The following is a 72089-nucleotide window of genomic DNA, read 5'->3' as shown; positions in this document are numbered from 1 at the left end:
CCATGAGATTACAAAGCATTTTGGGGAAGTGGAGCAAAGGCTTGTGGGGATTGTAGTCCTGTATTCGAGTCTATTTTTTACAATTCTCCTTTTGATCCTCTGGGAAGAAGTCCTTTCCCAAAGGATCATAAAAACATAATCAATTTAAAGATTACAATAATTTGAGGATAAGAGAAAAACAAAAAAACAAAAAAACAAAACCAATAATTACTGGACGCATTGACAGAAAGCCAATTAGGGGGCAGTACCCTTTGGCATAAAAGTATACATATAAATAAATGTTCAATCAACGATACCCAAAGTTCAATTTTGTGCAACTTATGGTCTGGAGGCTTCTTCATGGTGGCTTCTCCAACAGTTCCGTTCTGGATTCAGAGAGGTAGCCTCTTCTTTACCTAAAATTCTTCTCAAAAGGAATTTAAACTTTGCAATTTAAATAATGATATTTTTTTACATTACCCCCATTAAGAGGGTGATTGACAAATACAGGATCACTTAGGGATGTATGGCTGAGGTATGAGGTATATGAATCAATTGGTAAGAGAAATGAACAAAAACATCAGAAAAATCCAAAAGAAAAGAAAAATTTCTGAATGAAAATATAGACTATCAAAGTCTTATGTGTAAAAATTCCAAGTGAAAGAAAAATAAATCTATAACAGGTCCTTGAATCAGGGCCCAATCAAAATGATTTAAGCAATGATGTATTTACCCATTCAATAGCCAGGACTACAGAAAAGTACCACACTATGAGAGGCAGAAAAGGGGACCAGATTATAGGAGCCAAGTTCTGGGGATACTCATCTGTGAGTATCTTCAGAGTGAGTGTGACACAAGGAAAGCCTATGTCGTAACAAAGTTAAACACAGTAACCTCGAGTCTTCACACGAGGTTCAAGACCTTTGTATTGGCCTAGAAGTGCATCAATCCATCCTGGATTGGCTTTTCTTTGGCTCTGTGAAATGGCTCTGTTGTGTATATCTTGTCCTGGAATCAGACAGAATCATTAAGCAAAGTCCCATAATTTATTTAAATAATTAGTGGCATCGTTTTTATAGTCACAAGCTTTTTGGGCATGCTCTGACAAATGTATTTCAAACTTGTAGTACTGAAAAATCAAAACCTTAATGCTGGTGACATGTGCTTTAAATATAAAAAAAGAGAGAAAAAAACTAAAAAGTATATTGCACATGCAAGAGAAATATAATAATAAAAGAGCTTTGAAATTCAAAAATATAGCTTATAATCATTGACACTTTGTGTCAGTAAAGAAAATATAAAATGCAAGGCTTTCTCACCAAAAATGAGATCCATTTCCTTTTAATATCTGGCTGTGATCACTGTGAGTAGAAGGCAAATGAATTGAACAGTAGTACAAATATGTAGGTATCAAAATCCCCAAAATTCTCAATAGCCCAATTAATTACAATAGCAAACAAACACATTTTAATATTTCACATAAGTTGCTGTATGACATTTTTAAAACCTATGAATTGATGGACATTTGTCACAATTTTTACAAACATAGCAATCTTTCAACCTTGGTAATAAACATATTTTTAAACAAAGTAAAACTCATCTTGGGTTAAGAACATAATCAAGAAATCTATATATCATTCTGGTAGAAGTAAAGTAGTGAGCTGAAGAGTATAAATAAAGGGGTGCTCCTATTATGGAGGCTTATAGGGATACAAATGCCCTGAGATTAACTGCCCCAACTTCCATTCACATATTTAGAAATGTGGGAAGGTTGGGGGTTATAAAATGTATTTCACTTCAGCTACTAGAATGGGCCTTACCTCGTGGTAGGGGCAGGCAAAAATAACCAGAGATTGTTAGAAAAAAATTCCCAAAATCATATTTAAAAAACCCTTAAAATCATTTGAGGTATTTAGCACATTAAATTTTTCCAAGGTTGTTATACAATTTTAACCAGTCCTGAAGTCCATCCATCTTCTCTGTGAGAATTTACAAAGTCAAAATAGAAAGGCTGTTTTTTCTTTCATATGGGATTAATTACAATAATATTTGTTCAGCACAGTTATAGGGGAAAACAACAGAATTTCAAAACTCAGTACATTCAAAATAAATTCAATCAACCTTCAGTGTAACATAATAATATTGAATCCAGTAATATATGATCTTAAAATCACAAAGTTAAACCTTAAACAAAAAATGCAATAGAATACAGAGATTTTTTTTTATATAAACCATTGGAGTCTGAAATGCCTCAAAATATAGCCTTTAGTCTTTAAAGTTCCTTAGGTGTGTTTATCCATTTAAATGTCTATTGTCCGAAGGCAGAGTGGTAAGGGCTAGGCAATGGGGGTTAAGGGACCTGACCAGCGCCCCACAGCTGGGAAGTATCTGAGGCCAGATTTTAACCCAGGACCGCATGTCTGTAGGCCTGGCTATCCGTTAGCTGAGCCACCCATTTGCCTCCCCAAAGTTAAACTTGAATCTTTGGGCTGAGTCTGCTCCCTGACAGGCAGGTGAAATCAATGAAATTACCAGAAGAGTCAAAAGGTATCCTTTTAAACAGCCCATTGATGTTAAGTTTCTATTTGAAAAAAATCTGTTTCTTCTCCTCTCCCTTTTTCTCTCTCCCCTGATATGATCCCTCCTCCTTCCCCAGTCCACGTGGAGCCTAGGCCACCCACATGGAGCCAATACCCATTTTGTTACCAGCTGATAGAAATGAGTCCCAAGTTATCTGCTCCAAGGATCTGGGTTTGTTGGGCAGGCAGGTCACTAGGTGATTGCAATCTTGGTTGAATCAGGTGGGCCAGGTGAATGAGAGAAAGACTTCGGGGTGCGCAGGGCCGGGAGCCAGAGCGCAGACAAACAGGGCCGGGAGCTTGGGCACCAGGTGAGAGGCCAGGAGCAGAAGCAGGAGAAGCAGGCAGGTGGAAATTAGCAGCCAGGGGCCAGGTAGGCGGCAAACACAACAGATCTGGATCAGGGACTGCAGCTTTGGGAGGGTAAAAAAAAAAAAAAACCTTGGCCAGAGAGATGTGGCTCAAAAAAAATTTCTAGGTACTAGCTATTAAAGATTAACTAAAGATCAGAAAAGAAATCAGAAGATTGAGAGTTTTTTTTCCCATTAGGTTGCCAAACTGTAAAGATTAAAATTTAGGAATATGGGGAGACTGAGGCATCTGAAATTAGTTTCTCTCTGCAAGGAGTATTATATTTTTAAAGGTTTATTACGGATTAAGGATTAAAGAATATACAAGTAAGAAACATGCGCCTCGGCCAGAGGCCTACACAAAATAACCTCACATCATGGAAGAGAAGCCTCTGCTCCAAAACAGAAGTCCAAAAGAGCCCCAAAAACCTTTGCTACCAGCTTAAATCCTTCCTCGATCTCGGCCCACCTCAGAATTCCCATGAGATTACAAAGCATTTTGGGGAAGTGGAGCAAAGGCTTGTGGGATTGTAGTCCTGTATTCGAGTCTATTTTTTACAGTTAACACTTTGGTTAACAATAATTTAAGTAATCCTACATAGTACTAGATGAGATTTAGAAAATTCACACCCTTAGCTGTGAAACCTTTTGATGAGAACTTAACCTTCACAAGGTGAGGTATTTAGTGCTAGGTGAGATTTAGAAAATTCAAACTCTTAGCTGTGAATCCTTTTGATGATAACCTTCAGAAGAGGAGGTACTAAGTAGGGGTACTTAAGTTATTGTTAACCAAAGCCTTAACTCAAAATAGTCAAAGGGAATAAGTGTAAACTCAAAGAGAACAAAGAATTACCTTTTACAGTCTATGAAGTAAAGACTTGACATTCCAAATTCAGAATTCTTTTCATTGGGTCATATTGACATTCTATAATTTTTAAAATCAATTATAAATGCTACACAAGGCAACAATATGAAAGGACAGCTAAAAAACTAAAAGAAAATAGACCATATTAAGAAAGGCATCATGTAAAGAATTAGGAAAATGATAACACTATTGTACTCTAAGACAGTTTTTGTAGTATTAGTTTCCATTCTGACAACCACAATTTTAGGAAAGACATTGATTATCTGGTGTGTAGCAGAAAAAACCATGTTGATGAATGACTTCAAAAGAATATCAGGTGAGGACTAGTTGAAGGAACTGCACACATTTAGCTTGGGAATGAGAAGACTTGGGAAGAATGCACCATAAATATCTCCAAGTACATCAGTGTTTATCATTTAGAAGGACTACATTTGATCTATAGGACCCCATAGGACAGGATTAAGACTAACTATGGGAATGTGCAATGAGATATACTCATTTATCATGGAAACCAACCTAAGCAGTAAGGCTTCCACGAGTGGAAGAAGCTGCCTGAGAATATAGAATGTTTCCATTCTAAAGAAATCTTCTAATGCAGAATATATGAACTCTTTTCTCACTTATAGAAGAAGGGTTTATTGGTCAGAAATGGATTGTATGTGATTAGGCTTTGAGTTCCCCTCCCCTGTTTAGATCTTGTGGTTTTTTGATTTGTTAAATAAAAAAGTAATTCTGAAATTATATGAAATGCTAGACCAATGTTGTTGCCTAGCCAGCAAAATGTAGTTGTCCAGATTCCCTTCTCCATTCTATCCTCCATTTCCTTGTAAAAATTCATGAATGAAAAGGAACTTACTATATGCATTTACTAAATTTGATATATATGCAAATTAATTTTTTAAATAAACATCTGATGTCACTTCTATACTCAAAAATCTTCCATGAATTCCTATGACATATCAACAAAAATTCTTCATCCTGGCATTTAAAGGTTTCTGGTGTCTGACTTCCATCTACCTTTCCAGTCCTATTTCATATTATTTGGCTTCCTACATTTTTTCATTCCATTAAAATTGGCCTGATAATAATTTCTTGTACATGATAATCCATCTCTCATAATGCATACTTTTAATTATTTTCTACATCTGGATATATAACATTTTTTTTCTTTCTACCTTGTAGGTTAACTATTTTTTATGAAAATGTCTAAGGTGTCACTTCTATATCACTCCCTTTATAATCACTCCAAATTCTATAGCTCTCTCTTTTTGAATTACTTTTTTTTCTGTTATGTTAAAAAGTAGCCTGATAAACTTGGAATGATTGAATAAACGTTTATCAAATTCTTACTATGTGCCAGGTACTGTGCCAAGTATTGGACATATAAAAATAAGCAAAAGGTAGCCACTACCCTTCAAGAACTCACAGTCAAATGAGGGAGACAGCATGGAAACACACACATGCAAAGCAAGCTGTATACTGGATAAATGGGAAATAATTTTTGAAAAGGGAAGGCAATAGAACTAAAATGATTGGGAAAGACTAATCCCTCACAAAGTACAAGGCAGGGAGTATTTTTTTCTTTTTGTCTTTGTATTCATAGAAACTAACAAAATTCCTTCTTTGTAGTAGTGGTACTAATGCAAAGATGAAGAGATGTCTTTGGAATTTAAAGACTTGGTTTCCATCCCTGCAATTGGTAAATCCTAGCTATCTGACCTAGGACAAGTCACCCAACTTGGGACACGCAGGTGATCCAGTGTTGGATCTGGAATCAGGAAAGCTTAATTTCAAGTCTTGACTTAGACCCTGGCTATGTGACCTTGGCCAAGTCATTTAATCCTGTTTGGTTTCCTTATCTGTAAAGTGAGCTGGAGGAGAAAAGGCAAAGACCAGCATTTTTGGGGAAAAAACAAACAAACAAAAAAAACAATCCTGTGGTCTCAGAGCCCAATAGGACTGAAAATGACTGAAGTTACTTAAACTCTTGGTGCCCTAGGCAACCTACTGAGCTTGTGTGCAGTAGAAAATTGCCTGTCTGCATTGAAGTCTCTATCTTACAGTAAAAAGAGAACTTACTTGGGGTCAAACATTCTGATTTCAAAACGTGTCTTTTTCACTTAACACTTTTTCCCCCATTTGAATTAGTATATTTAGTCAATTTAGAACATAATTCCTTGGTTATAACAATCACATTATTTCCCTCACTCTCCACCTACCTTCCTGCAGCCTACAGGCAATTTCATTGGGTATTCCTTGTGTCTTTAATCAGAACTTATTTCCATGTTGTTGTTTACACTAGGATGTTCATTTAGTCTACATCCCCAACCATATCCCTTCAATCCATGTATTCAAGCAGTTGTTTTTCTTCAGTGTTTTTACTCCCACAATGTTTCCTCTGGATGTGGATAGTGGTTTTTCTCATAGATTCCTCTAAGTTGTTCAGGGCCATTGCATTGCCACTAATGGAGAAGTCCATTACATTCAATTATACCACAGTGTATCAGTCTCTGTGTACAATGTTTTCCTAGTTCTTCTCCTCTCAATCTGCACTAATTCCTGGAGGTTGTTCCAGTCCCCATGGAATTTCTGCACTTTATTATTCCTTTGAGCACAATATTATTCCATCGCCATCATATACCACAATTTGTTCAGCCATTGCCCAATTGATGGGCATCCCCTGATTTTCCAATTTTTTTTTACCACAAAGAGTGCAGCTAAGAATATTTTTGTACATGTCTTTTTCCTTATTATCTCTTTGGGGTACAAACCCAGCAGTGATATGGATGGATCAAAGGGTAGACAGTCTTCTATCACCCTTTGGGCATAGTTCCAAATTGCCCTCCAGAATGGGTGGATCAATTCACAACTCCACCAGCAATGAATTGATGTTCTGACATTGCCACATCTCCTCCAACATTCATTACTTTCCTTTGCTGTCATGTTAGCCAATCTGCTAGGTGTGAGGTTGATACCTCAGAGTTGTTTTGATTTGCATTTCTCTCATTATAAGAAATTTAGAGCACTTTTATCATGTGCTTATTAATAGTTTTGATTTCTTTAACTGAAAATTGCTTATTCATGTCTCTTGTCCATTTTTCAATTGGAGAATGGCTTGATTTTTTCTACAATTGGTTGAACTCTTCATAAATTTGAGTAATTAGACCTTTGTCTGAGGGTTTTGTAATGAAGATTGTTTCCCAATTTGTTGCTTCCCTTCCAATTTTTGGATGCATTAATTATGTTGGTACAAAAATATTTTAATTTGATATAATCAAAATTATTGATTTTACATTTTGTAAATTTTTTCTAGCTCTTGCTTGGTTTTAACATCTTTCCTTTCCCAAAGATTTGACAAGTATACTATTCTGTGTTCACCTAATTTGCTTATAGTTCCCTTCTTTATATTCAGGTCATTCACCCATTCTGAGTTTATCTTGTGTAGGGTGTGAGATGTTGATCCAAACCTAATCTCTTCCACACTGTTTTCCAATTTTCCCAACAGTTTTTATCAAATAGTTGACTTTGGTCCCTAAAACTGGGATCTTTGGCCTTATCATAGACTGTCTTGCTGAGGTCATTTACCCCAAATCTATTCCACTGGTCCTCCTTTCTGTCTCTGAGCCTGTACCAACTTGTTTTGATAACCACTGCTTTATAGTATAGTTTGAGATCTGGGGCAGCAAGTCCTCCTTCCTTTGCATTTTTTCCCTGATTTCCCTGGATATCCTTGATCTTTTGTTCTTCCAAATTAATTTTGTTATGTTTTATTTTTCTAATTCAGTAAAAAAGTTTTTTGGTAGTTCAATGGGTATGGCACTAAATAAATGAATTAATTTGGGTAGGATTGTCATTTTTATTATCTTAGCTTGTCCCACCCATGAGCAAACAATACTTTTCCAATTGTTTAGATCTAGTTTTAATTGTGTGGAGGGTGTTTTGCAGTTGTGTTCATATAGTTCCTGTGTTTGTCTCAGCAGATATATTCCTAAGTATTTTATATTGTCTAGGGCGATTTTAAATGGAATTTCTTTCTAATTCTTGCTGCTGAAATGGGTTGGAGATAAATAGAAATGCTGATGACTTATGTGGGTTTATTTTGTATCCTGCAATTTTGCTAAAATTGTTGATTGTTTCGACTAGCTTTTTGTTTGATTCTCTAGGATTCTTTAAGTAAACCATCATATCATCCACAAAGAGTGAGAGCTTGGTCCCTCATTGCGAATTTCAATTTCTTTTTCTTCTCTAATTGCTACTGCTAGTGTTTCTAGTACAATGTCAAATAATAGAGGTGATAATGGGCATCCTTGTTTCACTCCTGATCTTATTGAGAAGGCTTCTAGTTTATCCCCATTGAAGATGATGTTTGCTGATGGTTTTAGATATATACTGTTTATTATTTTTAGGAAAGGCCCTTCTATTCCTATACTTTCTAGTGTTTTCAGTAGGAATGGGTGTTATATTTTATCAAAGGCTTTTTTGCATCTATTGAGATAATTATGTGATTTTTGTCAGTTTGCTTTTTAATATGGCCAATTATGTGGATGGTGTTCCTAATATTGAACCATATTTGCTTTCCTGGTATGAATCCTATGTGGTCATACTGAATAATCCTTGTAATGACTTGCTTGAGTCTTTTTGCTAGTATCCTATTTAATATTTTTGCATCTATATTTTTAAGGAGATTGGTCTGTAGTTTTCTTTCTCTGTTTTTGACCTTCCTGGCTTTGGAATTAGTACCATGTTTGTGCCATAAAATGAATTTGGTAGAATTCCTAAATTGTTTATTCTGTCAAATAGTTTGTATGATATTGGGATTAGTTGTTCTTTGAATGTTTGATAGAATTCATTTGTGAATCCATCTGGACATGGGGGTTTTTTCTTGGGGAGTTCTTTGATGACTTGTTCAATTTCTTTTTCTGATATGGGGTTGTTTAGGTAAGTTATTTCTTCCTCTCTTAGTCTAGGCAATTTATATTTTTGTAAGTATTCATTCATATCACCTTGATTGCCATATGTGTTGCCATATAATTGGTCATAATAGTTTTTAATGATTGCTTAATTTCCTCTTCATTAGAGGTAAAATCTCCCTTTTCATCTTGGATACTGTCAATTTGATTTTCTTCTTTCCTCTTTTTAATTAGACTGACCAGTACTTCATCTATTTTATTTGTTTTTTTCAAAATACCAGCTTCTAGTCTTATTTATTAAATCAATAGTTCTTTGAGTTTCAATTTTATTACTTTCTCCTTTGATTTTTAGGATCTATAACTTAGTCTTCATCTGAGGATTTTTAATTTGTTCACTTTCTAGTTTTTTAATTTGTATGCCCAATTCATTTATCTCTGCTCTTCTTAATTTGTTAATATATGAACTCAAGAATATAAATTCCCCCTGAGTACTGCTTTGGCTGCATCCCATAGGTTTTGAAAGGATGTCTCATCATTGTCTTTTTCTTCAATGAAGTTATTAGTTGTTTCTATGATTTGTTCTTTAACTAATAGGCTTTGGAGAATCGTATTGTTTAATTTCCAATTAATTTTTAATTTATCTCTCCATGTATCTTTACTAATTATTATTTTCATTGAATTGTGATATGAGAAAGTTGCATTTATTATTTCTGCTATTTTTCACTTGTTTGCAATGTTTTTATGTAATAATACCTGGTAAATTTTTGTGAATATATCATATGCTGCTGAAAAGAAGGTGTATTCCTTTTTGTCCTTACTTATTTTTCTCCATATGTCTACTAACTCTACTTTTTGTAAGATTTCATTCACTTCTCTTACCTCTTTCTCATTTATTTTTTGGTTTGCTTTATCTAGTTTGGACAAAGGAAGGTTCAGGTCTCCCACTAGTATAGTTTTTCTAACTATTTCATCCTTGAGCTCCACTAGATTCTCCTTTAGAAATTTGAATGCAATGCCATTTGGTGCATACATGTTGAATACTGATATTTCCTCATTGTATATACTGCCTTTTATCAGGATGTAATTAATTACCTTCCCTATCTCTTGTAACTAGATTTTGTTTTACTTTGGCTTTGTCAGATATCATGACTGCCACTTCTGCCTTCTTTTTATCAGTTGATGACCAATAGATTTGGCTCCATCCTCTTACTTTCACCTTATGTGTATCTACCTTCCTTATGTGTGTTTCTTATAGACAGCATATGGTAGGGTTTTGGATTCTAATTCACTCTGCTATTCGCTTGCATTTTATGGGTGAGTTCATTCCATTCATATTCAGAGTTATGATTACTAGCTGTGTATTTCCCAGCATTTTGATTTCTACTCCTGGTCATGCCTTTTCTTCTTTCACTCTTTCCTTCTACACCAATGTTTGTTTTTAAGCAGTCCTCCCTCTCTTTCCCACCCTTATTCTACTTCCCTTTTTACCCCCCTCCTTTCTTATTTTCCCCCTTATATTCCATATAGTCTTTCTAAAACTACCCCCCCCACCCTCTCCCTCCCTTGTGCTGCTTCCATTTGTTCCACCAGTCCATTTGTTACCCTTCTACTGCCCTATAGGGTGCAAATCTATTCTCTGCCCCCAATGGATTGGATTGTTCTTCCCTCTTTGGGTTAATTTCAATGCACATAAGAGTTGAGCATTTCCTATCTCCAACCTCTTTACCCTTCCAGTGTATTGATGTTCTCCCCCCTCCCACCATGAGCTTCTTTCTGACATATAAATTCATCCCCATTTGTTTCTTTTCCCATTTCTTTTAGTATTAACCTCTTTTTAGCTCTAGTACATATATATGTATACATATATACATATATATGTATTTACGCATGCATATATGTGCATATCTATTTATGTCTTGTCTTTTCATCCTATATAGTTTGTCACTATTCCCTCTAAGTGTAATTCTTCTAGCTGCCCTGGTGATAACACCAGTTTTTAAGAGTTACCAATGGCCTCTTTTCTAATAGGTTTATATAACATTTTAACTTATTGAATCTCTCAAAAAAAGGGGTTGTTTGTTTTGTTTTTATTTTTTCCCTATTTTTAAATTATCTTTTGATGATTCTCTTGAGTTCTGTGCTTGGGCATCGAATTTTCTATTCGGGTCTGGTCTTTTCTTTTCGAATTCTTCGAATTCTTCTATTCTGTTGAATGACCATTCTTTCCCCTGTAAGAATATAGTCAGTTTTGCTGGGTAGTTGATTCTTCTTTGTAGACCCAGTTCCCTTGCTTTCCAGAATATCATATTCCATGCCTTTTAGTCCTTCAGTGTGGATGCAGCCAGATACTACGTTATCCTCACTGTGGTTCCATGGTATCTGAATGACTTCTTCTTGGCAGTTTGTAATATCTTTTCTTTGCTCTGATAGTTCTTGAATTTGGCTGTAACATTCCTGGATGTTGTCAGTTGGGGATCAAGTACAGGAGGTGATCTGTGGATTCTTTCAATCTCCATTTTCCCCTCTTGTTCTAGAATATCTGGGCAGTTTTCTTGAATCATTTCCTATAGTATTATGTCCAGGCTTTTTCTTTTGTCATGGTCTCCTGGTAGACCAATGATTCTTAAATTGTCTCTCCTTGAACAGTTTTGTAAATCTTCTGTTTTGTGAAAGAGATGCTTAATATTTTCCTCATTTTTTTCATTCTTTTGGTTTTGTTTTATAGTGTCCTGCTGCCTTTTGTGGTCACTTAATTCTAGTTGATGTATTCTGGTTCTTAAAAACTGGATTTCATCCTTGGCTTTTTGATCATCCTTCTCCTTCTGGTCTGATTTTCTTTGGAGGCCATATTTTTTCCTCTTTACCTCATCTTTCATCTCCTTTGCCTCATCTTTCATTTTCCTTTTCTCGTCTTTCATCTCTTTTGCCTCATTTTCCAGCTGGTTAATTTTGGTTTTTAAGACTCTATTTTCTCCTTTTAGTTCAAGTGCCTCTGTTTTCAGATGATTTATCTTAGTTTTTAAATTCTTGTCCCAATTGTCTTCAGACTCTCTTAATGGTGTTTTGAATTGCATTTTGACTTCTTCCAAAACCTGTATCTAATTCAATGGGATTTCTGATTTATCATTTGCCGAGTCCCCCTTCCCCCCATTTCCATTTGCTGAATAGAAGCTGTCTGTTGTAAATTTTTTCTTCTTTTTCTGTTGTTTGCTCATTTTTACCCCTTCTTTTCTCCCTGTATTTGTCTGTGCTCTTGCTCTTCTCAGTTTTTTTTTGGGGGGTGTGGGGGGCTTCTGCCAGTCTCCCCTCTTGGAGCTTTGACAGAGAATCTCTCGGTGCAGTCAGTGGGGGAGGGTTGTTGGAGTTTGATCTTCCCTGTCCTCTGGAGGCTTTTGATTGGATTAAAGCCCAGTAGTCCCTGAGGGAGGGGTGTTAGAGCCTTGGCTTCCTTGAGTTCTCAAGACTTTTGATAGGATTAAGTTCAGCTGGGTTGGGCTGGGTGTGCTCTGAGACCCAAACCTCCTGGAAAGCTGGATCAATATGGAGGATCTCCACAGCTCTGACTAGGCTTCCAGCTCTATGCTCCCTCTCCAGCTCCTTTCCTCTGTGTTTGACACTCTGAGCTTGGCATAGCCCTGCCTGCAAGCTACACCCTCCAGACCAGCTCTTTTGCCTGCCCCAAGGTTCCCACTGCTGTTGTGGGCTTAGTGCTCTAGGTGGGGGCGAGGGGTTCTGGGACCTTCCTTCTGCCTTCCCCTTAAATCCAAGTGCTCTTGGATTCCGGCTTTTTTTTGGGGGGGGCGTACCTTTTAAATTGAGTCCAGCAAGAGGGTTCCTTTGCTCTGTCTTTTTGTTAGGTTTGATTTTCAGTCCCCTAGAAGCATTCAGTTTGTGATCAGTAAAGAAGGGTATTCAGAGGTCTGAACTTCTGCTCCTTCTATGCCGCCTTCTTGACTCCCTCCTTTCACTTAATACTTTTGTAAGTTAGACAAACCATTCAATGTTTCTGGCACTCAGTTTCCTCATTTTTAAAATGATTGGTTTGGATAAAATGACTTTTAAGATTCCCTTAATTCTAAATATATTATTCTATGAAATGTTCTATATATTCAAAAGAAAAAAAGGAAGGGAGGGAGGGAGGAAGGAAGAAGGGAAGGAAGAAGAGAAAGAAGGTAGAAAGGAGAAAAGGAAGGAATGGAGGGAAGGATGGCAGAATGGAGGGAAGGAGGTGGGAAAAATCAAGGAAGGAATTCTTTAATCGAATTGGCACAGCATATTTGGTTCTGAAAAGATGTGCAATATTGATTTTTAAAGACTAATTCTGAAACATTTCCAAAGAGAGGAATGCTGAAATGGTTGGGTTGTTTGTTGTTTCCATGTCCTATTAACTGTATTATCACTTATTTTGTATCACTGTCTGAATAGTTCTTGATGATAATCACTGGCATAAACCATGGGTGATTTCTAACCTATACTTAAGCAAATATAGGAATAGAAAATTAATATCTAATGGCAACATTGAAAAATCTAGACTTTTTAATTTTTTTAGTTAAATAAAAGAATTATAGAAACTGAAAACTGAAAACAACTCAGAGGTTATTTATTCCAACTTGAAACTAAATGACAGGATTCCTTCTGCAACATCACTGAAGAGTGGACTTCTATCCCCTGAAGAGTTATAATGAGAAGAAACCAAAATCTCCTGGTGGGAGCACATTACTCTGCTTTTCTTCAGTCATTCTGAGTTTTGTTTGACTCTTCATGACCCTGCTTAGGTTTTGTTTTTCATTTTTGACAAAGTTACTGTAGCATTCCTATGTATGATTCCTGAGTGGGATCCTAAGTGGGACCATGTGGCCTTTGTTCTAAGTAGGCTCATTTGCAAAGCATGGGCTGTATTCACTCATGCCCCTATCATGTATGTCATTAGCATTTAAACCAATGGCAATCCACTATGCATTGTTACATATGCATTACGTACCTCCCAATCATCACCATAATAAAAGACAGGAATGGCACAGCTCCTCCCTCTCTCTGCCTCTGGCTTTTTACTCTCTGGATCTTTCCTTCTCTGGAGCCCTACTCTCTTCTCTAAAGATCTTCTTCCTTTTTTCTTTTGTTTCCCACTCACTTAGTCTCTTGCCATGTTTCTTGGCACCAGGAGTTTAGGCTCCCCACCTTTCCTATTGGCATTCTGTCGCCACCTGTTTTCTATCTTGGAATACTCACTTCCATGTGTTCTCTCTATTATCAGGTTTTTCCTTAATTTACTTTCAAAGGAAAACATCAGGTACAAAGTGCCATTCCTTACAAAAATTAACTTGTGTCTGTCTCTTGATTGATCACCCATAATCCTCAGATTCCTTGCTCCTTCTCAGGTTACAACCCACCAAGAATTTCCTAATGTAGCAGCTGCAGGAAAGCTGTTATAGTTACTGAAGAAGTTTGCCATTTCCTTCTCCTGCTCATTTTACAGATGAAGAAATGAGGCAAATCAAAGTGAATGACTTACCTAGGATGACACAGCTATTAAGTGTTTTGGGCCAGACTTGAATCCAGGAAGATGAATTTTTCTGACTCTCAGCCTAGAACTCTATCCACAGTGTTACCTAACTGTCCATTCCTCTTCTAAGTCACTCTAATTGTTAAGAAGTTTTTCCTTAAATTTGCATTTCAGTAAATTCTGTCCATTATATCTAGTCAGAAAAAAGTCTAATGCTTCTTCATTCATTTTAATTGGATTCATATCTCATTTAAGTATGTAGAATTGCAAAATCCCATCTAGGATATTATATTCCCTCCCCTCTGTGAGCTTATGATCTTTTTTTGGAAAAATTCATATATACTATATTCTAGAAATTCATAACAATACAATATGAAATATAATTATATGCCAAACCAAGTGATATAATCACTCCAGTTGTTATTTTCTCAACTGACACAATAAAAGAGAGATGAAGAGATAGACATTGAGAGACAGAGAAGCAGAGAGAGAGAGATTGACAGAAACAGAAAAAAACATGGGAGTGATTTTTGAAAACTGAAGACATGATGTAATTTATGTCTCCCTCTTTTTAACTTGAAAAAGTAACATACCCATCCTTTTCCAATTCAAAATTATCTTTTCCCCAAATAGTTATTTCCTTCTTATGATTCAAGAAGAGTTGAAATTAAAGTTTCTGGTATTGATGGAAAAAAAAGAATGACAATTTAAAATTACTGAGCTCCTTATCTCCAAGTAGTTTTATAGATGAGATAGGTTCATCTGAATGAATGCCACCCATGGAGCTAGACAAACTATTGCATCTTTCTGCACTTTGTAAAAATAGTGGCTATTAATTGTACTGCTAAACCATAAACAGATCAGACGGGAGGAAACTAGAAATGTGGCATTTGAAATTTAGAAGGCCATTTCACTTTGATTTTCAGCTATCAATTTCTAGTTTAAATCTTGGCCTTAGTGTACTTAAATGGTCTATTTAAAAATGCCACGCAATTTAGTAAATTTTATTTAAGGGTTTTCCATACAATTTAGTTTTTTAAAGATGTGTAATCTCTTCTTCAAAGGCAGGAAATATATAATTTATCTAAACCTTCATTTTTGCTCTAGTCTACTACTTAAAAAATAACAAAACTCCCCACTATGTTATAAAGTCCTATTCCCTCTTTTTACAATGGTCCAACATAACTCCATGTAAAAAGATAAAGCAATTAAATTACATTGATTTTTCATCTTAAAACTGTAGAATTTACCTGGTGATATTAATAAACCAAGATATTATGGTAGATCGTTCCTTCTGTTTGTTTGCCTGTTTATACAATGTTAAGGTATAAAGGATTTGATGAATGATCTAGTCAAACTTTTTTTATTTTATTTTATAGATGAGAACTAGGGAGATTAAGCCTTGCCCATGGCTTTCCACTAATTAATGGCAGAGGTAGGACCAGAAGCCAGCATATTTAAATCTGAGTTTAGAGGTCTTTATTTAAGGGGATGGGAAGGGAGACAGAGAGTGATCAGAGAATGAAACAGAAAATGGAGGTCAGAATAACCATTCTTGGAAATAGCTTAATCTGACTCCAAACTGGGAGAGGAAAAAAGTGTCATGTGTTGATGTAACTAAAATGATTGTGATTCTGTCTTGGTTTATTGGGAAAAATATTTAGGAAGAATGTATTTAGTCTCCTTCACCCAGTAGCTTGTAGAATGCTTTATTCACAATAGCTTTCTTAATGAATTAAACCAAGATCTGCTTATTGGAGACCAGGACCACAATATTTCTATCTTAACTTGATTTTAGTCAATTTTTACAGCTCAATTATAATTCCAGTGTCAAGTGAAGAAAACTTCCCCACTGTCTCTGCTATATTTTCTGTTTTTTTCTCCTTCCTGCCCTGTTGCTTTGTGACTTTTTCCATTCCTGTCTGGTAAGTAGATAGCCCTTGGGAGTGGTGTGGGGTGGAAAGAGAATAATCCCTACAACTCCTCAGTCTGTGCTCTTTGTGATTTCCTTATCTTTAATTGAAGTTGGCACGTAAGGCTTGGGTTTTTTTTTATTTCTTAGAAAGTATTGGAAAGATTAATGTGTGATTTAGATTTTTTCTTTTACCTAAATCTTTTGAGAAAATCTGTATAGGATCTGAGCATATTTGTTTTCTTATTAGTTTACAAAAGAGTAAACTGGAGCTAGAGGAGAATAGCATGGAATTCATACTCATGAGCTTTTGCAGATTACAGACTTTTACAGCTGATGGGGACATTAAGGATTATTTAGTGTGACACTCATTTTACAGCTGAGGAAACTAATGATCCAAGAGTAAATACATTTTTTTAAATTAGGAGTCTAAAGAACTGGATCAGACATTGACTTATTATGTGACTAAGCAACTTTTTAAAACTAATTTTACCATCTATAAAATGAAGGACTTCAACTATCTGATCTCAAAGGACCCTTCTAGTTCTAAATAACATGGTTTCAGGATTTTAGAATTTAATACGGTCTTCAGAGGGCATCTAGTCAATCCCATGACTGACCAAGACTTCCTTCTACAATGTATTTCACAAATGCTTATTAAGTTTTATTTAAAAAACCTCTAAAGATAGGGAACTCACTACTTTCAGGGTTATAATTCTAATTATTAGGGAAGTTTTCCCCTTATGTAAAAATTCTGTTAGACTTGTAGAAAGTTTTCTTTTTTACATTTTCTTAGTATTTCGCTTTGGAATTCAGCAGAATGAGTTCAATCTCCCTTCCTTTCAATTTTTTTTTAAGTTATCCTGTTTCTTCTACATCATATCTTTTCCAGCTAAGCAGCACTAGCTCAATCACTAAATCCTTATATTTCATGAATTAGGCTTTTTAAAAACCATTGTGATTGTCCAGAACAGACACAAATTAATCATATTGTGCTATAAAATGGGATTTCTGGAACTGAACACATTACTCTTAATAAGTCCCATTGAAGCAGTTAGGTGATGCAGTGGCTAAAGTACTAGGACAAGAAGTCAGGAAAACCATTCAAATCCTACCCAAGATACATATTATCTGATATTTGATAAGTCACTTTATGTGCCTTAGTTTTATCTGTAAAATGGGAATAATAATAATAGAACTTCACTCCTTCCCAATGTTGTTATGGGGAGTGAATGAAATAGCATGTGGAAGCTATCACAACATAATACATTATGTAAATGCTGCCCAAATAATGATAATAGTAGTATCTTAGGTAAATAGTGGTCAAATCAAAGTAACACACATAAGTGGCTAAATATGGACTCAAACTCAAATTGTCTAGCTTCAGATTTATTGTTCATTGGATAAGACCACAGTTTGTGAACCTGGTCAAACTGAAATGTTCTTACTCCTTGTGGTAAATAAAGGATGTGTAAACTATATGGGGATTTCTTCATCACTATTCCTTTCAGAATAAGGAATAGGAAACTACTTAGCAGTAAGCACTTCTCTTGTTGAGATAGATAAAACTAATGAGATTCACCTTAATGCTGACTACTATAGTATCTGTCAAAGAAACCCAAAAGGTCAATTAAAGACTAAGCTATTTATTAAAAAGCATGTTTATTTCCAAACTTTCTGTCAGAGCAGTCAAAAATTTTAATAATTCTTACATTAAACTGGAGGTTAATGGTCAATGGAATTCAAAGACTTGTCTTGAATCTGATGGTTAAGAGTAGGAGTCCCATGTGACAAAATCAAATATAAAACCTTGTCCCAACATTGATACTCTGACTAACTTATGGTGTCATTATAATAACGAATGTGTATTTTATCTTCATAGGCCAGTGAAGATGGCATCATCATGGAAATGCATGAGTATAAAAGATAATAACTTTATAAAACATGTGGTGAGGGATAACCCATCAGAACAGTGATATCAATGGTATCTTGATATCATGATATCAAGAGAAATCAAGGAAGGTATCCAATATAATGGGATGATTCTCTGTGGAAAAGAGATGAAAAGATAATTTATGTGCCTATTATGTAGCAGAAATTGACTAAGAACTAGGATATTGGTAATACTTTCAAAAGATAGACAGATTTAGTTCTTTTGCAGTCTGTATAATTGTAAGACATATCCACATTGAAGAGATTACTATAAAAAATTTAGTGTGTAACACCAGCCAAAATATTTTTAAAGGATAGATCAGCTTGGCATTATGGGAAAATATGATCTATAAATACTACCACAATTTATGAAGACTAAAAGATCTCATGGTTTCCAAGATAGTTAAAGGGAAGGGAATAAATTTTTAAATAGTGAATATATGTGCTAAGAACTTTTATCAATCAATAAACATTTATAAAGCACCTATCATGTGTCAGACACTGTGGTAAGCATATTATAAATATCTCATTTGATCTTCACAACAAAACTGTGAGACTATTATAATCTCCATTTTATCCCTGAGAAAACTGACACGGGATTGGGGGCCCAGAGCTCTGGCTACCCTTTTTTTATGAACTGGCTAGACTAATGATGGAAGATATTACTCATCTTGAATAAGTTGTTTGCATTTCCAGGCAATGGTGTGTAAGAGCACTCAAGTGATAAAATTTTCCAAACAATGGTACTATCTTCAAAAGTGGAAACTAAACATCCAGTGGTGTAATTGTAAGGCTAGGGTCACTCCTTAATATTTTTAAGGAGATATTTTACAGATCACTTTATTATGAAAGTTGTTAAAATGTTATAAATACTCACTGACTTGGCAAAAAATGTGAATTATAAATGAGAAGAGGTTTCAAGAGAAAACATTTTTAAACCTTTTTAAAAATATTACAAATGATAAGGGGGGAGGGATAATATAGACCAACATGCTAAGGAATTAGTGTTTTCTATTCTGTTATGATAAAATGGCTTAAATGATAAAATTGCATTGTAGAAGGGTGTTTTATAATCTCAAGATGAAGCTTTTGTGTACAATGCCCATTAAAATGCATTTGTATTCACACTTTGTTCTGATTAATGGTGACACCTTTACATTAAAAATGTGGGGAAGGGCTTTATAAAATAGTTTGTGAGTGATTGAAACAATGTGTTTGGAGAGAATCCACTTAAAGTTTATTAATATTCTATCCAGAATGCCATCTTGAGCTACATTTAGATATTCAAATTGAGGATTCCAAAGAGGCAGTTGTTAGAAAAACTCCAAGAAGAAAAGCAGTAAGATAGAAGATGGGAACATGAAAGAGAGGAAAATGTCATTTAAAGTGGAATATTGGCTCTGCTAATATGAGGCTATACTGAAATCCAGATTAAAAATTGCCTATAGAGAAGCTTCTAAATCTCTGCATTGAGGATTCCTTCATTCTAAGGAGTGTGTGTTGAGACAGACAGAAGCAGAGAGAAATAGAGATGAAAACACAGGGAGAATGGAAGACAGAAACACATTTATCACTTCTTCTTAGAGCCAAAACAGGAATTGTAAGTTATTCCAATGCCACACTATAATAGATTAAGCAAAAATTATTTCAGAAATTTTCTTTTTAAAAACCATGATGATAATTCATTATACTTTAGAATTAGAGATGGGAGGAATTTCAGGGGTCATCTTCTCTAAATCACTCATTTTAAAATAATTTTTGTCTTAATTTAATTTTAATGACAAATTTCCACATTTTCCAAAATGATATGATTTATGTTTGTCTCTCTCTCTCTTCTTCCTTCTCTCCTCCTGGAGTTGATAAGCAATCGGATCTGGGTTATACATGTATTATCCAGAAAATATATTTCCATATTATTCATTTTTGTAGGTGAATAATCTAATAAATCCAAAACCACAAATAGTATACACAAATAAGCAAGTGATAAAGCATCTATTTTCACCTGCATTTATATTCCAACATTTCTTTCTCTAGAGGTGGATAGCATTCTTTTTCATAGTTCTTCAGAATTGTCCTTGATCATTGCATTGCTGTTAGAAGCAAAGTTTATCACATTTGATTGTTCCACAATGTTTCAATTACTGTATATAATGCTCACCTTTTTCTGCTTATTTCACTCTGCATCATTTCACAAACTTTCCATCACTATCATGTATGACATTTTGTTCAGTCATCCTCCAATTGAGGAATAGCCTCTTACTTTTCAATTCATTGCACTATAAAAGTGTAGCTAAAATATTTTTGCACCAACAGGTACTTTCCAATTTTTTTTAACTCATTTTGATGCAGACCTAGTAGTGATATTACTGGATTAAAAGGTATGCATTCTTTTATACTCCTTTGGGTATAATTCCAAATTACTCTCCAGAAACCTTGAATCAATTCACAACTCCATCAGGCATGCATTAGTGTCCCAATTTTTCTACATCTCCAACATTTATTATTTTCTACTACTGTCATATTGGCCAATCTGATAGGTGTGAGGTGATACCACAAAGTTATTTTAATTTACATTTCTCTAATCAAGAGGGTTTCATATGATTATTGATTTCATCTGAAAATTGCCTATTCATATCCTTTGACTATCAATTGGAGAATGACTTGGATTCTTATAAATTTGACTTTGTTCTTTATATATTTGATAAGAAATGATACTTTTATCAGAAAAAAATTATAATATTTTTCTTGGTTTGTTGTTTCCCTTCCAAAATTTTTTCATTGGTTTTGTTTGTATCCTGAAACTTTGCTAAAGTTATTAATTATTTCAACACCATTTAGTTGATTTTCTAGGATTCTCTAAGTATTCCATAATATCATCCACAAAGAGCAATAGTTTAATTTTCTCATTGCCTACTTTAATTCCTTCAATTTCTTTTACTTCACTAATTGCTAAAGCTAGCATTTCTAGTACAATATTAAATAATAAAGGTGATGATGGTGTAAACCTCAAAATTTCTCAGACTTATGAATGTTAGGGGTTTCCCCCATTGGGGAATCTTCTACTTAAAAAATTCCCTAGCAGATGGTGAGAACTCTACTTGAGTGTGGGGGCTCCTTGCCTTGGGAATATCCCTACTTCACCCTACTTAGGACTGCTTTAGGACAGAGAGCTCCTTGAGAACAATGAAAAGTACTTTGATCCATGCTTATGGAAGGGACAGGAAGTTCTTTGAGTCATGACTATTTTAGAATTGATACAATGGGATACTAAGTACCTATAAAGGTGGGGCAACTTGTAAACTACTTAAACCTAAAAGGGTGATAACTTATTCAGAGGTTTTTTCTAATGAAATTTGTCGACACAGCAGCATTTTTTTCCTGACTTACTAAAGAGATTAAAACTACTCAGCTGTGAATTCAAAATGGGCAGTCCTTTAGAAACATCTACAGTGATTGGTAGATGTAAGGACTTAGGGGAGGTGACAGAGAAGATTTTGCCCTTAAAAATAAGAGCTCAGGGAAGAGCTGGGAAGTCATTCTGAAACATTCAGATTGGAGAGACTCATTTTGAGGAGACTGATTCTGAAACATTCAGATGGAGGAGGGAACTGGTGAAAGCAGCTGAGATGCTACTGGCCTGGTGTCATTAGAAATCCTTACTTAGACAGATCTTATGGTGAGTGTAAAAAAACTGACTGATTTCTCTTTTAAGACTCAGGTCTAGGCCATATTGGCTTTGAGGCCCTTCATACTTATTCCTTTCTTACTCTCTCTCTCTCTCTCTTTTTGATTACTCATTGTATTGTTAATTAAAATCTCTATAAAACCCAATTGACTTGGGTATTTGAATAATTGGGAATATTTCCCTGGTGACCACCTTATATTTGATTTTTAACCCAAGACACTGTAGTGAAACATATTTCTGCGGTCAAACTTACTTACCCTCTCTTATATCTATCACAATTTATATCTTCCACTATTTTAACCACTACAGTTTAAGTCCTCAACCATTTTAAATCTCACAATGGGGCATCCTTGCTTCCCTCCTGGTCTCATTGGAAGGCTTCCAACTTGTCCTCATTGCAGATGATACTTGCAATCACTAATTATTTTAAGGGAAGTCCCCTTTTTCCTGTGCTTTCCATTGTTTTCAATAGAAATGGATGTATTTTGTTAAATGTTTTTTTTTCCTGGATCTTTGGAGATAAATCATGTGATTTCAGTTAATATGATTATTATTGTGGTCAATTATGAAGAAAGTTTTTCTAATATTAAACCACTCTAGAATTCCTGGTATAAATACCACCTGTCCATAGTGAATAATCTTTGTGATATATTGCTGTAGTCTCTTTGCTAATATTTTATTTAAGATTTTTACATCAATGTTCATTAAAAAAATAGTCTATGATTTTCTTCTTCTGTTTTTGCTCTTCCTGGGTAAGGTTTCAGTACCATATTATATCATAAAAAGAATTTTGTAGGACTTCTTCTTTGCTTATTTTGCCAATTAGTTTGCATAGTTTGGGGATTAATTATTCTTTAAATTATTAATAGAATTCATTTGTGAATCCATTTGTACCTGGGAATTTTTTCTTGGGGAGTTCATTGATGGTTTGTTCAATTTCTGTTTCTAAGAAGGGGTTATTTATTTTATTTCCTCTTTTACTAATGTAGGCAATGTATATTTTTTGTAAATATTCATTCATTTCACCTAGATTGTCAGATTTATTATTATATAATTTGATGAAAAACTCTTAATAATTATTTTAACTGCTTCTTCATTAGAGATGAAATCAACTCTTTCATTTTTTGATAATAGTAATTTGATTCTCTTCTTTTTTTAAACCCTTACTTTCCCTTTTAGAATCAATACAGAAGAAAGGTAAGGGCTAGGCAGTGAGGGTTAAGTGATGTATCCAGGGTCACACAGTGAGGAAGTAGGAAGTGTCTGAGACCAGATTTGAACCTAGGACCTCCTCTCTCTATGCCTGACTCTCAATCCACTGAGCCACCCAGATGCCCCCTCTTCTTCCTTTTTTAAATGGAATTAACCAATACTCTATTTCCTTCCCCCCTCCCAGAACAAGCTCTTAGTCTTATTTATTAGTTCAATAATTCTTTTAGTTTTAATTTTATTAATTTCTCCTTTAATTCTTAGGATTTCCAATTTAACCTTTAAGTGGGGATTTTTAATTTGTTCTTTTTCCAGATTTTTTCAACTCCATACCCCATTCATTGATCTGTGTTTTCTCTATTTTACTGATAGGAATATAAATTCTCCCCTGAGTACTGCTTTGGCTGTATCAAATTGGGATATGTTGTCTCCTCATTGCCATTTTATTCAGAGAAATCAGTGATTGTTACTATGATTTGTTCTTTGACCCACAAGTTTTGAAGAGTTAGATTATTTAGGTTTCCAATTAAATTTTAATTTGTCTCTCCATTGACTCTTACTGATTATAATTTTTATTGCATTATGATCTGAAAAAGCTGAATTTATTATTTCAACTTTTCTGCATTTGGTTGTGAAATTTTTATGCCCTAGCACCTGATCAATCTTTGAATATGTACCATGTGCTGCTGAAAAGAAGGCATATTACTTTTTCTCCCTTTTCAATTTTCTCCAGGTATCTATTAAATCTAGCTTTTCTAAAATGTCATTCACTACCTTTAATTCTTTCTTATTTATTTATGATAAGATTTATCTGGTTCTAATGAGTAAGGTTCACTTCATGCCCCAGTATAGTTTTACTATGTATTTTCCCTTTAAGTTCTTTTAGTTTCTTCGTTAAAAATCAGGATGCTATATAATTTGGTGCATATATGTTAAGTGTTGATATGTCTTCATTGTTGATATTACCATTTATCAAGATAAAATTACATTTCTTATATCTTTTATTCAGATCTACTTTTTTAGTTTTGTCTGAGATCATGATTGCAACTAATACTTATTTTTGTCTCAATTGAAGTCCAGTAGATTCTGTTTCAGCCTCTTACTTTCAGTCTGTCTACTGTAAGGGTAATTTTAGGGTTGTGAAAATATAAATTAATTTGGTCACCAGAGAAAATCCCAAATAAAATACCTGTCAGTTTGGAAATTTATGGTGATTTTTATTTAATATAGAGGGAAGGAATTAAGGAAAAGAGAGAGAGAGGGTATAGGATTTCTCCCACCTGGCCTTTGCCAGGGGGAGTTCAAAGACCTCTGACACAAAGTCTTTGATGAAGATTAGAGGCTTTCCTAAGAGGATAGTGTTTGGAAGGTAAAGGAGAAAAATATCAGCCTAAACTCCAAGAGAGCTCAGTGAAGATGCCTCACCTGAAATAGGCTACTAAGCTTCTCCCAGTATAGTATCAAGGAAAACTCACCGCCAAACCTGGACAATAGCTGCCGCCATGCCAAGATGCCAAAATACTCAGTAAGCTGTCTTCAGAGCCACCTCTCTGGGGAAAAAGGCCGGAAAGAGGAAGTGATGTGAAATATATAGATGGTTTTTACATAACTTTCCTGCATCTCACATGAACCAATGGTAGCTTAAGCTTGACTTAGGATAGCTCAGGGGTCTGTCAGTTGTTTCTGATTTGTCATTTGCTAGAACATGTCTGTCATAGGCCATTATTCTAAGTACCTAATCCTTAAGTATGGGTGTAGACATTCCTGTTTTTGTTAGACTAAGTAGGGTGGAGTAATCTAAAGTTCACACTACCTACCTCAAATATATTTCTTATTAACAACATAAGGTAGGATTTTTGTTTTTAATCTACTTGCTATCTGCTTCTGTTTTATAGGTGATTTCATCCCATTTACATTCACAGTTATGATTACATCTGTGTATTTTCCTCCATCTTGATTTTCCCTTTGAATTCTGCTTTCTCCTTTCACTCTTTTCCTCCACACCAGTATTTTGCTTTTAGTCACTCCTCTCTTCCCCCTCCTTTATATTATTCTCCTTCCCACCACTACCCTTCTAATTCCCTGCCTACCTCTCTATATGGTCTTTGAATCACCCCCCCTCCAATTCTCCTTCCATTATATTACTCCTTTCCACAACACCCTCTTTCTTATTTCCCTCCTACTTCTCTATAGAGTAAGATAGGATTCTATATCCCAGTGTATCTGGCTGTTCTTTCCTTTCTGAGTCAATTCAATGAGATTAAAGGTTAAGTATTATCTTTCACCACCCTTATTCTTCCCTCCATTATAATACATTTTCTCCCCCTCTACCTCTTCATGTGATATAATTTACTCCATTTTACTTCTCTCTTCTCATTTCTTTTAGTATAACTCTCTTTTTCAGTCATAGATTTTTTTACATATTATCCTAAACAGCTTACTACCATACCCTATGTATGCTTCTCCTAAGTATTGTGTTAATAAAATTTTTTAAGTGTTACAGATATCATCTTTCCATATAAGGAGTTAAACATTTTTACTTTATCAAAGCCCTTAATTTTTTTCTCTTTCTTATTTACCTCTTTGTGTTTCATTTGTATTTTGTATTTGGACACCAAATTTTCAGTTTAAATCTGGTCTTTTCTTCAAGAATGCCTGAAAATCTTTTATTTTATTAAATGACCATATTTTCTCCTGAAAAAATATAGCCAGTTTTGCTGGGTAGTTGATTCTTGGTTGTAAACCCAGTTCCCCTTCTTCAGGAATATCATATTCCACATCTTCTAGCCCTTCAATGTGGAAACTGCCAGATCCTGTATATTCTTGACTGGGACTCTATTAATATTAATGGTGAAAATGGAAATTCTTGCATTACCCCCTTATCTTATGTTGAAGGCTTCAAGGTTATTGCCATTACTGATTATGTTTGCACTTGGTTTTGGAGAGATTCTACAAATCATCTTAAGAAGAGCTCCATTTATTCTTGTGCTTTCTAGTTAATAGGAAAGGGTTTAAAATTTCGTCAAAAGCTATTTCTGTTACTATTAAGTAATGATTTTTATTGATATAGTCATTTATGCTTATAGTTTTCCTAATATTCACCCAGCTTTGCATTCCTGGTATAATCTCACTTGTATATAGTTTATGATGTTTCTTACATACTGCTATAAACTTGATGCTTATAATTTTTGCATCAATATTCATTAGGGAAATTCACCTTTAGTTCTCTTTTTCAATTTTTGTTCTCCCTGGCTTATATATTAAATTCATATTCATGTCATAGAAAAAAAACTTGGTAGGAATCCTTCCCAATTTTTTCAAATATTTACATCATATTAGTATTATTTGTTCTTTAAATATGGTAGAATTCACAGGTAAATCCATCTGATCCTAAGAATATTTTTTCTTAGGGGGCTCATTTATGTCTTGGTCATTTTTTTCTCTTTTTGTAAAATAGAGTTAAGTATTGTATTTCCTAATCTATTATCCTGAGCAATTTATATTTTTGGTAAGTATTCATCCACTTCATATAGATTTTTAGTTTTACTGGCATATAAGTAGTCAATATAATTTCTAATAGTTGCTTTAATTTCTTCTTCATTGGTGGTACAGTCATCATTTTTTGACATAGGTAATTTGGTTTTTCTTTCTTTTATAACAACAAATTAATGAATTGTTTATTTATTTTATTGTTTTCTAAAATACAACCAGTTTCTCACTTTATTAATTAGTTCTATGATTTTCTTGCTTTCAATTTTATTAATCTCTCCAGTGATTTTCAAGATTTCTATTTGATGTTTAGTTGGGGATTCAAATTTTTCCAGTTTTAATTGCATTCCCAATTAATTGATCTGTTTCTTTTCTTTTTGTATTGATATATGCATTTAGAGGTATACATTTCCTCCGAAATACAACTTAGACTGGATACCATGAATATTAGCATGTTGTCTCCTGCTTCAATGAAATTACTGGCTGTTTCTATGACTTTTTCTTCAGTCCATTCATTCTTTAGGATTAAATTATTTTCCAATTGGTTTTAAACTTATGTTTTCATGCCCCTTTAAAGAATATAGTTTTATTTTATTATATCCTGAAAAGAATGCCTTTAATATTTCAGCTTTACTGCATTTCTTTTTGAGGTTTTTTATATACTATTACATGGAGAAATTTTGTGAAGATGTCCTATACAACTGAAAGGCATATTGCTTTGTATTCCAATTAATTTTCTATCATCTCTTATAAAATATATTCATTTCTGTATCTTCCTTTTATATATTTTATAGTTAGCTTTATCTAGTTAGAAGAGGGGAAACTCATGTTTCCCCTAAGTATAGTTTCACTATTTTCTCCTGTAAAACATTTAACTTTTCTTTAAGAATATGGATGCTCTGCCATTTACTGCATATATGTTTATTGACAAACAAACATATTGCATATATATTATTGATATCACTTCATTTTCTATGTTGTCTTTTAGTAAGATGTATTTTCCACCTCATCATTTTTCATTTTTAATTAGAGCTACTTTTGTATTTGTTTTGTCAAAGTTCATGATTCCTATCCCTTCCTTTTTTTTTCTCTTCTGAGATCAATATTTTTTGCTATGGTCCTTTAATTTAACTTAATTTTCTATTTCAAGAATGTCTTTCATAAGCAATACATTCTTGGATTAGGGTTTCTAATCCATTCTGTAATCCAGTTCCATTTTGTGGGATGAGTTCATACCATTCACACTCATAGTTTTGATTACTCATATGATTCCCTCCATCCTATTTTATTTTATTGATCTTTTTTTGCTCATTCTTTTTATCCTCTCCCTTCTCAGAATTCTGTTTTGCTTTAGATCACTGGTTCTCTTAACCTAAACTTCCTATTATCACCACTCCTTCTTCCATATCCTTTCTCTCTTACTTCCATACTGGGTAAGCTAAATTTCTATATACAAATATGTAAGTATATATGTGTGTATGTGTACATACAAACCCACATATTCATTCTTTCTTCCTTGAATAAACTCATGTAAGAGTGAATTTCAAGAATTGATCTCCTCAAATTCATCTTTGTCTCAATTTTAAAAGCTCTTCCTTGTCCACCTCTTTTACATGAGATAATTTTCTCCATTATTCCTTTCCCTTGCTCCTCTTCTTAGCACACATGTTTTTCTCATCTGTTAAAATATTTGAGATAGTCCCAACATAATTGATAAAGACCCATGTACTCTTTTGAAGTAAATACCTTCTGACTGGACTAAGAATGATATGTACCAGATTGCTCTCCAGAATGGTTCTGTCAGTTTACAGTTTCAACAACAGTGTTTTAATGTCCCCATTTTTTATATCCTCTCCAACATTTTTTATTTTGCACTTTTAAATTTTTAACCAATCTGACCGGTGTGAGATATCTCAGAGTTGTTTTGATTTATATTCCTCTAATCAATAATGATTTAAAGCAGTTTTCACAGATAGTTTGAATTTTTCATCCAACAATTATTTGTTCATATTTTTTGACCATTTATCAATGGGGAATGGCAGCACATATTCTTATATTTTTGTGTTCTCTATGTATTTTGGATATGAGAACTCTAACCAATAAACTGTGATTACAAATTTTCCAACTTGTTTTATGTTTCTTCTAATCTTGACTATATTCATTTTATTTGTACAAAAAACCCTTTTCAATTTAATATATGCAAGTTATCCATTTCATATTTCCAATGTTTTCTGTCTCTTGTTTATTCATAAATTCTTCCCCTATCCATAAATTTGATAGGTAAATATGTCCTCTGCTTACACATAAGAAACTGAAATAAACAGGTTTAGGTGATTTTCCCCTGGTCACATAGTTAATAAATTGTCTAAGGTCAGATTTTAACTCATGAAGATGAAATTTTCTGAGTATAGATATAGTATCTTATGAACCAAAAAAAAAAAAAAAACTAGCTAGCCTTTCATTCTTACCAAGTTATTGTTTTTTCATATTTTATTAGATTACTCTCATTGTCCCAGTGTTTCCAAACACCATTATCTCTTTCTTTAGTTCTTCCAGTAATTCTTATTTAATTTGTGTCCAATTTGCATTTTAAGGCATTGCTTGTAGATGTTTTTGTGATAGTTTCTTCTGAGTTTATGTTTTGATTATCTTTGCCAATAGTATAGTAGCTTTGTAGTATAGTAGCTTTTTTGGAATAAAATTTAATTTCAATATTATTTATTGAGATTCATATTCTAGCTAATCAACCAAGAGTGTGTATTGGTTCTAAGGTAGAAGAAGAGTGGTAAGGACTAGGCAATGGGGCTTAAGTGACTTGCGCAGGGTCCCGCAGCTTGAAAGTGTCTGAGACTAGATTTGAACCTAGAATCACCCATTTCTAGGCCTGGCTTTCAGTCGACTGAGTCACCTAGCTACCCCCTTTTTAATATTTTTTAATCCATTACTTTCCATGGGAGAAGAAAATAGCAGTGCAAGGAATCTTAGAAATGATGGTTTCAAAGGGTATAGTTAGAAATTGTATTTTTTGTACAAATTATTTAATGTCAATTTTAGGAAATAGTATAGTTGAAGTTTGAGATGAGTCATCAGCCAGCTGACAATTTCCTTCCTTTTCTGCCAGTCAAATGTTCCAAAAGGTCTAAACTATATTATATTTTTTCTGAGCATATTGGCAAATTTTGGTTCTGGCTGATGAAAAGAAAAAAATTATTTATTTCTGTTTGACTTTTTTAGACTTTTAGGATGAAAGCTCTCTAAAGTATTTCCCTACTTTGTTGTGAAATAAACATCAAAGCAGGCTCATAGATTCCATTTTAGACTGTGCTGCTTTTTTAAGAAAAGGCAAAGGGAAAAACTTTAAAAATTTCATCTCCTACTAGCTTTCATTAAAAGGAAATGTGACCTTATCTGGAGGGCATCTTCAGCATTGTGGGTAGAATATTTTCAAATCCATTGTATAGAAGGGTCAGCCATCCTGCTGCTAACATGGCTGTGAAGATAATTTTATCAGCATTTTGCCTTCTATATTTCTTCTTTACCAACTCACCTTGGTAGTGGAACTTCAAAGATATAAATAGTGTTATTTTTGTACTTATTGTATTTTTGTTGTATTTTAGCATTTATATTTTGATTCTGGATTTTTCAAAGGGAGCATTACATACTGAATAGAAAATAGTGAATTTGAAGCAAGAAGAATTGAGCTATAATTGTGATTGAACTCAATCCATGTGACCAAGGGAAGATAATTTGGTATTTCTATGTCTGAGTTTCCTCTTGTGGAAAATTGGAAGGAGAATAACAGTAGGCAACTCCTGAATGCCTATAAGTCTTAGTTTCCCCTTGAGTAAAATAATAATAATAATAACAATAATAATAGTAATATTCATTATATTGGTCACAGGTTATGAGGATCAAGTGAGATAATAAAAACATTTTTCAAATTTGAATGCTCTCTCTATGCAAATCATCATTTTTTTAGCATCTCCATTTCCAACCAATGTTTATTTTCTCTTCAGTGATACAGATTGCAATCCATGGATGCATCTCCATCCTGAGTGACTATTGTCCATGTCTTCTGAGAGATCCTTCATAGGAGTTTCATGTCTTGGGAAATTTCTCTAGTTCTTTTCACATTTTGTGAAAATGAATGGAGACAACATGTTTTCTATCAATAATATTTGACACTGACTAGACCACTCATTTATCTTCTTTTCCAGTCATCTATATTACCAATAATGGCCATTACATTATGTTTCCTGTGTAGTTCTTGGATGGTAGGGTATTGTATCCCATCTCCACAATCCTTTCCATTTCCATTTGTATTATATTCAACTTCTATTCTTTGATGATTTTAGTTGTCTACGACTCACCTCCATATTGTGTCAATAGAAGAATGTAGATAATAAATAACATGGACCTTTATTATTTTAGGGAGAAGCTGGCATCTTCTAGTATCAGAGGAAAACTCTGATTAAACAACAATATTTCTTAAAAAACCCAACGAAATAACAAAACTCCTCCCAGAAGAATATTAGAAAGTACATGCTCCATACCTGATTCTGTGCTTGTTGTTGGGAATGCAAAGACAAAAATGAAGGGCTCCTGCCCCCAGAACATGTATATTTTACTGAGTAAAAATAATTTATACATGGAAAGCTATAAAATATATACCAAATGATAACATGTAATGCAAATTGGGAAGAAAAACTACCATAAACACCTAGGGGAATCAAGAAAGTTTTTCTGTGTGACATGATCTGGCAGTTCACTGACTCTTAAAGAGAACAAGGGATTATGAAAAATGCAGTTGAGGAGAGAGAGAGCATTTCAGGCATAGTGGGGTAAAAAGGGAAAATGGTACTCATCTTATGCAGAGACACAGAAGGAGGATATGGAATGGTGGGAACAAAGAATAGTGAGTAATCTTATTTGACTGGAACATAGCACATGAATCTTAAAGTAATATCACAACAAATTCTAATCCTGGACATACCACTGAGATGTTAGATAGTCATGATGAATCCTGAAAATCCTTATGGTACTTCTTTATATGAGTTGTACTAAATCTTTGATTATTTTGCTAAATAGAGGAACCCATTACTGGTGGTTTCCAATGCATGAAACATTTTCTAAGATTTTTCTCCTAAAAAAACAAATCCAAAAACAGTCACACAGATTTCTTTATAAGGAAGTGTTCCGAACCTTTTTTTTTGTCACTACTACCTGAAGAATTTAGCATCCTGTATAGGAAAAAAAAGTAAGATGAACTCTAGAATCGATTATTCTGTGTACTGATTACCACATGTTATGCTGTAGATTAATAATAAAACTAATTTCTTCTTAAATTTTAGTCCTTCTGGTCTCTAAGTATGTCATTATAGTAGTTGTATTCCACATGTAACTAGACTATGAAAACTTTTCAATGCTATCTGTAAAGTCAATTGACTAAATGACACTAAGACAAATAGCCTTAGATTTAAGGATGATAGATCTGTGGCCAGAAGAGCCTGCAAAATGTATTTATTTCAACAGCCTCATTTTACACATAATAAAATTTAAGCCCAGGGAAGTTATGACTTACGTCTGAAAAGGTGACAATATTTGAACCCAAATCTATAGCTGTAGAGTGCCTTCCCTTGAATCATCTTGCTTTTCAAGTGATAAATATAAAATAACCTCATTTCAATTCTTTTTGGAACTGTTTTGTTGCTAAGAGCATTCCTGGTACCAATACAAGCTTGTAACACTTTTTATAATATTGTAGACTTTTTGTGAGTATTGCTCTTACCAAAAAATATCCATTTAAGCTACATTGGTAAAGTCTTTCTGAGAATAGCTAGACTAGCTCTTAGATGAGAGAGACATGTAATCCATCACTAGTTTTTACAAGATTTGATTTCTGGAAAAATAAGTCATGAATATATTTCTTTTTATAATTTTAAGTATATTAATTGTAATTATATATTATATGTATAAGTAGTATGATAAACATACATTAGGATGTAAATTAAATGTTACATAGTAAATATAACATAGTTAATGGTTTGTTTTTTCTTTTCAATAATTTATATATTTTAATTGCATTATACTAACTTGCTACTTGATTGGACATTCTGGTGAATTGTTATAGTTTTTAATTTCTTAATATTTTAAGTTTAAAAACAAATTTCCATATAAGTTTTCCAAAGTTATATGATCCATATTATCTCCTTCCCTTCTTCCTTCCCCCCTCCCAGAGCTGACAAGCAGTTTAATCTGTTATGTATGTATTATCACCCAAAACATATTTCTATAGTATTCCTTTTTGTAAGCAAATAATCTTATAGAACCAAAACCCCAAACATATATCCAAATAAACAAGTGATAAATCATATGTTTTCATTTACATTTCCATTCCAACAGTTCTTTCTCTGGAGGTAGATAGCAATCTTTGTCATAAATCCTCCAACCTGGTGAATTATTTTTATGAAGTAAATTCTATCCTGTTCTTTAATTCTTCATTAATTATTACTTTTAATTAAATATTTAAATGTGCAAAATTCTTCCATATATTGAGTTTTATGAACAGACCCATGAGAAATATTTTGAATTTTTTCTGTGACATATCCAGACATAAGCTTCAGAAAATGAAATTTTAGGATTTGGAGTTAGGATTAGAGTTAGAGTAGAGACAGTGGAATAGAGTAGGCAAACTGAAGCTGACAACTGTAGAGAAGAAAAGTAATCTTTATAATTTATTAAAATCAATGTGAAAAGGGAAATGAATGAGTTATTTATTACACAAAGGAAATGAAGAAAATATGAAATAATGTGAGCTGTTAAAATCTCCCTTGGGCAATAATGAATCAAAAGAAAATATTTTATTTGCTCATTTCCCTTATTCTCTTATGGTTTCAATTTATTGGTTCATGGAATAGTTTTTGGAGAGGCACATTAAGGGTTGTAATTTCTCAGGGATTTACAACCACCACTAACAAAGTAGGAAAAACCCCCAAAGAGGCATTTTCCAGTCTTAATTTTTCTACTTTGATTAATGAAAATATTTGAGTATTGAATTCCATTTAACATATTTTAATCTCAAGTTTTGTTGAAACTTTAAAAAGTAGCTAATTGAATTACAAATGCTTTAAGAAGTCACCTCAGAATAGAAAGCAAGAAGTACACTTGAGATTGTCACATATTAAAAACTTCATGCCCAGTTTTACAAAGATTAATAAAAAGCAACCAAAGTACAGGATAGATGGGACTAAAGGAAGAATCTCAAGTAAGTGCATTCGCTAGTTACTTAGACAAGTTTAATTAAAAGAAAATAATAAATCCTGTACCCAAGTCTAAGAAGTTTAGCATGAAAGTCAAAGAAAATAAGCCACTTGTAAAAAAGAAGGGAAAGGAAATAAAGAATTGGTCAAGAGGAGAGAAAATGTAGCTTTTTCTCAATATTGAGTGTAACCTGATCTGTAGCTGCATAAGCACTTTGAAAATGACTGTGTCATCTATCTCCTTCATGATGTTCTCCCATCTCACACTACCATTTGTTATCACTAAGTAATCTACAGACATACAGGATATAAAGGTGTTAGTCACCGAAGGCCCAGAATTGAAAACATATTTTGAATATTCATGTTCTCCCCCATACTCAGAAAAGATGGATCTTCGTTTTTCCCTTACATTATATGAAGGATTTCTAAAAGTTTTTGGTTTTTTTTGCCATTGCATATAGAAATAATTTTTAAGAATTATCTGACATTTTGTGACTCAGATTCTTTTCCTTCCCCTCCTCTTCTCAGTCCGTGAGGCAGAAAATAGGCTCATACAGGTAACACAATTGCTGTCATGCAATATATATTTTGAAGAATTCTTTAGATTGCAAAATATTCTCTAAAAAATCACTGTGTCAGAACCTTCCCAGAACCTAGATTATACAGTGCATAGAGCTTTGGACCTGGAGACAGGAAGTACTGAGTTCAAATTTGACCTTAGGCACTTAATAACTTTAAGGCTCTGGGCAAATAACTTATACCTATACCTGTTAAAGTTTCCTCAACTGTAAAATAAGGATACCAATAGTGTGTTAAAGGTCATATTCTCAAATAATTAAATTTTGATCTATGCTGCAGCCCTTCCTAAATCCTGTTAGGCTGAGTAGGGTGGAGATTGTAAATTCCAAGACCTGGTTCTGTCATTCCAAGTATCTCTATTGTATCAATTCTAAAATCAATCATGACTCAAAGAACTTCCTGTTCTATGCTTAAGCATAGGTCAAAGCTCTTTCCATTGTTCAGCAAAAGGTTTCTGTCCTAAAGCAGTCCCAAGTAGGGAGGAGAAGGATCCTCCCATGCCAAGGGGGTTCACATTCCAATAGAGTTCTTACTATCAGTAGGAAATTTTTTCCAAGTATGAAACTTTCCAATGGTGAAATTTCCAACATTCACAAGTCTAAGAAATTTCAAGGTTTACAAGGATTGTTGTATCAAATTAAGCTATTCATAAAGCACAGAGCACAGTGCCTGGCATATAGTAGACATTATATAAATGCTTATTCTTTTACCTTGCTCTTCCCCCTTAAATCCCAGAAATGCCCGATATGTTCTCCTTTGGAGTGCATTTGTGAAATAAGAACTTTAAAAAATTGTCCCAAGCAAGAGTCTAGAGACTATAATTGTCACTTTCTCAGCTTATTTCAAATGGTTCTGTTTAGTTCTAGACAGTAGAACCAGGGGCACTGGACATAAACTCCAAACAGGACAATTTAGTCATGATGTCAAGAAACAAAACAATAACAATCAAAAAAATAGAATTTCCCCCAAATGGAATGGCACACCTGGGAAGATTTTGGGCTCCCCTTCCTTTCCTTTTAGGCAGAAAGAGGATAATTTATTGGGTATGTTATAGTCAAAAATCTTTTTCATATGGATTAAAACTAGCTTTATTCTGAGGAAATTTCCATTCTCAAATTCTGTTATTCATTTGAAATAAAAGCTTTAAAAAGTGATCTTGTGAAAGGTCCGGAAGTTATAACTTCCATAAGAGTGCAGAGATTGTAGGATTTGGAGTCAAGGAGACCTGAGTTGGAAGCTGGATAGCTGTGTGATTCTCAGCAAGTCATTTAACCTCTGACTGCCTTAGTTTCCTCATCTGAAAAAAATGGACAAAATAATAGCATCTACCTCACAAGGTTTATAAGAGAATGAAAGAAATTAACATATGACAAGTACTTTGCAAACCTTAAGTACTCTATAAAACCAGCTAATTTTATTTTTAATTAACATTATTGTTATAATTATACTAATTAGCATTTCTAAGTGTTAACTAGTATAAGTTTTAATGTGTCAATAAAATCTTCTACAGTGACTTAAATACATATTCTTATTTTGACAGTGCTAATTTTCAGTTTTCTAATAAAGAGTTGTGGTTGATAGTAGAACTTAAAAAGAAAATCCCAATAAAGATTTTGTGATATATTTTGTGATTAGGGAAGAATAAAGTAGGCAGAATATATATGTACATATACATATACACACAGATATACAAAAATATATTATATAACATTATATTATTTCATATTTATACTAAATATGATGATATTCTAAATATATCATCACATATAAAATATTTATATTATCAAATAATATTATGTAACACAATAACATCTTTCTCTCTTAGGACAGTTTAATTTTCAAGAAATTTTTTATTCTAACAAGTAGTCCTAGAAGCATTACTAGGGAAGTTGAAACTTGTCTAGGGGAAAATTTTTTTATAAACAAGTAAAGATTAAGGAAATAGTAAGTATGATTGAAGATAGACATAAAAGATTATGAGGAAGAGGAGGTTAATCATATTAGGAGTCTTCAAAGAGAATGTGAAGTTAAGGGAGACCAAGATTTTTGGTAGTCTCTTAGTTTGTCTGAATTTGTTATTTTCATCATTTGGGAAACATCTTCGTTACAGAAACTCCCTGAGAGATGCAAAACACCAAGTTGTAGGTCACATAGAGTTGTCAAATGTTTCCTAAGCCACTAAGAAATTAAGTGATCCACATGTATTCACACAGAAAGGATGTGTCAGGAGATGGCATGAAATATCTTTTTTTTAAACCCTTCCCTTCCCTCTTAGAATCTATACTATAAATTAATTCCAAGGCAGAAGAGCAGTAAGGGTTAGGCAATGGGGGCTGAGTGACTTGCCCAGGGTCATGTATCTAGGAAGTGTCTGAGGCTATATTTGAACTCAAGACCTCCTATGTCTAGACCTGAATCTCAGTCTACAGAATCACCTACTAGCCTCCACCTTGAACCTCTATACAACACTGCATCTCAAATATGAAGCTATGAAATTTTGTTTCTTCAGCAAACTGAACACAAGACTAAAGATGTGGATTGACCAAAGCAGAGAACAGTAGCATCATCTTGTTATTGTTTTTTCCACACTTTTCTTTATTAGTTCTAATGATGTAGACCAACATCACATTATCATTTTGGACTACTTTGTCATAACTTTTACTTTAAATGAACTTAGAATTTACTAAAATTGCAGTTTTTACTTTATTCTGTTATGATCTGTTGTCTTGTTCATTCTATACTTGCACAGCATTACTTTGGAATCTATTACTTTCTATGTATCCCTACTAAATTGAATCCTAACAGATTCATCCCAATGTTCTAGCCTATGAAGATAATTTCAAAGCCTGATTCTCTCTTCTATTCCAATAAGTTTCCCTCCTAGCTTCCTATTAACAAACATTTTAGTGTCTTTTAATCTATTAATCTTTAATCTAAGTTTTTAACAACAATGTGGAATAATTATGGGATGGGCAAAACCAAAACCCATTAGCCCTCCTCGAGACCGCTCCCTAAAGGTTGACATCAGTTCATTAAACCTGGTTCTTTGAGACAGTCATTTGCCAGTTCTAAAACCATTAGAGATATTTTATCTAACCCATACCTTCCTTTCTGCCTTTCTTTCCCTCTGTGACCTTTCACAACTGTTTTTTGTTTAATTAAATTGCTGCTGTCCAGAATGTTAATGTTTTTACACACACTACAGCAACTTTACAATATTGCTTTCACACCTTTCTTTTTTGTAAAGTGTGGCCAAACATTGCTTAACATTACTATACAATTAAATCAACAGATATCTTGTGGTGTTGCTTCCCTCACCAAGGTCCATGGGATACTGCTGAAGTGTCAAAGCACATGTCTTCTTGGAGTCTATTGCTGTAACACCAAGAAGTCTTGAAAAACTGGTCACCTTAGCCCCTTTCCAGCTCAATCCCAGCTTGCCTTTTTGCAAATTTCAAGCCATCTGTCAGCTTTCCTGGTCACATAAATATCAGCCCAATCATATTGGTTAATGTGCACAAAAGCCCTGTTAGCATCTCTATTTTAGATATTGGCCATTGAACCAAGCAGATGGTATGGGATACAGCTGGAGTGAAAGGCAGCAATGGCACAGTTGGAGGGTAACAGCTTCCAAAATGATTCCTCCCAGAAATGACATGGGTGTGTATTTGTCCATATATGTGTGTGCATGTGTTTGTGTGTGGAAATGGAGGCAGAGAGATAGATATGGTGAGAAGGTGGAAGTAAAAGGGGGAAGGAGGAAGGAAGAGGGAGAAAGAATAAGAAAGAGAAATTGATCTGCTTACCAAATAACGATAACAAAAACAACAGCAGCAATGTAAATAATAAAATAACAAGGGTTAGTAAAGATATATCCAGAACCTGCTTTTAAAACACAATGGCAGCATATGACCTTGGAGAAACCTAAACTTAACCTGTTAGTAGTATCTCAGACAGCTCTTAGTATTCATAGTGTTTGTTGTTCCAACGTTTCAGCCCTGTCTAGTTCTTCATGATCCCATTTTGCATTTTCTTGGCAGATACTGGATTTATTTCCCATTTCCTTCTCTAGCTGAATCTGTAGATGAGAAAACTGAGGCAAAGATTACTCTATTACAAAAATGAATAATATGTAAAAAGATATCAAATGATAACATATAACCCAGTGGAATTGCTTGTCAGCTCCAGGACTGTTCAGGGAAGAGGGAAGAGAAATTAATCATGGATCCATGGAAAATAATTTAAGAATTTTTTTAAAAGATTAAAAAATAGAAAACTAAGGCAAACACGATTAAGTGACTTGTACAGAATCATAGAGTTTGTAAATGTCGGTGGCCATATTTGAACTCAATGAGATGAGTCTTTCTGACTTTACGTTGGGTACTCTATGTACTGTGCCACTTGTTGCTCTTCTAACTCATAACATTAGAAGAGACCATTTTACCTAAAGGGGTCTATTTAAAGTTCCTTTATCCATTTTGCAAATAAGGAAATTTGACTCAGAGAGATCAAATGATTTACACAGATTCAGACAATTAGGTGGAAGAGATAAGATTTGAACCCAGTTCTCTGAGTCCAGAAATCCATTATAGTATGTGACTTCTCACATTTCTAAGACTACAAATTGTAAAGTGGATGCTGACCTACATAAAAAAAATGAAATTTGTCACTCTGTTCTCTACATTAATGAAACCATATGTCTACTCTAGAATAGTAATGATAACCCACATTTCTACTCTGTCACTTTAGAGTCCACAAAGTGATTTCTTGCAGCACTTACATGAGGCAGGCAAGACAGGTATTATCACCATCCTATTACCTTTTTGCAGAGAAAGCTTCTTAAATTTTTTTTTCTGAACTGAAGAAGATACAGAATCAAGCAATGGCCTACAGGGAGAAATTTTGTGGGAAGATCCATACTATGGGAGGAAAAGATAAGTTTAATTCCATTTTTATAGTCACAGGTTGCTCTGAGATGCACTTCCAAGAGTATTCTTCAATAATATATACACACATAAACATAACACACATGTCCACACATACACATTTATATGCACTTTTTATTATTAAGTAACAGAGAGTGCATAAATTCTGTCACCTTTTTTTTCAGCATGGAGGAAGTATGAGTTAAAAAAGGAAACAAGTCCATCATTTGTGAGCAAAAATTCACATTTATCTAGAATTGTATAAACTCAGCCAGCCTTCCCACTAAAATATGCCATGGTTGATTTCACTAGGTAGTTTTAAAGTTGATCGCCTACCTCTCAGTTTCTAATTATGAAAAAGAGACATCATGCTGAGGTAAAGAGAGACTGAAGAATCTAGATTTATATTGTGGATATTATTTCAACAGTTCATATGATTCACAAAGCAAATCCATAAGTGCACTGCATTGCTGGGAAGTACAAGTTGTAACACATACCTTTGTCTCTGAGAACAGTAGTTCATGGTCTTTTGTCAAGTAAGTAGTGATAAGCAGTTTGATTTTCTAGAAAAATAAATTCATTTCCTAGGTCATTTTGCTTAAGATTTTTAATTCTTTCAAAACACAAATGCTAATCCTGGATAGGGTGGCATGAATTTTACAAATATAGGTCCTTTTATTAGCCTAGCAGATAGCATAGGATCATAAATAACTAGGATGGACTTCTAATCCAATCCCTTTAATTTATAGACAAGGAAACTAAGCATGAGGGTTAAATGATGTGTTCGGTCACATTAGGTGACAGACCTGAGACTCCAAGGTCAGAGCTCTATACTCTAACATACTCCCTCTCAGGATTTTGTTAGCTGACTTCAGAAACATATTCAAGAGACAGAAGATATGGAACTGGTTTCTTCCCAGAGGTCCTTGTTTATCAGCCTGAGAAAGTTGATCCACCTGACACCTTTCACTGATACTTGGAGATCAGAAAGAGGAGATGACTACAGGTGTCAAAGGGGACACAAACCTACCTGAGGCATTTGTGGTTATTTAAACCAATTGGATAGAGAATAAATGTGTTATCAAGTGTTAGAATTCCCCCACTTTTTTTCAATGGGTGGGAAACAGCAGAAGTAGGTAAACTTTGGTGCCATATTTTCTATAAAACAACACTGGACACAATTTATATTGAAAATGTGGGTTTCCATGATAAATCCTTTGGTTCTTTAGGAGATGGTACTCTCTTGACCAGAGAGTAGGAAGTAGATTCTTTTCATAACATTTTATTTCCATAATTCTTGACCTGGTATCTAATGCCATTTGTAATTTGGTTCCCACTTGCCTTTCCAGTCTTATTTCACATCTTCACTTTCTGCATTTAGTATCCAATTTAAAATAGACAACCAATTATCCTCTGATCTCAGCCTATATCTTGCTATCTCTTGCCAGGGTATAGTTAAAACATTTCTTTTCTTCATTTGAACATGTTAAAACTTTTCTCTTCTTTTAACTTCCAACAGAAAGCCTTTCTGGAATTTTACCACCACCAATATTCTTCCCCATCAGGGCACTTCATCTTTCTTTTTTTTCCATAATTTCTTAGAGCTTTTTGTGTTTTAATTTCTCTTTGGTTCTCATTCTCAGGGACTTGTAATGAAAAAGACTATCAGCAGTTATAGAAGAAACTGGTGGAATCTGATTGAAGCATACCATTTTCCAGTTTATTTCCTCCATTTTTTTTCTAGCATAAACAAATATGTCTTCTTTGATAACATGAAAAACATCAAAACATGTATTGTATGATAACACATGTAAAGCCTATATAATATTTTCTGCTGTTTGTTGAAGGAGAGAACATGGATTGCAAGTCAGAAAAAATGATTATTAAAATTGTATTGATATAATCTGGAAAATTTTTTAAAGAAAATGAGAGAAAAATTCTCATTTGTTCTAATTACAGATGACCTAGGATTATTCATTGCTTATATTCATATCATATCCTTCTCTTATTTTGTGAGTTCCTGGAAGATATGAAATGTGTCATGACTGTTTTTGTATCCTACCAATATACCATTTTGCTTTGAATATGGAATTACATATTGTTCCTAAGATTTCACATAGATTATATGAAATTCCTTGTTGAGAAAATTCTCAACCAATGTACATCATCTTGGGAATTTTAGATTTATTCCACCCTGCTTAGTCTTTAGAATTTTATCAACCAGAAATGTATACACTCCCACTTAAGGATTAAGTGTTGGGGAGGAAGGTCTATGGGTCTATGACCCACGTGTGCTAGCAAGTTACAAATCAGAAACAACTGACTGACCCCCTGGGCTGTCCAAAGTCAAGTTTAAGCCATCATTGGTATATATGAGACACAGGAAGTGACATAAAGAACTGCCTTTATATTTTGTATCACTTCCTGTGAGAGGGACTTGGTGGTGGAACTTGACTGTGGAGGAGCTCAAGGGAGTTTGAGACCTCAGACTGCTTCCCTTAGACTGTCACGTGGTGAGTGCAAGGCTTACTTTCCTTTCCTTGGCTTTTCTGGAGACACAAGCCCTGGAGGAGGCCCCTCATCTTGAAGGAGGCCTTGTGGCTGGAAGTCTTGTTAGATTTTCTACTCTGCTCCCCTAACCCCCCTTTTGCTCAGGCCTCTGAACTCCTGCCTGTTATCTCTCTCCCTTTCCTCTCTTTCTTTATTCCTTAATATCTTCACTCTACTGTAAATAAACCACAATAAAATTCCATTCTGACTTGAGTATTTCATTGGGATTTAGAATTTATATCTCTGGCAATCAACTAAAAATATATTCAGTCCAACCATAAGTTTTATCCCTAACAATCTGTAATTTATAATCTTGAAGAACTGCAAAACAATAGAGAAGTCCAGTGACTTATCTATGGTTATACAATCAGTATATGTCAGAAGTGAGATTTGAATCCAAGATTTTCTGGCTTCAAGAACAGTTATAATTAATGTACCATGCTGCTTTTAAAAATGTACCATGTGCCTTTTCTTATAAACCTTTACGTTCTGTCTTAGTATCAATTCTAAGACAAAAGAGCATCAAGGGAAAGGCAATCAGGATTAATTTACTTGCCCAGTTTTATACAGCTAGGGAATATCTGAGGTCAAATTTGAACTCAGGTCCTTCTGATTCAAGACTTGGAGCTCTATCCACTATGCTACCTGGCTGCCCCACACAGTGTACTTTTAATAAATAATCTTTGATTTGGATGCAATTGAAACCAAAGAGCCCCTAGCCCCAGGGATGCTTTATAGAGGGGCTGGCACTTGTCATTGTCACCATTATTGCTAAGGTTGTTTAGTGCATTGTGCTTCCATTTCCTTTGGAGTGTTTGCTAAATTGTTTTCTAAAAAATTGAAGGCATTGACTATACTCCACAGGGGAATGTGTGCACATTCTCTGAGCCTAATTATATGGGCTCAGTGTGAGTGTGTGTGTGTGTGTGTGTGTGTGTGTGTGTGTGTGTGTATGTGTGTATGCACTGAGGCATAGAGATAGAGAATAATCTCAGCTCGGAATAGCTAAGAAAAACATCTCTTTTCTGTGCCAGAATAAAATCACACTATATTTTTGCATTGAGGATTATTTTGTTCTGAGATTTCAAATAAAAAGAGAAGACAGAAAGAGAGAGAAAAAACAGAGAAACAGAGACAGAGAAATAGATACAGAGAGAGAAATAAGAGGGTAGTGAGGATAAATAGGGTAAATACAGACTAACACTCAAAGCTTTTTAAGAACTAAGTGAATTTTCCCTTGAAATAGAATCTGTGAATAAATCTAGATTATTACTGTACAAGAAGGTGTTTCTGGAATGGTTAAGAAAAAGGTGGCTGGGAGAGTCTCTGTTAGGGCTTGTGAGCCCCATTGTGATATCTAGATACCCATATATATAAATGAATTTTATGTCATAAAACCAAATGTCCCTATCTAAGTTTTGAGAGGGAAAACAATTTGTAGGATTATATTAGAGAGAAGGAACAGTGTTGGATAGTGGGAAAGAACTGACCTCAGAGTCAGGGAGACATGAATTCAAGTTCCATCTCAGCCAAATACTGGCTAAATGTCTGTGGAAAAGTGGGTAAGTTACATAACCTCTCAATCTCTCCATGTTGAGGCAACTAAATTTCGAAGATGCTAAGTTTCAAGGGAGGTACCAATTTTCCCTAGGAGAATGAGTTTCCTCTTCCAAGAATTCCCCATACTAATCACATCATAGGTATATTTCTTAACTCTATTCCAGGATGAGTGATTAGTAATTTACCTTTTCTCACACACCTTTTCCATTTACATTACCAGGGAAAACAAGACATGTCAAGACATGCCTTTATACTGTATACCCCACAACGTATTCATGGAGAAGAGTGGGAATGGTAATTGAAAGAGGGTGAAAAAGGAGGGGTAAGGTAATGAAAGTGGCAACCACAGAGAAGAGAAGGTCCTTGGAGATGTCATATTGCACTGGAGGGATGGAACTGAAAAATGAAAAATTAAAGGAATTTAGAGAGAATTCCTCTGCCTATCCTGAGAGATTAGGGCCATTGTGGCCATTCTATGGAGCTAAGGGTATCAGAAGAGAGAAGAGCGAAGAGAGAGAGAGAGAGAGAGAGAGAGAGAGAGAGAGAGAGAGAGAGAGAGAGAGAGAGAGAGAGAGAGAGAGAGAGAGGGAGAGAGGGAGGGAGGTCTCAATCAATCCCTCTCTTTTTAAATGTCAGAAAATAGCTTGGGTATACAAAGCCAAGACTAATTGAGAGAAATATTGTCAAATAGAAGAACTGTTATGCTCTATTCACTCAGTGACTGGTGATTTACACACCTCTTTGGGAATAATGGTTACTTATTCTAAGATTTCTATTTAGTTTCCCTAATTTTAATGAGAACAAGAATGAGAGCCAGAGTACAGCCTTCCACTGGACAAATGTGTGATTGCAAAATAAGGTTTTCTGCTTATGAGGTGAAAATGAAAAAGGGCAGGTAGATAGTCTGTCTATGAGCTCCCCTGGCATACTCAATGTATCAAAAAAATTGAATAGTGGCCCCAGCATGTTGGATAGATTCCAAGTGAATAACTAAAGGAATAACGAAGAGTAGAACTGAATAAAGATAGATGAGTTTGGTTGTGTTGCTCAAGATAACATTAGTTCCGTTCAATTCAATTGAATAGAATCAGCAATTATTAGGTTCCAATTATGTACCAGTCATCTAGTTAGGAACTAAAATTTCCAAGATATAATCCAAACAGCTGCTGCCATAATTGAGCTTATATTCTACTGGAAGGACATAACACATCTTAAAATAAATAGATATAAAATAAATTCAAAGTGATTTCAGGAAGGCCAATGAAGGGAAATGGGAGTGGAACAGTAATTAAGTGGTGGGATGACAATTGTTCCTAAATCACAGATTTAGTTCTGAAGAGGACCTACATGATAATCTAGTTCATCTCCCACATTTTACAGATGGAGAAACTGATGTTCAGGTACACATAATGAGACCACAGATATATTAACAATATGTTGGGTACTTTATGTGATGATTACCATTAAATTCTGATTATTGTAATGCTTTCAAAAGCTCACATGAAATAAGATTTCTAATTGTCCTCACTCTTGAAGTTTTTATCCAGTGTCCTATATTTCCCCAGAAACTCTAAAGTTGGATGCTAGAAACTTTCAATGGGGTAGTAGAATGAACGTGATCTTCCTCATGCTTAAAAAAATCACCTATAACATTCCCATTAGTATATTTCTAAGTAGGGAATCAAACTTGGTGGCATAAAAGGAATAAATTAATATTTCCAGTTTTTTTTTTCAGTTGGTACCATGAGGAGAGAGAAAGACAGAGAGAGAGACAGAGAGAGATCCCTCCATAATATGTATGACCAATTTGCATAATGAGAGCCTCTCTGAGGTAAGAATTCTATTGTTCTTTTTGGGGAGTTGAACTAAAACTACTCACTTGAACATATATCTTCCATTTCTGGAATAATCAAGTCAAATTAGTATCCCTCTGCAAATACTAAAGCAGACCATATGTCACACTACTCTGGCAAGGCAGGTGTGGGGATTAATTAAAGACCGGGTTTCTCTGGCATTATAAGAATGGCTCTTTGGAATAAATATAGACCAATGGAAAACACTCAGTAATAATTGGGGAATATCATTAAACTCTTAATATTCTAATGCTTCCAAAAGCTCACATGAGATACTATTTGTATTGTTCTACCTCTTGAAGATTGTAGTCAATATTCTATACCTGTCCAGAGATGACAAAGCAGAAAGAATGGACTAAGTACCAACATGAACTTGACTACTCTGCACCATTTATTCTCTGGAATGAGGAACATAATCTAGCCTTCAAGGTCCTAGTTAAATGTCATACATTATAACCACTACTGATCTTCAAAAAGAGATGTTAGCTTGAATGCCATTGGAGAAATTTGTTATGTACTAGGAAAATGACAGCTATTGATGCCTATAGATTTTCTCACCAGGGATTCAATGGAAGTATTGTCCATTAGCTTCCTTATAATTTGAAATTTGGGAGCTTAAAGTCAACTGGCAGCGATAAGTTTTGAGACTAAATATATGGACCTAAGTTCCAGGTTTCTACAGATAAAACAACTCCTTGACACATATACCCTATTGAATTTTAAATTTTGTGCTACTAGTAGATGAGTTAGTCATCCTGGATAAATAGTGACATCCATGTACAGAGCAAAAGAAAAAAAAATTTAATCCAGATCTTTTTATCCTACAAAATTCATGTTTCAAGAACCATATTACTTCCTTTAGAGGTTTTCTGATATAGAAAAGTGTGGCAGATATAGTCTGTGCTTTTTCCAAAAATATATTATTAATGTATGTCAACAGAACCCTGGGCCAATTCTCTACATGCAGATATGTTTATATACAGAAATTCAGACTTATTAATGGTGTGTTTTGTTGAATAGAACTAGTCTGTATTATTATTGAATAGAATTATTATTGTTGAATAGAACTAGTCTGTATTATGTATTATTAATTCAGACAAACACTGAATACTAACATATGCATAGTAGGTAGAGTTTGGGGCTTAGAATTAGGAAGATGTGGTTTAAAATTCTTCCTTTGACATGGCCTGTATGCCTTTAGACAAGTTACTCCTGTGTTCCTCAGTCCTTCTATGACTGATCTAATTAATCATGGGTGAATTTGAACTACATTTGTGGAAGGAATTATCACACTGAACTTGCTTACAAAATAACAAATCCTTTGTATAAGTGTTGGGTCAGGGCTAGTGACATACATACAAAAAAGACAGTCTTGTTCTCAATGAGCTTAAATTCAACAGAAGGAAATCTAATTGTACCTAGAGATGAGCAGATAAATATTTGGGGAAGGAGGTGTTGGTGCTTATAACAGCAGGATTTAGTGAAGTCTTCATGCAAGTTGTGGAACCTCAGCTGAGCCTTGAGCTGATAAGGATGCTGAAGTAAAGAGGGAGTGTATTATAGGTATGGCAGAGTGACTATACACTAGTATAGTGAGAGATGGAATGTATAATTTGGAGAACAGGAAGGGGAATTAGTCTGGCTTATCTAGACAGTATCAGGATTGACTTATTATTTTATTCCAAAGTCAATGGGGAACCAGTAGAGATTTTTTAAGAATGCCTTATAATCACATATTGGCACATGTGTGCCAAGTGGAATGAAGAAAGGAATTGGCAAATGGATCTGACTTGGCTTAAAGCATACCTCAAAGCATTGATAGTGACTTGCCTAGAGTCACACAGCCAGTGTTAGTTTCAGGACTTGAAACCAGGTCTTCCTGAGAATAAGGGGGTTCTTTAAACATTATTTCATTCAATCATGCATTATATTAATATACATATACATATATATATAGCATATACCATATTCAAATTCTTCTAAGTTCTCTATAGTATATCTTTTATATCTTTCAGGAACTCCAAACTTTGTGAGGAAGAAACTTAACTACTGAGATATTTAACTTTTCTTTTTTACTTCATTTGAATAGCAAGAGGAACATGTGTCTATTGCAGGGGACAAAATGGTAGCAGATGCAATAGGTAGAAAGTAATACTGAAGATATTTTTCATGAATCTTGCCTCTGGGAGATTTCATGGGAAGAATATAGGACAAAATGCAGAGAATTACTTATATGATGTCTGAAAATAGAGATTTTAGGGGCTGAACTGTGGCGCTTTGAGACATGGAAAGATAAAAAGGAGAAGGAAGGGAGAGAAAGAGCAATTGTCATGCCAACCGTGTTTCCTACTAGACCAACACTGCTCATAGAGTTGTCAAAGAAGGATAGCCTAGGTACTTGCATACCATGATATAATGGTTCCAATTGGTCTTTCTGTCATGTAACACTCCATTGCCTGTATCTGTGCCTTTGCACTGGTTGCCCTTAGAATAGATTCCTACATTTCCTATTTTAATTTTTTTTATTTTTTTCCAGATCATATGTTGATACAATTTTAATAGTTTACTGACATTTTGCAAACCATGTTCTCTCTCTACCTCCAAACTCTTTCCTCCTTCCCAAGAAGGAAGATTTTAATATGATACAGGTTGTACATATTACCATTGTAATAATTAAATTAATATATCTACCCAGTTATTAATTATATAAAGTTTATTAATATAAAAGGTAGATAAGCATAGTTTAAAAGCTCCTTCATTCTCTAGGTCCTCTGACCATGTTTTCCCAATACTCTATTAATCTTTCTCTCCCTCACCTCTCTCTCCAGCCCTGTGTTGGTCCAAGAAGGCCAGGTATGCCCCACCTACTTTCTTTTTATTGACCTCACTGATGCAAACTCTGATATGTGGGGAATGTTGAAGAAGTGGGCTGGCCCTCCAGGAGGGGGAGGGGATAAGATCCCTTTGACACACCATACAACACATATTTCCATGTTTATCATGTTGGAATGTTTGTTCCCTTAAAAATGTTGCCTAAGCAATACCTTCTATATGAAACATTTCCTAATCAACCAAATAGTGTAATCCTTCTGCCTAAAAAATTACTTTTGGGGGCAGCTAAGTGGTACAGTAGATAGAGTGCTAGGCTTAGAGTCAGGAAGACTTGAGATCAAATTCAGCCTTAGCCACTTACTAGCTATGTGATGCTGGGCAAGTCACTCACTTAAACCAATCCCCCCCCCCAAAAAAAAAAGACATTGTGTTGTGGGCAACTAGATGACTCTGGATTGAGAATCAAGTCTAGAGAGAAGAGATCCTAGGCTTGTAAATCACTAAACCCTCATTGCCTAGCCCTTACCTCTCTTCTGCCTTGGAACCAATATACAGTACTGATTATAAGAATGAAGGTAAAAGTTAAAAAAATACTTTTGTTTGTTTTGTACTTACATTTGTTCATACTGTCATTCCTATCTCTTAAACTGATTGTGACATTAATCAAATAGAATGTGAGCTCTTTGGGGTCAGAGAATACTTTAATTTTGTCTTTGTATACCCACAACTAAACACAGTTCCTGGAGTATAGTTAGTCCTTAATAGATGCTTGTTGATAGATTAATGGATATAGAAGGTGGGCAGGACTCATGGAGAGGGGCTTCCCTCAGGTGAACCTTCATAATGAACAATGTAAGTGACTCTAAGAACATATATTCTTCCTAGAACTTTAAACTGTTCATTAAATGACATGATCAGAGCATGAATCTGTGAGGCTTTACCCCCAAAACTTCAAAGGTAAGGGTCATGCCAAATAGAGGTGTTTTTTTTTAAATAGCAACAGATATAAACATAAAATGGGGGACTTAAGGAAATGATACAGCCATTGGAAGTTGTGAGGAATTCTTTTTCTTCTACTCAGCCAGGGATTCCTTGTAGGGATTCTTTTCTGGTGTGGTTTGGACTAAATGATCTCTGAATGCCGTGACAACTCTGAAAATCAATGATTCTGTGATTGACAGAGTTGGGACATTTATGCTCTTCAGAAAGAAACTTCCTCCCCTAATAATTTGTGAAAGGGTCCAGAGGTATAACTATATGAGTGCAAGAGAGAACAGCTGAGCCCAAGAGGAGATAATTAGCATTCAGACCACTCTTATAGAGCCTTCTCAAAAGAAAGAGACAAAATATTAGCTCTAAATTCCTTTCTACTGACTGGATACTGACCCTTTGGAAGGTTTTACTTTAAGATGGAAAATCCCAGAATGAATTCTTCCTTAAATCAGTAGTTTCTAGGAAGATCAACTGAACTTTTGGTTTGGGGATTGTTTGCCACAAATGAATGAGGTATGGGGTTGGGTTTGGAATGAAGACAGTTCCAAGGGTTGGAATAATTGGCATTCTGATGCATTTTTTTCTAAAATTTTAATATGATTAAATGGCAGTAAGAAGTTATGGCTTGGTAATGATCTCCTTTGAAATACTATATAGTTTTGATGAGGGGAGTTGTTTAAGTGGGATAGGGGCTGAGTTGTAAGAAGAATGGGCAAATCTACTCCAATTTTACCTGCAAGTTAAGAAGAGAAAGGTTTTCAGCTCTCATAGCCATAAAGACCTTAGCATTGTAATGAATCTTTTCTCCAGAATGTTATGACTGGTTGCAATTCTGCAATAAGTGTTACTATAGTGCGTGGAGAACATTTCTTTCTTCAGGTTTCTGATGTGGGAGCTTGAGCCAAGAAAGCAAGAAAATCTTTCAGATTGAACCTGGGCTCTTTGTATCTGATATAGGAATTACAATCATTTAAAGAGAGTTGAAAGGGACCTTAGAAGTCATCTAAGCTAACATCTATTAAAAATATGAATTATCTTTTAGACATTTTGAACAAATAGTCATCCAACATGCACTTGAAGACCTTTAATGTTGTGGAGCATCTCCATTAGCAAGGAAGCTTATTCCTCTTCAGGATCTAATTCAAATAGATTTCAGTTCTAATTTAATACATCTTCTTTATTAGGCATTCTTCCTCACACCAAACTTCCCGAAAATCTGCCTGTCTTTAACTCCCACCCATTGTTCCTAGTTCTAAGCTCTCTAGGACCAAGATAAAGATTTCAAATTCTTTGTTGATATGACCTTATATGATATCATTTCCATAATTTATCTTCTGGGTTGGAATCAAGGTCATTATAGCAGAAATGGTGTTTTGTTCGGGGAGTTAGTCTAGCAATTCCATAGACACCTGTGTAAGCCAGGTAGTATGGTAGATAAAGAGATAGCCTTGGAGCCAGGAAAACTTGAGTTCAAATATAACCTGACTTACTAGCTGTATAACCCTGGACAAATCATTTAGTTTCTGTTTTTTCAACTTCCTCTGCCATAACACGGGAGAATCATGGTAGCACCAACTTCCCAGAGCTGTTGTGAGGATCAAATAAGATAACATTTGCAAAATATTTAGCACATTGCCTGACTTATTAGTAGGCACTATATAAATAATTATTCTTTCTCTTTTCTCTCATCAACAACAGGGACCACTATCAGCTTAACAGCTTATAGATCAAGGAACAATTATAGAATTATAGATCAATTATAGAATTATAGAGCTTATAGATCAAGGAACAAAAGTAGCCAAATGGATTGTCTCATGCCATAGTCCATTCCCGTTGTTGGTGCTAGCCTAAAGACCTGTTCAGAAGAGAATGGAGCTTATACAAGTCACACTCCAGTTTCTCTCATGCTGGTTATCAAAGGGAACACAAAATACTTCTGTGAATTGAACCTGATGACCTGTCCCACAAAGCCTGGCTCACTGTTGATGCTGATTAGATGTGACCCTGAGGGATTGCAAGACATGCACCACTGCAAGAGATGACATAAACAGCAGGACGTTTTAATACCTATTAAAAAACAACAACAAAAACAGAAACAAACCTATTAAAGTGGGAAGATGGCTGAAATCCCTGGAGACAGAATTGATGTTGCAGAAACTGAATGCACACCAGGTGAGAGAAAGCTTCTTTATCAACCGTAGAACAATAATAGAAGTATTGGCCAGCCTATTCCTCATTAGCAGCAGAAGCCTCCAGGGTTTCAAAAAATCAATGAAGTAAAGAAGGACTGTATCTCCCATTGATAAAAAGAAAAGAAATGAACAAAACTAGGTAAAGAAAACAAAACAACAACAACAAAACTGCTTTCCCTTACCATACCTCCAGAGAGTTGCATCTCCCAAATATGTTTGAAAACCAGAGACTTTGAATATCTTGTTGAAGAGGTGGAGATCAATGCAGCTAATTGTTTGCCAAAAAATAAAAAGTTCATTTACTTTCTGATGTTGATCTTATTACCTTTGAGCACATGAAAACATGACATTTTTTCATTAAGTGGAATTTCATTGTGTTTAATAGAAAATATCTTCTGGCAGGAAATGAAATAGCAGCCTCTATATTTACATACAAAATGTCATTTGTATAAATCATATTGTGTACACAAATATCTAGAGATATTGTTTTCTCCCCCAAAGTTCATCATGGTATTTTGTATATTTCATATTCCCTTTTGCAAAGCAGAAATTAATTAGAGAAAGAAAATTTCCTCAGCAATGGTACCATGCACATAGCAGTACGGAATAAGGAGTAGTAAGAAAAAGAGAAGGGAATAGGGCACAATTGTTTGTGTGCTCAGGTTGGTGAGCTTGCTTTATCTCTTACATACAAATTTCATTTTTAAATTTAACTTACTTTTCCCAATTACACATAAAAACACTTTCTAATATTTTTCAAAGAACATTGAGTCTTACATTTTCTACTTTCCCTGCAATCCCCATTCCCCTTGAGATGGTAAGAAATCTCATATAGATTTTATGTCTTACATATACATTTCCAAAATGACAAAATCAGCAAAATTAGAAAAAAGGAAAGTTTAAACTTTTAAAAATTCCTCCTTGGTTATTTGTGGGAACTTGAGAATTAAAGTTAGTTGCAAAGAAACTGGCATTTTAGAATATTAATTCCATATAGGTGCCAAAGTAAGGTTTTGATAATTCTGGCAGAGACATATAACTTTTTTTGCAACTGTCACAAAGGCCATAAACTCTGGGCAAGCAATCCTAAAGACTTCCTTATTTAGGATTAAGGAATAGGGATATAATCCCCTGGAAGGAGACATTAACTCAAAATATCATGAAACAGGTTCTAAGTAATCTATTGTTGTATTCATTTCAATATGATTTAGGTCATTTGGTATCTTTAGGTTTAAACTAAATATTGATAAATGGTGCTAAGCTCAATTGTTTCTACATAAAATGTAAGCTCCTTGAGGACAGTGCTAGTTTTCCCTTCTATTCTATATTCATAATTTTTCATAGTTCCTGGGATATAGTGGTTTATAAATGATTGCCACTTGACATTCAAGGAGAAGTGAAGAAGTATAGGAATCCTCAATGAGAATTATTAATGCAGAGAAGAGAGAGATAATGATGGACAACAAATCTATATAGCTTTTTGAAAAAAAATTTCTTTTGATCTCATGTTCATTTACACACTTGAAAAAAACAGAAAAAGGACCACATATGAAATGAGGAATCATTAAATACATATTTTAAAAAGATATATTTCAAATTTAACATGATAGTTCCAACAGTGCTTCACTTGTCTGAATTTCATTCTGCATTTTCCTTTGCTCCCTTATTTGTATTTTTAAATGATTCATCTATTCTTTTCTTTCTTTCTTTTTTGGTTATGATTGCTATCAACTTTACTTTGAAAAACCATTTTATTTAAGAAGAAATTAATAACCTTTTAAAAGATTTCTCTCACTTCCACCTTCCCCCCTATCCCCAAGAAGACAGGTTCCTATCTAGCCTTTAATATATTATCATATAATACATATTTATCTGTTCCTCATGTTTCTTACTCTAGAGAAAAATTAATGGAGGAAATCAATTGACAAATGCTTTGTTTCCTTCCACATTTGGTCTCCATCTGCTCCTTCTGTGATGATGTGATTCTGTGATACTTTTGAATCATGAGGCCCTTGGAGTTAGCTCATATCCTTGCCTTGTTGATAATAATTGTTATTCACAATTGATCATCTTACATTACTTTTGTTATTGTGTACAATGTTCTCCTGGTTCTGCTTACTCTACTTTGCTTCACTTCATATAAGTCTTTTCAGGTTTTTGTTTGTGGTTATCTTGTTTGTCATCTCTTATGGCAAATAGTATTCCATTACGATCAAATGCTACAACTTTTTCAGTCATTCTCCAATTGATGGGCATGTCCTTGGTTTTCAGTTTTTTGTCACCACAGAAATAACTGCTATAAGTATTTTAGAACATGTAGTTTGTTTTCCTTTTTCCTTTGATAACCTTAGGAGAAAACTTAATAGTGGTATTTCTAGGTCAAAAAGGTATACACAGTTCTCCATATGGCTCACTGAAAAGACTGGATCAGTTCACAGTTCTACCAGTATTGTATATTAGTGTCCCTATTTTTAAAAACCAAATAAATTTTAATATCAAAGGATACTTAGTCCATTGCAGTTTTCAAATTGGAAGTTCAAGTAAGTATAATTAAAAATACACAATGGAGGATGAATCTGCCCTTATGAGACAATTTCTCCAGACACATTAAGCAATGGTACCTTGAAGTAGAGATATTCAACCACCATGAAGACATCCAATAGAAAGCAAAGAATTACATTTTCCAGATAGACAAGGGACAAAAAGGAAGCACTGTCAAGCAGCTTCAAAATCTGGAACCAAAGAAGAGAACCATTTATTAACCAAAGAAAGAGCCAGTTGTAGCAACTGAACATTGAGCTGTAGAAAACTGTTCCACAAAGTAAACTTCACAGTGTCTGGCATGGAATTTCATGAGAATTTTAAAATGAGAAAAAGGTTCCCAACATCTCATTTTCTGGGAATTGTGAATTACTATTGTACAATCGTGTCCCATATTTGTATCCAAATACTATAGATTCCATGTATATGTGGAAGAGCATGTCCCAGGTTAATAGGGGAGATTTGTAGTTCCTCTTCTTTCTAGATTATCAATGCTTTTGGTTTGAGCTACTTATACCTACTGTTTGACTATTAAAATACATTACGATGGTGGAGGATGAGCAGTAATTTTAGAAGTGAGTTCCCACAAAAATGTGATATGCTTTCTGACCAATGACAAGAATTATGAGTAATCATTAAGTACATAAACACATGAGTGTGAGTATCAGCATCAATATTAGTATAATAATATGCATCATTAAGGGGACTCTTACAAGGTAGGGCCAAAAATAAATAATAAACAGACATGGTGAAGTGTTAATGTGTTAGTGAAATATAATTGTGTTAACATATCTGTTAATATATCCTGGGAAGTTGAAATCAGTTGGTTTGCAACCAGTTATCCCTCTTATGTGTGAAATTGTGGTAATTATTTTTGTGTTACCAGCTTTTGAGGGTTATTGTAAAGAAAGCATTTGAGGTGGCTGATGGGTGCCTCATTAGGTTGGGAGCCAGCCTAGAGAAAGTTCTGAATTCAAATATGTTCCAGACACTTTCTAGCTATGTGACCCTGGGCAAGTCACTTAACCCCCATTGTCTAGCCAATATCACTCTTGTGTCTTAGTATTGATTCTAAGACAAAGGTAAGGGTTAAAAAAAGAAAATATTTGATAACAGAGTACTATACAAATGTGGGTTATAATTTCATAGACATTTTTTTAAACCCAGTGTCATGGACCATAGATCTTTCTCTGAATAGGAGGTTTGCCCAGGAGAGACACTTTTGAGTCGGTGGAGAAATCCTTCAAGCAGCATTGCTTATGTCCTATTTTTCCAGCTCCTTTTTCTTCAGATAACAAATCTGCCTAAACCAATCACTGGTGTTAGCATGAGAGGTAGATAAAATCACAGAATTAGCAATGCATGAAATGAGAATTCTTGGTTTTTTGCAGAGCAGTAACTGACCATGTTAGGCTGTTCACTATGTGCTAAAATTGTCAGATCTGATAGAAATAACCAGAAACTTGTGAAAAAGAAAAGAACAAATTTAAAAGTATTATGTACCTACCTTTGATTTCTTGTCTCTTGAATCAGAAGGGTCTTGTGAAGTTCCTTAACCAATATCAAGATGAAACAGGGGAAAGAGCACCTAATATGTTTTGCTTTTATCAGACACTAATGAAGACCATCCCATAAGTCATTTTTGTTTTACTAAGGTAGATACATGATTGTGGGATGTAACAGTTTTACTTTAATAGACTTTGGTTTTCATCTCCAGTAACTTTTTCCCATATATGCATATTATATTATTTGGAAAATATTAGCTAAATAATAATGTATATAACATGGTATTAAATACAGTAAATCTAATGAAATAAATATGATCCAATAAAATTAGTTGACACTTGCTAGGATAGTCTTCATGACTGAAAGGAACAATGAAAAAAGATATACATTATTTAAAATAAATACAGCACATAAAAGAAGTAGGCAGATAGTTTAATTGTTTACAAAGATGCATATGTACATATAAACTATGAATCTGTGGATATGGAAGGAACCAGTGCAAAAAAAAAATGTGGATTAGGATAAAAGTGGAAACTAGTAGAAGTGATATATGTTAGCAGGGATTTATTAAAGATTACTCAGCTAGATAAAGAAAGTAGATAATGAGATTTTGATGCTCAAATGGATCCTATTGACCTGGATATTCTATTCAATTATGCAGATTGCAGCTCATCCATGCCCAGCCACCTTATGTTCATGTCCTCTCAGAAGTTTGGCACCTACAATTCACCTTCAAATTATTGCAATTGTTTTTTTTTATGTCTTTACAACCACCCATATTCAATTTTTCTGCATCAGTAACATTTTAAAATAAGTTATATTAGCGATATCTCAATCTCAAACCATCTCTTTCTCATTTCTATTATTGTATATAGCTTTGGAAATTTTTACCTTTGCTTTAAGTCAGTGATCTGAAATTTCACAGACAACCATTCTAAAAAGTATTTTCATAGGTAATGAGTTTTCTTACTCTTTCCTAAAATATGATTAATTAACTTTTGTAATGTACTTTGGTATTTACCCTATCTAACAACTTTAAATTGTATTCTTGAAAAAAAAAACATTTGTAGAGCCATAAGAATTTAGTATAAGTTCTACTATTATGGCCTATTCAATAGGATGCCTTCTTACTTTGGCTGTACTGATAATGTGTGTATAACTATCTGTCTGTCTCTCTATGTATCTATCTCATATGTAGCAAATATTATATAAAATTTTAAAAATTTTATGGGAAGAAAATTGCCATTTTACTTTTTACTTTTTATTTTGATCTTATTAAATTGATGAAGACCTACAATTATTCATGTTATCCCTTCCTATTGTACTCTATTTTTTAATTACCATCCAGTCTTTATCTTATAGCAACACTCTTTTCTTTACATTTAGTTCACATAAATATTTGGAAATTGTTGTGGTATATGGTGAAAAAAATGATTGTTTAATAAAAATTTCTACCAACTACTTTGCACATTTTATTTTTTTTCCAAACAAGATCTTTTCCAGTTGATTGTGACCTTAGTTCATCAAATATTAAAGTACTATGCTTAATTATTCTCCAAAATGATTGATTCATTCATTCTAATCATGTTTCTATTTTAACTAGCATTAAATATTGTTGATGACTAATACACAATAATATGTTTTGAAACCTATAGATTCATGACTCATTTCATTCCTACATTTCTGTCAGTTTTCCTGGAAAGTCTTGACCTTTATCATCAATGAATTTTAGTTTTACTTTGTCTCATTTTATCAAGTAATTCCTTAGTTACCTTAATTGCCTTATAATGCATTTGTAAGTTATTTTCAATCATGCCATCATAGCTTTGGTACATACCATACACAAGCAGAATATATCTAACTAAATCATTTGTTTTCCTTATTTTCCTAAAGAATTCTTTTCATTTTTTACATAAGTTGTAAGTTTAACTTAGTAGGTTAATTCCTAGCTATTTTATCCATTTTGCAGATTTTATGAATAAACTCTCCTGATTTTGGATTGTGCATAACATAATAGAAAAGGTGATGATTTTTAGTGTTTTTTTTTTTACATATCCTACTATTTTCTAAAAGAGGAGAAATTTGATTAAATAGTCAGCATTAAAACTAGAAAAACATGGAGTCAAGAACAACTTATATTATCCTGGACTGATAATTGATTGAGTATTGATAATGATAGACTCTCATTGCAGATATTTTATTCAATAAATTTTGCTTTATTTTTAATTAATATATTTATCTAAAATTTTAATTAATACATTTTGGAGGCAGCTGGGTGGTTCAGTGGATTGAGAGTCAGGCCTACAGACAGGAAGTCCTAGGTTCAAATCTGGCCTCAGACACTTCCCAGCTGTGTGACCATGGGCAAGTCACTTAACCCCCATTGCTTAGCCTTTACCACTCTTCTGCCTTGGAGCCAATACACAGTATTGACTCCAAGAGGTAAGGTAAGGGTTTAAAATAAAAAAAAAATAAAGTACATATTTTGCTTTATTTCTCCCTGCTTGAGGTGTGTGAACCATGTTTAATTTAAAGGAGTGTGATAAAAAGACTTCCTTTACTTTTCAGTACTCTAGAAAAATCTCCAGGACTATATGTTGTCAATAAATGACTATAATCTATTGACAGAGTATTTTCTCCACTTACCTGTAAAACATATGTACCAATGGAATTTGTCCCTAAACATTCTTTATTTCCACAAACTTTATTGGCTTTCAAGAAGACCAATGAGAATATGTAAATTTAAAACTAGTATTACATATTTTACTATGTTATATTATATTTGATATTATTTTATAAAGTACTTCATTAAGTACTCAACAATATTCTTTAATTATCTCTAGTATTTTTTTCTTCTTTGTCTACCTCCAAATTTTGTGTTTGCATCAAATAAATGTGATAGGTAGCATTGTCTATTTAGACAAATACTTTGTTTAAAATGTGATTTAATTGTCTTTTCAATATTTTTTATTAATAGAATTTAGTTATAAGTATCTAAGCACCTCCCTCCCCTTTCTAAGTCATAGAATGCATCGTCTGGCAAACAGTTATGTATGTATAATGTTTTTCATGTTCCTATTTTTAATTTATTCTTTGGAGTTGACATTCACAAGTTATTCTTTAAGTATTAAATCTGATAGATATATAGATAGACTTTGTGGCATATTTAATCATGTGGTTTATCCCTATTTTATTCTTTCAATCATGCCTACTTTATTTTATTTCTTTATTAATGTTTCTTCCTTTTTCACTCAGTTCAGCCATTATGGATTATATTTCAATGCTTTATTTTAACTTTCAAAAAATATTTGTAGTTTAAATGCATTCTTCTTTATTTTTGTTTTCTAAAGCATTCTGTTACTCTTGTTTTTTATAAATAATTCTCTCCCATTTTTATTTATGGTTATGATTGTTAAGTTCATTTTTCTCTTCATCATATTATATCATAAAGTCAACTTATCATTTGCCTCTTTAAGGAGAAAAAATAATGTTGGAGTAGGGAGAAAGAATAAAACCAGTACTAGTCAAGTTCTGTTCTTCCTCTCCTTGTCTGAGTGCAATTCCTTGTTTATTGTATTTCTAGATTTTATTTTACTTTCCCCATTCTCATATAAATTACTCATGAATTTGAGTTCCCTGTTATCCCTTCAAGGGAAGCAAGCATATTTATTAAGGATTTGGGGAACAGAGAGCACAGGGTGCTTGGTAAGATAAGCATGAAGTGGACTGTTCCACATTGCAGGTCAGAATCCTGTATTCCAAAGTAAAAGTCTTAGGTTTTCCTAGTAGAATTATTGAGCAAAGCAAAGAAAATAATTAAACAGCATTCACCCCTGAGAGGGTCACTTCTAGAATACCGTACTCAGTACCACGCCTGATAAAAGGATGAAAAATAAGGCAGGAAATTCCAAAGGATTTATTGGAAAGGCTGTTCATGTACATCTACAGAAGAGTTTGGAATGGTGCATAAACATGTTTGTTCTTCAAATATCCAGACGATTTTATTTTTTTTAAGAATTTTAGATTTATCAAGAGTCTATATAGAAAGCATCAGTAAGATTCATAGGTACAAGTTACATGGATAAAGACTTTAACTTAATGTAAAGAACTTTCTCTTAATGTTTTTGTTCTTGTTCTTATTGCCATGCAGACTGTTCATGGCCCCAATGACCATAGTTGTCCTTGGGGTTTTCTTGGGAAGAATACTGAAGTGGTTTGCCATTTCTTTCGTCAGTATATACTTTTGTGAGGCAGAGGTTAAGCAAATTGCCTAGGACCACACAGCTAGGAAGTGCCCGAGTCTGGTTTTAAATTCAAGGCTCCCTGACTCTAGGCCTAGTGTTCCATTCTCTTAGCTATATAGCTACCTTTATGCTAATTAGAGGTGCTCAAAATGATGTATTCAAGTTGAGACTGGAGAAGTGCTTCTTAGGGTTATTGCAGAAAAGATTCCTACATGAATCAAGGACTGGAGTCAGATCATGCTTAAAATCCATTTTAATTTTAAAATTATATGAATGTGATATTGAACACTTAAATACTGATGCTTTTCTTAGCCTAATCTATGTTTCTCTCATACTAAGTTCATTAAAATAGGAGGTGGAAAAGAAAGAGTTTGGAGGATGTGAAGGAAAAAGAAAGAATTTTTTCAGAAAATGGAGGGAGAGTATCACTTCTGATATTTTTCATCAAAGGGCATGTTTAGTGCAAAAACTCTCTTGCCATACTTGCAGCAGAAAAGGGGTGGTCTTTTGAAAAACACAATTATGAATCCATATCCTACTGATTTAGGATATAGCCTTACTATTTAGATTTTATTAAGCATATCTAATACACAATTTAATAGAGGGTCTTAAAGAAATGATAGATAAAGCCAATAAGACCTGGATATTTTCCTTTGCTCAAAAGGCAGGTGATAATGTGTTTTAATTCTCTTACCAAATTAATTTTCTATTATAATGTTGGCCCTGGAAGACTTTGTAAAATTTATGAAGTATGAGCCTCAGTGAGCAAGGCATGTGGATAGTAACAAGAACTGTTGCCATAATTTTCATGGTGCTTGGATCAAAAATTTTGGACCATAATTTAAAAATGACTTTAATGTATCTTATTTAATCAAAACTTTGTGTTTGCCAGCCAGCAAATTTAGTGAATTGTGTAACTCTTTAAAATGCTGTCAAAATAGTTTTCTGGGATTTAGATCTAGAAGATATGGGAAGTGACTATTTTACTTTCATAAAAAATTTATGTCCAGATCACACCTTTAACTTAATGCACTACTGGTTAAGACAGCTCAAAACAAAAATAAAGGCTTTTTTTTAGTCAATAGACTCATATTTTACTTTGCCAATATTAGTAAGTGCTTTCTAAATAAAGCATTTATTTCAGAAAAAAATGATATGTTTTAAGGATTGGCATGTTTACTTAACATTTATATTGGACAAGTTTATTTCTAAAGAAAAACAAAGCTTTTATAGTTGTAGCCAAAATGTTTTCTTTAATGGAGTTGTTAGGGTTACTATATTTTTAAAGCACTGACATTTTTTCCTTTGTTAATTTTACACAATAAAGTTTTCAGCTTGGATAGAAACTTTTAGAAGTTTTCATAGAATGGTCAATTTGTTAAGATGATGGAAGTATTGTTTTTAGATCAACATACAAGTATGCTTAAAGAAGTATTACTTGAGTTGTCTATTATGCTATCCTCAATCTACCTCAAATAAGTTCAGTCATCTTGGGTAAATTACTCTAATCTGAGCCATAATTTTCTCCTCAGTAAAATAGCAATGTCAAAATAAATAAGTTCTGATATCTATTTCAGTGTTAATTTTTTTTACTCTATTCTAATACTTTTTCTGGATTAACATTCCAAAAAAGCCCCAGCCAACAAGCTATATTTTAGCTATATCCTCTTTAACATTTCCAACTGCCTTCCCACTTGAGTATACCACTTTCTATGTAGTTCTGGGACCATGAGCCACAATTAAATCAGTCCTGTCATTGCTTCTAGAAGGGCCATACAAATCTAATCTTTGGTGGTTCCATTCAGTACACCCGTAAGATTTTTTAAATCAAAGCTACCTTTCCTAACTACCACTCCTGTATTAGATATTTGTTCATAAATGATTGGGGCTGTTGTTGCTTTTGTACTTATTTCCCTAGTGGCAAATAGTACTTTGGCACAATACTTTTGCACATAGTAAGTAATTAAGAAATATGCTTTTAATTCACTAATTTTAAAATATATTATTTTCCATTATATTGAGTTCAATGCAACAAATATTTTAATTGTCTAATGTATGATAAATATCAGGTTTGATACAAAGTTTAGGAAAAAAAACAATATGGCTGGGGAGGAGTAGAACCAAGATGGCAGAAAAGGCACATGGGCCTGCTTGATCTCTACCAAGTTACCCTCCAAATAATTTTGATACAATGCCTCACCATGAATTCTAGAGTGGAAGATATGGTGAAATTTTTTAGGTGAAAATAATTTTTAAGGTCAACAAAAGATTTCTGTAGTGTTAGAGTGAGAGTGGAGCACAGATCAGTCTGGCAAACAGGCCCCACCTTAACAAGCCAATTCAGGCCTTGGAGGCTTCCTGGATGGGTAGCAAAGTCTTCTGGAGCTCTCAGCAACATATTATAAGGGGGTCAGACAATTTGTCAGAAGGAAATTACAGGGACTCCTTTGATGGGTCTGGGTTTAGGACCCTACTGTATTGCCTACACATAGGTCCAGGTCACAGTTCAAGTAGCAATTTTAGAAAGAGAAGGAACACTAGTGCATACCAGTGTTTAAGGCTCCAGGGAAACAGAGGATCCTTATTATAGTTCAAAGTAAAAAAGTGCTTGTGGTTACTTACAGACCAAAGCACAGACCCAAAGTGTATTAAACACACTGATGCTTAGATCATACTATCTTGTAAGAAATGAAAACTTCTTTTAGTTCTTTCTGATCCTCAGAGATATCTCTGAATTCACCTGTGCAAAGAAACTGATGCTTGGAATAGTTCTCTCTTCACAATAGAAACAGAGCCCACTTGTAATGCTTTTCAAGTTAAAATCAAGGAAGAAGACTTAAAAATGAGCAAATCACAAATACAGGAACTCACAAAGAAAGTTAATTTGGTGACAGGGAAGATGAAAACATAAACTCATAAGAAGACAGAAAAGTCAACACTGCTATATTTAAAGTCTTCAATGAAAATATGAATTAGTCTCAAGCTCCAAAAGAATTAATAAAGCAGCTAAAATTATCTTAAAATCAAATTAAAGAGGTAGAAGAAAATGGGAAAAAAATTAGAGTGATGCAGGAAAATTATGAAAACAGGGTCAATAGATTGGTAAAGGAGGCACAAAAATATTTAATAAATGATACCCTAAAAAACAGAATAGGCCAATTGACAAAAGAGGCACAAAAATCCACAATAAGTCTGTAGATAGCAGAATTGATGAAATGTAAAAAAGCATACAAAATACATTGAAGAGAAGAACTCTTGAAGAGGCAGAATTGAGCATATGGAAAAAAAGTACAAAAAACCATGAAGGAAAATAACCTTCTAAAAAGTAGAATTGGCCAAATGGAAAAGTAGATACCAAAGCTCACAGGAGATAATAATTCCTTAATAATCAAAATTGGGTAAGTAGAAGCTACTGACTCCAATGAACCTTGAGAAATAATCAAAGAATGAAAAAATAAACTATTAAATTAAAAATTAGAAAAAAACAACTTATCTAGAATATAGATACAGGGGAGATAATTTAAAAACTATTGGACTACTTGAAAGCCAAGATTTAAAAAGTTTATATGTCATCTTTTTTGAAATTATCAAGAACAATTGCCCTGATTTTCTATAAACAGATGGTAAAATAAATATTGAAAGGATCTATTGATCAAATCTTGAAAGAGATCCCCAGAGGAAAACCATTAAGAATATTATAGCAAGTGCTTTTTGTGGTGGCAAAAATTGGAAAATAAAGGGATGCCCTTCAATTGAGGAATGGATGAACAAATTGTGGTATCTCTTCATGAATGAATATTATTGTGCTCAAGGAAATAATGAACTGGAGGAATTCTGTGTAAACTGGAAAGACCTTCAGGAATTGATGCAGAGTGAAAGGAGCAGAACCAGGGAAACATTGTACACAGAGACTGATACACTATGGTACAATTGAAAGTAATGGACTTCTCTACTAGCAGCAATGCAATGATCCAGGACAATTCTGAGGGACTTATGAGAAAGATGCTGTCCACATTCAGAGGAAGAACTGTGGGAATAGAAATACAGAATAAAAACAACTGCTTGTTCACATGGATTGATGGGGATATGATTGGGAATATAGACTCTAAATGATCACTCTAGTGCAAATATCAATAATATGGGAATAGGTCTTGATCAAAGACATATGTAAAACACAGTGGATTTGCTCTTTACCTATAGGAGGGGATTGGGAAGAGGGCAGGGAAAGAACATGAATCTTGTAACCATAGAAAAGTGTTCTAAATTAATTAATTAAATAAATTTTAAAAATGAATATTACAGCAAAAATCCAAAACACAGGCCAAGGAGAAAGTCCCTCAAGTAGCCAAAATTAAACTATTCAAATATTGTGGAACCACAGTCAAAATAACACAAAATGTGTTATTTTGCTTGTACAAGCAGCTTGTACATTAAAGGATTGGAGGGACTTGGAATATGGTATTCTGAGTGGCAAAGAGCAAGGATTTCAGCAAAAAAAAATCATTTGTTCAGGAGCAATTACAGAGTTCAGTGGGTTGAGAGCTCTGAGTAGAGATGGGAGGTTTGGGGTTCAAATCTGATCTCAGACACTTAGCTCTGTGAATCTGAGTGAGTCACAATCTCCATTGCTTAGCCCTTACTGTTCTTATGTTTTGGAATTTGCATATAGTATTAAGTCTAAAATGGAAGATTAGGGTTTTAATAAAGGAATCACTTACTCATCAAAACTACATAAAATACTCCAGGAGAAAAATGGGCATTTAATGAAATGGAGGACTTTCAAATATTTCCATTGAAAAGACCAGAGCTGAATGGAAAAGTTCAGTCAAATACAAGACTAAAGAGAATCATAAAAAGGTCAATAGGAAGGAGACACCAAAAGCTTCAAAAAAAGTTATGTTGTTGCATCCCTACATGGGAAGTTGATACCCATAACTCCCAAGATTTTTTTCATTAGAGCAGTTAGAAAGAGTATACAGAGGACAAGGACATGAATAAAATATGATAGGATGATATCTAAAAAATAAAATTAAATGGTAAGAAAGAGGAATGCATTGGGAGAAAGAGGAATGGAGCAATAGAATGGAGTAAATTATCTCACATAAAAGAGGCATAAAAGAGGTATTGCAGTGGAGGGAAGATGAGGAAGGTAGAAAGGGGAATGCTAGTAACGATCTCATAAAAATTGACTCAAAAAAGGAAAACATAAACATTCATTTGGCTTTAGAAATCTATCTTACTCTACAGAAATGTAGGAGAAGAGGGGGATAAAATAAGGAAGTAGTTGCTGGAAGAGGACTAATTCGAGCAGGCAGTAGTTAGAAGCAAGATGCTTTTGAGGATAGACAAAATCAAAGGTGAAAGAGTAAGAGAAAGATGAGGAAAATCAAATGGAGGATAATACACAGTAATCATGAAAAAAATTTACAAATCCCTAGCAAAGGCCTCATTTCTCAAATACAAAGAGAAATGAGTCAAATGTTCAAAAATACAAGTTGTACCCCAATTGATAAATGTGCAAAGGATATGAACAGGCAGTTCGCAGACAAAATAATTAAAGCTATCTATAATCATGTGAAAATATTCTTATTCATTATTAATTGGAGAATGCAAATTAAAACAACTCTAAGGTCCTACCCTATAACTGTCATATTAGTTATTATGACAGAAAAGTAAAATAACAAAAATTGGCGATGATGTAGGAAACTTCACACAATAATTTATTGTTGGGAGAGCTGGAACTGATTCTGCCATTCTGAAAAACAATTTGAATCTCTACCTGAAGATCTATAAACAATATATGCCATTATTAGGTTTGTATCCCAAATAAATAAGAAACAAAAAAGAAAAAAAGATCTAGATGTAAAAATATTTTAAGCAGCTCTTTTTCTGGTGGCAAAGAATTAAAAATAAGGGGATACCCATCAACATAGGATGTCTGAATAAGTTGTGATATGTGATTGTGATGGAATACTATGATGCTGTAAGAAATGAACAGGGAGATTTCAGAAAAATCTGGAAGGCCTTCCAAGATCTGATGTAGAATGAAGTAAGTAGAACCAGGAGAACTTTGTGCACAGCAATAACAATGTTGTAAGTTGAACAACTGAGAATGACAGCTACTCTGATCAATGCAATGATCCAAAGCAATCCCCAAAATACTCATGATAAAAAACATACCATTTGCCTCCAGAAAAAATAATTGATGGAGTCTGAATCCAGACCAAAACAAACTTTTTTTTGCTTTCTTTTTTAATCTTTTTTTGGTTTCCACAAAAGGATTAATCTTATACAAATGTTTCACATGCTTGCACATGTAGAATCGATCTCACATTGCTTATCATATCAGTGAGTTGGGGGTGGGGAGGAAGGGAGAGAATTTTAGACCCAATTTTTTTTAAAATCAAAGGTTAAAAAATGTTTTTACATATAATTGGGGAAAATAAATTATTTTACTGATAAGGGGAAAAGATATTGCTGTTCACTTTACATTAAGGTAATGAAACATATTAAGACAGAAATGACACATACACAAACATTTGTGATATAAAATTGCATGTTAGTGTATAAGAGAAGTATAGGTATAAATACATAATTGAAGTCATGGAGGAGAGCTACTCTAGTTATTCTCCCTCATGGACCACCTAACCTCTTAAAAAGGCACTATACTGGAAATTTATCTCCTCTCTTCCTCTTGGCCAATAACTAAGGGGGGGGAGAGGGCTTAAATTCAACCAGCAAATTTTGAACTAGACTTCTTGCCATCCTCTATCTACACGTCAAAAGTGCTCATTCCATCAACATTCTAACTGAAGACTAGGGCACATCTTTCCTTATTACTGGGAAGAGTATGATTGTTTATTATCCTTTGGTCAACAAACTTTCTCCTCCTTTTATCTAAATCTTTGATGTCAAAGGATTCCTAAGTAGAGAAACCTTAGCCATCTCACATCCTCATCCCCATCTATGTTAGCTCCACATCACCTGTGTCCCTATTCTCTGCCTCTCCTTCATTTGGGGTTCCTGGAACCTCCATTTTCCTATTAATTAATCATCATTCATGTCAGACCTCTTTTCACTTATTCTCCTCTTTTCTTTGCAATTAGGTGAATTTGGTTTTTCCAAGGAGATGTTATATCCTTGATCAAACTTGCTTGTATCAGAAAAAAAGCAACTTTCCTTATGCTGCAGAATCATTGGAGTGTTCATGACTCAAAATCTAGATCTTTATCAATTATACCATTTTGCCTTTCAAAATGACTTACAATGTATTGGAGGGAATGTCGTGCTGTAGTTAGAGAGCAGGCTTCAAATTGAGTTAGACTTAGGTTAATTTTTTGCTTCTAGTATTTTCTGGATATATAACACTGATACAATTCTGGCAACTCTGCAAAATTCCAAGTGATAGAGAAGATACTATCCTTCATTGAGAGAGAAAATTGCCTATCCTGGGAATTCAGTACACAAACAGAATCATAGGTCCAGTCCCTCTCCCTTATCTCTGAGAGCACAGGGTTAATCCTAACAAGGAATGATATTATATTTTCCAAGAAAATGGAAGAGAAGGATTATAGTTTAGTTAATATTTCCAAGAAATGTTATGACACGATAAAGAGAGAAGAGTCATTGGAAGTATTGTCAGTTTCTTCAAATTTCCCACTTTTGAACCATTTAACTTATCCCTCATTTCTTATATACAATCAATTGTCAAATAATATCAATTTTAAAAATGTAATAGTTCTCAAAAAAGTACACTCTTTTCTATTCCAATTCTACCCTGGTCCAAACTATACTCATTGAATTATTCTTACAGTCTTCTAATACTTCTCCATTAAAAATAAAAACGCTCCATACAGCAATTTCTTCTGGATACTCTTGTTGAAGTAATGCTACTAACAGAGGCCCAGTCATGTCAGATCACTTATCTTTGCCTGTTTAGCATTTTCTTCCTATTACCTATTTAACAAAGTTCAGACTTCATTATTTTTGACTATCTAAGTGTATCCTATGTTTCAGGCCTTATCTCATACTATTTTTCTGCATATACACTATGTTCCTGGCAAACCAGACCCTTTGCCATTCCTTGGATTCATTTCACTCTTTTCCAACTCTGTGAATGTCAAACTTATTTATTTATTCAGATAATAATGTAACACATACATTCTAAATAAATAAATGTAACAACGAATAGTCAAAAAAACTAGAGTAGATCTTTAAATATGGTTATTGAAGGCAAGTTATCTGTATGTCTAGTTAACAATTTAAAAATTATATATTTTGATGCGTCATTGCTTATACCAATGTGGAAACTTTCTCCAATGGTGCAGATCAAAACTTACTTATGACTTCTCCTCCATTGTGATTTACTTCTATGTTCTCCCATAAATCACTTTCCTGTAGGTCTTTTGAATATTCCATGTGTACCAGTGAAGCAAGAGAAACATTCATCTATTATCGCCTGTTCTCACTACATTACCAACCCACTTCATTTATAGGCTATGCATTTTCTAAATGGTGCATTCTTGCATGCAAGTCATCATTGACAGTATGTATCTTCATCATCCATTGGATCACCCTCAAATTGATTCTTCAGAGACTGTGTTATTCCATTATTCACAGGTATATAGCATACTGAGAAGAATATTGGTGTTAAAAGATGTCTTTGGGGTTCCTGAAACAGTTGAGATTTTTTAAAATGTGGCAAAATTTCTGAAATGCAATTTACCTCATCTTGAATGCGATTATTATTCTGTACCCAGTTCATTATCTGTCCATAATATTCCTTAAATACACTGATGGACTAAACCAATGAATGGTGTCTCCATTTGCATGTCATGGTCCAGACAGTCAATAAGTATTCAATAAATGTTTAACATGTGCCAAGCACTGTGCTAAGTTCTGAGGACACAAAGAAAAATAATAGATACTTTCCCTTCATTTGTTCTTGTTTATTGTTAGAATGACCTGTTCTAGGTAGTCTTAGATTTCTTTGAGAGTGCTCTGTAGTATTCTGAGCCTTGACACAAACTGTATAATAAGCACCTTTAAACAGGAATAGTTGGAGGACATATTCCCATATAGAGGATTTCTTTTCCTTTCGCACTCTACATGGGGCATCTTTTATAACAGTAGCAAACACCATCTGATGCTTATAATTAGAAAATAGTTGAACAAAGATATCCCTGGGTTTATATACATCATGGAAAGTATTCATTTTAATCATTTTATCTTCACAGAGGAATGTGCTGGAAGGGATCCTTTAACATTCATTTCTCTGCAATGAGTCCTTTTTTTTAATAACAAGCACATCTTCCTTTCAGTTGTGTGACCAGAATTTAGTAAACCCTCATAACCTGCTCAGGAAAAGAAAACCAAATCAGTAAAAGCCAGTCCTTGGAACAAGGCTCACTTTCCCTATCATGAAACTCACTCATATCAGATGCATTTTCATTGATGCTTCAACTCTAAACACATAGCTTGATGAAAGAGTAATAATCATTCTTTTTTCTTCTCTGCCAGTTCCAGAACCTTCCATCCTTGCCACCATTCAGTAGTCTCTCAATCAAATCAAACTGGCAAACATTTATTGTGCCCTCTATGTGCCAGACACTCTGCTTTATGCTGGGGATACAAAATCAAAAGCAAAACAATTCCTGCTGTCACTGTGTTTAGAGTATGACAGGAGGGACATGTGCATTTGGAGGCATATACAAAATTGCATATAAAACAAAAACAAGAGGATCTGATTGGGAAAAGGACAAACAACAAAAGAATAAGGGGAAGCCTTAAATGGCTCATTCTTAAATGAGCCTCTCAAATTACAAGGATTCAAAGAAGAGGTGAAGGACAGCATTCCAGGCATAGAGGGTAGCCAGTATAAGAACAGAGATGGGAGATAGAGAATTATCTTTAAAGATCAGCAAATAGGCTTGTATGGTTGGACTATAGAAGAATGGAGGGTAGTCCTATTGAATGGAGGATGGATGATAGGATGGAACCAGTTTATTAAGAACCTTAAGTGGCAAAAAAGAGTTTACATTTGTTCTTAGAGGTAGCCAAGGGAGTTTGATGAGTGGAGGGTGGGGAGAAATTATGTGATCAGATCTGTATTTTAGAAAAATCACTTTGTTGACTACATGGAAGATGGATTGATTTAGAAAGACTCTTGAAACCATTAGATTATTTAGGTTTAATTGTTTTTCCATATATTACTTTATCCACATATGCAATTTGCTAACAAATCCTGTTGTTTCCAGCTATGCTATGTTATTCCCTTCTCTTCCCCCAATATAGCCACCATTCTGGTTTTGGTCTATATTGTCTCCCTCATGAAGTACCCCCAAAATCTCTGATGTTTAATACATTCCTCAAGATTCTTCTCATTCTAGCACATTTACTAGTTCGTTGCCAAAATCATGATGCTAAAACTAAAGTCTGGCCATGTTAACTCCCCTATTTCATAAACTCCAGCACCCTATTACCACCAGATTCATCAAAATCTGTCTCAAATATATCTTTCCAATCTCATCCTCTAGTATTCCCCTTAATTAGTGTTATTTTCTATACAAACTAGACTACTCTTCTTTAAAAATAAATTGTGCTGTTCCAATTCCACATATTTTATTTGTTTATTCATATATTTTAGGATGCTAGAAATACCATGCTTGCTAGAAATACCATGCTCCCTATATCTGTTTTCCAAAACTATCAATCTATCAAATATTATCCTGTGTTCTATGAAGCATGTAATAAGTTATTTCATCACCATATATCTTCTCATAGTATGTATTTCTATTTCTTTTAGTCAAACTAGTAGGAGTGTTATTTTAGAGCTTAGAGAGACAATAGAACTAGGAGTATTTCAACCAAATTTCCCATGTGACAGAGAAACTGAAGATCAGAGAAATAAAATTATTTGTCCTGAACCACAGAGTTAGTGTTAATTTCTCCTCCATAGGGTGTATAATATGCTTTCTCATTTTTATATAAATGTATACATATATAAATGTGAAGTAAGTTTATATTTTTTTTCTTTTTCACTTTTTTGAGAGGATAGAGATACACTCCATATCAAAGTTAATTAGAAAAAATGGGGATGTTTGTCCTGGATCATCCTAAGGGTGACATGATGACCATCTTTAAATAGTTGAGCCACTGCATCATAGAAATTTACACAGAGACTTGATCTACTTGATTGAAGAGAATTATGAGCTAAGTGTAGAAGCTATAGAAAAGTAGGTTGTACAGAATCACAAGTTCTTAAGAGTTATAAAGGACCAAGGAAGTTTCTAATGCTACTTGTTTCTGAAAATCCAAACACTCATAGTACTCCTTATAATCATTTCATCTTTGCTATAAGGTTAAAGGGACTTTATTAAGTTCCAAAGCAGAACAACCTATAGGCAATTTTTTATATTATTTGCATTATTTGGTTGATATAACAAACATCTAGATGTGTTCTCATTTTACAAATCCAGATCAGTACCTTCTCTGAAACCTGTTGTCTTAATGAATTGCTTAGGAGTACTAGTCATTTAAATGACAAACTTACACTGCCAGTATGTCCAACCAGAAGTAGGAGAGAAATTTATTTTTTTTTCCCTCTAAGACCATATTTCTCTCCCCTCTGATGCCATACCATATCTGCCACTTCTATATCACTTTAATTACTAGGGAGTTTCCCTTCCATTATACCTAAATTTGCCAGAAATATACTTTTTCCTCCTCTCCATTCATCAAGATTCATTTTAATCATCACCTTCTACAAGAAGACTTTCCTGATCTGCCTTCTAACCCTTGCTCCCAGTGACTAGTGCCCTATTAGATATTTGTATATCACACACTAACACACAAACACAGCCACATACAGACACACTCACACACACACACACACACACACACTTTCTCCCCGCTTGACCATAAATTCCTATAAGTCAGGGACTTATTTCCTTTCATCTTTGTACCTTTAATTTTGAGAATGATGTCTAGAGCAGAGTAGGAATTTAATAAGTGCTAATCTTTAGATAGATTTTTAGTACTGTACAGAGAAGAAGTGAAGATACGTTTCAGAAAGAATTAGAAAATGACTGATAAAAGTAGGGCTAAAATACTAAACATTTTAATGTGGATTCCTTGATCCCCTCTTCGAGATTTAAAATATTTTTAATATGGAGAAAGTATGAAGTTCAAATCAATATTATGCCCTTTTTCTATTACTGTGACTTAAAATAGTTCTCTGTTTTGCTGTTTCTCAGATACAAATATGGTCTTGGTCTCTGATTAAAAAGAAATCATCACTTATAGCATTGTTCAAAAGGTGTAGAGTCATATTTTCACTTGCTGTCTGAAAGCAGTTACTGATAAAATTGTACTTGGAGGGAATTGGACAAAAGTAATTCCAATTTCAGTAGACAATGCGCCTTTTTAAAGTCTGACCTAAGGCCCTTAGGAAGGAAGAGATGAATTCACTCCATCAAAGATCTATTGATTCAATGAAAACAAAATTCATATAGATTACCCGTAAGCCTGTCCTGGGGTTTCATAATCATGTTAACTGGTGAGAGTTTAAGAGAAATGGTTTAATACATACAAATTTTGTATCTTCCCCTCACATATCTTCAAGGAAAATCTTTACTATTTGGC

General features: G+C 34.0%; 1 long non-coding RNA gene across 1 annotated transcript; it reads left to right on the top strand.

Moving 5' to 3' along the window:
* Positions 1–19358: 19358 nt before the first annotated feature.
* On the top strand, positions 19359–51466 carry LOC103102848 (uncharacterized). The gene is made up of 3 exons (XR_460199.3): positions 19359–19630; positions 45022–45117; positions 50663–51466. It is a non-coding gene; the product is annotated as an uncharacterized LOC103102848 (long non-coding RNA).
* The last annotated feature ends 20623 nt before the right edge of the window (positions 51467–72089 follow it).

This window comes from Monodelphis domestica, chromosome 1 (assembly GCF_027887165.1).
Source record: "Monodelphis domestica isolate mMonDom1 chromosome 1, mMonDom1.pri, whole genome shotgun sequence".
In the NCBI taxonomy this organism is placed as follows: Eukaryota; Metazoa; Chordata; class Mammalia; order Didelphimorphia; family Didelphidae; genus Monodelphis; species Monodelphis domestica.
The sequence above is the reverse complement of the archived record's forward strand: the minus strand, read 5'-3'. Positions and strand labels throughout refer to the sequence as shown.